A 72,089-nucleotide genomic window follows, 5' to 3' on the forward strand; every position below is an offset into this window, starting at 1 on the left:
GTTAAACAGGCTGTTTTTGAGTATTTGTGTAAACCTATAAAGCCTTTTCAGGTCAAGAAGGGGACAAAAGCAGATTATTTTAAACGTGTCTTTTTCCGTATACAGGTAGCCCTCATTTAATGACCATTTGTTCAGCAATCATTCGAAGTTACAACAGTGCTGAATGAATGGTAGTTACAAAGTTGCAGTGCTGCTGCAAGATCAAAATTTGGGGGGTTGGCAGCCCACCACATTTATGACCGCATGTGCCTCAACAACCCCCACCTGCCTATCTCCCCCCATCTCTGCCCTTTTGGCCACCCTGCACTCCACCACCCCTGCAGCCCCCAGGTGACCTTTGTCATCTTCTTCCTCCTGTTGCTGACGAGGTGTGCCCAGCCAAGGCACCTGCTGGCCCTTTGCAACAACTTATGCTCTGAATTCTGCCACCTCCGCCACTCCCAGCTGGCCTTCACCGTCTTCTTCCTTCCGCTGCTAAGGCGTGCCTGGCTGAGGCAGCTGCTGGCCCTTTGTGCCTCACAAGGCCTCCACCATGCTGGCCCTCGGTGGCAAAGGTCAGCTGGGGGCAGCAGGAATAGGCAGCAGTGGTGGAATGCAGCCCAAAGGACAGAGATGGGGAGAGATAGGTGGTGTTGGGAACTGAAGCAGATACAAGCATGGCAGGGCGGCAGAGCCTCATCTGCCGAAGGGAGTTCGCTGGGCCCAGCTGGGGAGGAGGCAGCAGGACAGAGCCAGCAGTTCATGCAGGGCAGGAGAAGCGTGAGGTCCTTGCCTAACGACTGCAACCGGGACTACCAGAGTTGCCATCGCTAAGCAGTGTGGTCATGTGATGTTTCACCTCACGACTGCTTCACTTAGCAATGGAAATTCTGGTCCCAATTAGGTTTGTTAAGCAAGGACTGCCTGTATACGCATAATTCTCCCTGTTTATGTAACTCACGGATTGGCAATACTGTATGGTGTTTGTGGAGTTCTTGGTGCTCTCTGAGCTCGGTTGCTGGCTAGCAGATGTTTCATTACTCACACTGATGTTACTTAGTTGGGTAATAAAATGTCTGCAAACAAACAATCAACTCCGAGAACACCAAGGACTCTACAGTTCAACCCTGAGCTACAGATATTCTCTTCTTTTGGAACATGGCGTTTATTGTACTTTTATAGCATCTGCACAATCTTAAAATTATATTTTAGTTTTTTTAAGAAATGAAATGCAAGATTTTGGCCGCGCGTGTGTGTGTGCACTCACGCACAAGCACTTGTGCGACTGTTCAACATTTGGAAAGACTGCTGATACCTGATGAATCTGATCCCTGACTTTTGGTGCTCACAATATGTCCACTACCTGTCTCATCACTGTTTTTTAACCCTGTAGCAAGAGAGGATAGAAAAGAGAGGGTCAGTTCAGAGTTTTTTCCATGTACATACCACACAAATGAGGTAGATTCCAATGAAAACTTGCCCAGTAGACTGCAATGACCTGTTCCGTGGTTTCTGGCGGTAGATCTCACCAGCGCCACTTGCCAAGACCAGAAGTCCACCTATTATGGCTATTGTTCGTGAATACATTCTAACCTGTGCCATATTAATGCAAAGAAAACAAAATATGCCCATTAAAAAAAACCAGAAATGCTATTGATTGCCTATTACTGTACAGCTTTAATACTGAATTCAACATCCTCTATATATCAATTTCTGAAAAGAGAACTTTCTTTTATCTCATTTTAATACTGATGATTTTTGTAAGAGATGAAAGTAGATGCCTCAGTTTGGGCACAGAAATCATATGTTATGTACCTGAAATCCCTTCCCTCACAGCACTGATATTAACTCAGATAATTTTCCATTACCCATACTTTTCATCATGTCTAACCAAAAAACTATAGTTATCAGGTTAAAATATGTAAGGGTTTGGATATAATGGGAAATGACAGTTAACAGACAAATGTGAGCGTCAGCAGAGAAGAACTAAACTTAGGCATATTACAACATGTTAGGCCAAGCTTTTCATGTTTACATCTGATCAACATCTGCTACTGGAAGGCACCAAGAAAAAAGTAATTATGAAGCTGGAAGCAATTAATTAATCAACATTCAATTGATCGATATAATCACAGCCAGTACTGCCCTGCAGAGCCTCAGGGTAGGGAACAATCTTATACATTTATTGATTGATTTAATTCCACTTGGACACAACCCAACTCCAACTGCTCTGGACGGTTCACAAACAGTAAAATTAAAACCACTAAAAACCCAAAACAAGATGGCATCTGGGCACAAATACAAACAGAAAACAAAAGTAACAAACATGCCCAAGAGGGCCCATCTGTCTCACATCAAGACCTGGGAGAGCAACCAAGTTTTCAGGCGGGGTCTCATTCAAAAGGGCAGGCACGGTGTCAAAGAAGGCACACTTCCTGAGTCCTGATAGATGACATTGTTTAACTGAAGGGCCCTGGAGCACACCAACTCCGCTAGCATGTACCAGCCAGGCAGAAACCATGGGAGACAGGTGGCCCCCTCAAGTAACTGGGCCCTATAGCATGTAGGGCATTTTAGGTAATAATCAGCACCTTGAATCACACCAGGAAGCAGACCAGCAACCAGTGCAGCTCATGGAGCAGAAGTGTCACATGGGCATACCAAGGCATGCCCATCACTGCCTGTGCTGCTGCATTCTGGACCAGCTGAGGCTTCCATGTGGTTTTCAAGGGTAGCCCTATGTAGAGTACACTGCAGTAGTTGAGCCTTGAAGGGCCTCCCAATCCTGGAAAGGGTGCAACTGGTGCACCAGATGGAGCTGAGCAAAGGCTCAGTTGGCCACAGCTGCCACCTGCTCTTCAAACAGGAGCTGTGAATCCAAGAGGACCCCCAGACTGCACACACCCTTGAGTGGGGAAGTGCTTTCCCATCCAGCCAAGAGTATGGATGGAAAGTCCTAGGATCTAGGGAGCTCTAATATCCACAGCCACTCAGTCTTGGTAGGATTGAATCACAGTCAGTTCCCATCCAGACACTGGGACAGGATTGCAACAGGGGCAGATACTTAAGCCTCCAAATATTGTCAGATGAAACCTTATATGTTCATTCTTTTCCACTGACTGATGGGAGATATAATCCAATTATACCTGGAGATGTTTCCACCTCTATAAAATGAAAAGTAATTCCAGCATAACATATATTCACCTCATACTTATCCACACAGGTGTATTTTAGAAGATACTCTTTTGCTAATGCTGGAAGATGCTACACATGAAACTTCAAAATCAAATCAGAGGAAAAGTATCAACATAGACACACTGGCCAGCTTAAGACCAAGCTAATTCTGTGATAAAGCAGATCTATAACAAACTTTGAATACCAAAAATGGAGCAGCAAATTTTCTCACCTTCAGCCAGTCTCCATAATGCGCATACCCTCCAACATATGCTGCGTAGGTGCTGATAGCCAACTGGAGAGCAGCCCCCAGAGCAAACCATCGGCGTTTCACACCAAAGGACATAAAGCTGGCACACAAAACTGCTGCACCCATGTCAAAGTAGAGAAACGGGACAGGGATGTCTGGTTTCCTGGATAAGGAGATAAAGGTAGAAAATTATTCCATGAGGGAACTGAAAGAAATGGACATTGCACACGAGAGAGAAAGAGAGGGTACACGCATACATACACACCTTGGCCTTAATTTCCAAAGAAAAGAGCCCCACCTGGATATTGACAAAGTTTCAGTAGCCAAAGATACCTACCCAATATGCACTAATCCCTAAACACATTTGAAAACTACTGGAAATTCAGCATTAAGCCTTGGAGAGCACAGGCAGCTATAAAGGTTGGGAAACTCATCATCAGAAGCCACTACCCTGAAGCCCTTGGCACCGACTTTCAGAAGAGAGGAACTGATGCTCTGTCCTTGAGCTGAAAACATCTGGCCCACAAACATCACCTTCCTTTTACATCACTTCTCTTTTCTATCCTTTTATCAATATTCTATCATCCTTTGCTTTCTTGTCAATTTTACTTGATATTCTTCTGTAATTCAGGGAAGCACTGATATGAGATGCACATGTTTAGCTGTATATTTGGGGAGTTACTTGACTGTTCAAGCGTGCCTCGCGTAGGCATGTAAACAGGTGCTGGTGTGATCACCTGTGGCAACCAGGAATCATCTCCTGGCAACCTGACATAAAGAACTTTGGGAAGTGCAAGAAACAAAGTGCTGTTTTTCCCTTCTGGCTATCAGACATCACAGATTATAAGTAGAAGAATACATGTTTATTTTTGTTTATACTGCTTGCATGTCACGTATTCCCACAGGTTCTAGGCAGCCAAGGTACCTTTGTGAGTCAATCTGCCAGGCTACCATCAAAGACAGAAAATAATAATGAGCAAGGCATTAATAATCCACCCAGAACAGCAGTCTACCTACCCTCTCCCCAAAAAAGGGTTGGCAGGAAACTTTACAAACCTGAGAGAACAAAGTAGCCTTCAGCTGACATTTAAAAGGTAACAAAGTTGATAGTTAGACAATCGTGATTTGGAGAGCCACTAAAGATTATTATTATTATTATCATCATCATCATCATCATCATCATCACCATCATCCCTCCCCATTCCTGATGGACTCTAGATCAGGTACAATGAAGTCAAAACATAGTAAAAACAAATGCAAACGATTAAAATAATACCTTCAAAAATTATTCATACCCATCACGGGTGTGCTATAAAACTCCTCTAACTATTGAATGTGTGCTGGAATGCAACTGCTTTGGCTTGGTTACAAAATGCCAGGATCCTCAGAGCCATTCCCAGCTCCACAGGGAGGGTATTTCATAAAATGGGAGCTGCCACTGGGACAGTCTGTCGCTTGGTCCACATCCTACATACTTCTCAAGGAGGGGGACCTGCAACAGGCCCTCTCTTGGTAATCAGTCCAAACAAGTACATTCAATTCTGGCCAGGTGTTGTCTGATTTATGGTTGCCTCCGGCCTCACCTCCAAAACAAAGGGATTTGGTTTTGGATCCAAGTTTAACATTCATTCTGCTAGATCTATGGCCTCGGTGCTCACAGTCCAGCCCATTTAGAGGAAACCAGCTGGATAAAGTTATTCTAAACTGGTGTTTCTCAAGTGTGGTCTGAGGACTCCTGGGGGTCTCCCAAGACCCCCTCAGGGGTCCCTGAAATCAAAATTATTTGCCAGTCTATGTTGAAAAATAATACAATATTAAAATCCCATCAAATAACTGTGAGAAGCGGTAGCAGTAGTGAATGCATCAAGTTTAATTGTTAATACATTAAATATCGATAAATATAACCCACATAAACAAAAGCTCTTTTGGGTCCTCCCAAAAAAGTGGGAAGGGGTCCCAAGAGAAGAAAGTATAAGAAACACCATTCTAAACCTGTAATTGCCTCCATTTTCCTCTCCCGTCCCCAAATCCAATCATTCTCCCAGCTTGATCCACTAATGCCCCTCCTGAGATCCCTGCAACCCATACCTTTTTGGGCTACTCTCCGGATCCCCTTCTATCCCCAGCCTACACTCAACTGTTATTTAACGACGCCCACTCTGTGTGCTGCCCTATCATTGCCCGTCAAAGTGCTTCCATCCCTTTCTCCCATCCCCAACTCCTCCATCAAATACAAACCCCTTTCTCCCAATGTGAAACCCCAAGCCTCTCTCCCTCTCCATTCATTCTCACGCACACCGTCTCGCCCACCTGAGCATTATTTCTGACTCCCACCACTTCTCCACGTGAGATGACTCGGGACCCTTGATTTCCCCGACCTTGGAGACCGTCTCCTAAACGGACGAAGGCTACTGGCATCAACTACCCTCTGCACAGGCTCAGAGGCGCCCTGCGCCTCTGCAAGCGCACCGTCTTTGGAGAAGGTCTTACTCACCGGCGGACCTCGGCGCGCTCGGCGTTGAGGAGGAGGCCGCTGAGGCAGTGCCAGAACGGGAAGCGCGTGAGCAGCACCGACCCGATCCGCATCAGGAGCCGCAGCGCGCCGCGCCGCCGCCCGCTCCCCGCCGCCATCCTGCGACAGGGCGGAACTACTGGCGTATCCCGTTCCCACCACAAGGCCTGCTTTGGTCCGTTAGAGCGTCGCTCTAACGTCCAACCCCAAAGTTTTCCCAACAGGAACTGATACCGCAGTTCAAACGGTTCCGGTCTTCTTTACTGTAGGTATCGAAAGTCGTTCCCTCATATTTTGTGATTGCCGCTCGCTACCTACTTTATATTTAATCCGCGTCTTCTGTGCCATTTACAGTTAGAAGAAACTGAAATCCAATACAATGGTTCCGCGCTAGGGGAGCTGCCTCATTTGATTTTATGCCAGTTTGTTTCATCAGCAGCATCGTTCTCATCTATCACCATGCAATTAGCTGTAGAACAGGGTTCCTCAACGTTGGCAACTCTAAGCTGTGCGGACTTCAACTCAGCAAAGCTGGCTGGGGAATTCTGGGAGTTGAAGTCCGCACAGCTTAGAGTTGCCAAGGTTGAGGAACCCTGCAGTAGAAGGTACAACACTCTGGGGCTCTGCCTCGGGGAACTTGCAGTCTGGCATTTGAGACAAAGGAGGCCAGAGAGAAGGCAGGGGATATGAAGGTGGGTTAAAGAGTGGTAGCGAATGCAAAGCAGAGATTGCGGCACGTTTCATAAAACTACAGGAGACTTTTCAACGAGGTGAGAAGAAAGGGGGAAAGAGAACAGTACGGATGGATCACCTCAAAGAGAGCCATGGGACAAACGTCCTAATATGGCCATGATTAAGACACGATTCCCCTTCACATTTAAGACAAAAACAGGTCAGAGAGAGAACTATGAAACACACTTCCAAATCCATGTCTTTTCTACTGGCTAATAGGGGTTGCTCATGTTAAGCTCATGCACTGCTAATTTATATCAATAAATTGCAGATTTTCAAGTAGCATAAAAGCAAGCATTAAGCATAAGTAATGAGTTTTACTTGCAGGAACATATTTTGTTGTTTATTCGTTCAGTCGCTTCCAACTCTTCGTGACTTCATGGACCAGCCCACGCCAGAGCTTCCTGTCGGTTGTCAACACCCCAGCTCCCCCAGGGACGAGTCCGTCACCTCTAGAATATCATCCATCCACCTTGCCCTTGGTCGGCCCCTCTTCCTTTTGCCCTCCACTTTCCCTAGCATCAGCATCTTCTCCAGGGTGTCCTGTCTTCTCATTATGTGGCCAAAGTATTTCAGTTTTGCCTTTAATATCATTCCCTCAAGTGAGCAGTCTGGCTTTATTTCCTGGAGGATGGACTGGTTGGATCTTCTGGCAGTCCAAGGCACTCTCAGAATTTTCCTCCAACACCACAGTTCAAAAGGATCTATCTTCCTTCGCTCAGCCTTCCTTATGGTCCAGCTCTCGCAGCCATATGTTACTACGGGGAACACCATTGCTTTAACTATGCGGACCTTATTGTCAGTGTGATGTCTCTGCTCTTAACTATTTTATCGAGATTTGTCATTGCTCTTCTCCCAAGGATTAAGCGTCTTCTGATTTCCTGACTGCAGTCAGCATTTGCAGTAATCTTTGCACCTAGAAATACAAAGTCTTTCACTGCCTCTACGTTTTCTCCCTCTATTTGCCAGTTTTCAATCAAGCTGGTTGCCATGATCTTGGTTTTTTTGAGGTTTAGCTGCAAGCCAGCTTTTGCACTTTCTTCTTTCACCTTCATCATAAGGCTCCTCAGTTCCTCTTCGCTTTCAGCCATCAAAGTGGTACCATCTGCATATCAGAGATTGTTAATGTTTCTTCCAGCGATTTAACTCCAGCCTTGGATTCCTCACGCCCAGCACATTGCATGATGTGTTCTGTGTACAAGTTGAATAGGTAGGGTGAGAGTATACAACTTTGCCATACTCCTTTCCCAATCTTAAACCAGTCTGTTGTTCCGTGGTCTATTTTTACTGTTGCTACTTGATTGTTATACAGATTCCTCAGGAGGCATACAAGATGACTTGGTATCCCCATACCACTAAGAACTTGCCACAATTTGTTATGGTCCACACAGTCAAAGGCTTTAGAATAGTCAATAAAACAGAAATAAATGTTTTTCTGAAACTCCCTGGCTTTTTCCATTATCCAGCGGATATTGGCAATTTGGTCCCTAGTTCCTCTGCCTTTTCTAAGCCCAGCTTGTACATCTGGCAATTCTCGCTCCATGAATTGCTGAAGTCTACCTTGCAGGATCTTGAGCATTACCTTACTGGCATGTGAAATGAGTGCCACTGTTCGATAGTTTGAACATTCTTTAGTGTTTCCCTTTTTTGGTATGGGGATATAAGTTGATTTTTTCCAATCTGATGGCCATTCTTGTGTTTTCCAAATTTGCTGGCATATGGCACGCATCACCTTGACAGCATCATCTTGCAAGATTTTGAACAATTCAGCTGGGATACCGTCGTCTCCTGCTGCCTTGTTATTAGCAATGCTTCTTAAGGCCCATTCAACCTCACTCTTCAGGATGTCTGGCTCTAGCTCACTGACCACACCGTCAAAGCTATCCCCGATATTGTTATCCTTCCTATACAGGTCTTCCGTATATTCTTGCCACCTTTTCTTGATCTCTTCTTCTTCTGTTAGGTCCTTGCCATCTTTGTTTTAGATCATACCCATTTTGGCCTGGAATTTACCTCCAATGTTTCTAATTTTCTGGAAGAGGTCTCTTGTCCTTCCTATTCTGTTGTCTTCCACTTCCACACATTGCTTGTTTAAAAAGAATTCCTTATCTCTTCTGGCTAACCACTGGAATTTTGCATTTAATTGGGCATATCTCCCTCTATCACTGTTGCCTTTTGCTTTCCTTCTTTCTTGGGCTACTTCTAGTGTCTCAGCAGACAGCCATTTTGCCTTCTTGGTTTTCTCTTTCTTTGGGATGTATTTTGTTGCCGCCTCCTGAACAATGTTGCGAACTTCTGTCCAGAGTTCTTCCGGGACCCTATCTACTAAGTCCAGTCCCTTAAATCTATTCTTCACCTCCACTGCATATTCCTTAGGAATATTAGTGAGCTCATATCTAGCTGATCTGTGGGTCTTCCCTAATCTCTTTAGTCTGATCCTAAATTGTGCAATAAGAAGTTCGTGATCTGAACTACAGTCAGCTCCAGGTCTTGTTTTTACCGACTGTATAGATGTCTGCCACCTTTGGCTGCAAAGGATGTAGTCAATCTGATTTCGGTGTTGTCCATCTGGTGAAGTCCATGTATAAAGCCATCTCTTAGGTTGTTGGAAGAGAGTGTTTGTTATGCAGAGTGAGTTGTCTTGGCAAAATTCTATCAGCCTATGTCCTGCTTCATTTTGTTCTCCCAGGCCATACTTACCTGTAATTCCAGGTGTCATTTGACTGCCCACCTTAGCATTCCAGTCTCCCGTGATGAAAATAACGTCTCTTTTAGGCATGTTGTCCAGTAGGTGCTGCAGATCCTCATAGAACTGCTCTTCTTCAGCTTCTTCAGCATCTGTGGTTGGGGTGTATATTTGGATCACTGTGATGTTAGATGGCTTGCCATGAATTCAAATTGAGATCATTCTATCAGTTTTTGGATTGTATCCAAGCACTGCTTTAGCCACTTTACTATTAATTATGAAGTCTACTCCATTTCTTCTGTGGTCCTCTTGTCCACAGTAGTAGATCTGGTGGCCATTTGATGTGAAGTGGCCCATTCCAGTCCATTTCAGTTCACTGACGCCCAAAATGTCTATCTTTAATCTTGACATCTCACCAATAACCACATCCAATTTGCCCTGGCTCCTAGATCTTACATTCCAGGTTCCAATGGTGTGTTGATCCTTAGAACATCGGATTTGCCATTCACCACCAGCACCGTCGGCCGCTAGCCATCCTTTTGGCTTTGAGCTAGCTGCGTCATCACATCTGGGGCTAGTTGAGCTCATCCTCTGTTCCTCCCCAGTAGCATTTTGACCATCTTCCGACCTGGGGGTCTCGTCTTCTGATGGTATACCGACATATCTCTGGTTGTACTGATCCATTTAGTTTTCACGGCAAGATACTGGGGTGGGTTGCCATTACCTTCCCCAGGGATTGCATTTAGTCTGACCTCTCTGTCATGACCTTCCCGTCTTGGGTGGCCCTTGACGGTTTAGCTCATGGCATCATTGAGGTGCTCAAGCTCCAGCACCACGACAAGGTAACAATCCTTTGCTGAAGCAGGAACATATAGCATTTCAGTATTGTTCAGTTAGAATTTACTTATGTCTTAAACTGAATATTCTGCTCTGTAGCCATAGCAGAGTATCAAATTAACAGTGCTAACCCAGCATATGAGTGTTGCATAAAGCAGCAATTCTCAAGCATTTTGGTCTCAAGACCCTTTTACATTCTTAAAAATGATTGAGTATCCCAAAAAGCTTTGTTTTCTGTGGGTTATATCTATGGATATTTACTTTATTAGAAATTAAAGCTGAGAAATTTAAAAATATTTGTTTACTTGATTCAGGGACCCCCTGAAAGGGTCTCGGGGACCCCCAGGGGCCTGCAGACCACACTTTGAGAACTGTTGGCACAGAGCAACTGTAACAATCAGAAAACAGGCACCATATTGCCCACTTTAATTCTAAGGGCCAATTATTGCATTGATTTAACAGCCTTCCCATTTCGTACTCTTCCAGGAATGCTGAAGTACAATTCCTATGTTTTCCAGTCAGCAGGACTACTGGCTGCATTGACAGGGAACTACAGGAGTCATAATCTGCCATAGTTGGAGACGAGGAGTGATTACCTTCTCTTTCCTTTCCTTTAACATGATCTGGTCAGCTGTATCTATTTGCCATAGAGGTTCTTCAGTGATTTTAAGAAACTGGAACAGCGAAAGTGGAGCAGGTTAGACACTTCCAAAAAAATGGGTTGATTTTTTTTAATCAATTCAACTTTTAAAGATCCCTCAAAACAGAGTTCTTTGCTACCCACATCCATACACTCATACATGTACAGAATAATGTGCAAAGAACTGCTGTCACTCTAAGAAATCAATCTTCTCTGAAAAGTTAGGGTTTTTTATGGAAATGCAATCCAGAATGCCAAGTTCTAAGTTTTCAGACAAGGAAGTTAAAGCCAGGCCATAACATCAGATGGGAATAAATATCATAAAACATTCCATACAGTACCCATTTGGGGTAGTAAACACGTTTGTAGTAAACCAAAATCAAAGTCACACCCAGAAAGAGTAAGATGCAAATCATGTAATAATGTAATACTGCACGCATTCCAGATCAGTTCTGTAAATTACTTACTCACTGGAAAAAAATTGTTTGCTATTTCCTGAAACCACATCAGATTGAAATGTCTCATCGAACTAGAAGAGAAGCATGCAAAATGAGTGATAAGACTTCCAAAGGCTCTGCATTCCTGTCTTCTGCCACTAAGCAGGCGAGAAAAGGAGTTCAGAATGCTTCATCTGAAGGCATCTGCATTATTCATATTGGTATATCTCACAGAGGCCAAAGGGAAGTAATAGAGTTGTGGATTATTATCCACAGCATATGATTTCAAGGGCCTGTAGTGACTGCAGATGATTTAGGATACCTTTTTGGGTACGGCAGAGGCGGGGGATGCATCTTAAAAGCTCTAGGATTTTTCAGAATTTCTTTTCAAGATCTGAGAAACCTTGGAGAGGCAACCCTCTACCCTCAGGACTGCAGAACAAAGTCATAGGAGGCTAAAAAAAAAGTGCTAGAGGGAGGGCTGTAAATCTACCAATTCAGGATTCTTCTGAATCCGAGATACATACAGGTAGTCCTCACTTAACGACTACAATTGAAACTGGGATTTCAGTTGCTAAGCAAAGCGGTCATTAAGCGAATATGACCCATTTTACTACCTTTTGGGGCAGTTGTTAAGCAAATCACCACGGGCATTAAGCAAACCTCATCGTTAAGCAAATCATGTGGTTCCCTATTGATTTTGCTTGCCAGAAGCCAGCCAGGAAGGTCAAAAATGGCAATCATGTGACCGTGGGATGCTGCAACGGTCATAAATGCAACCCGGTTGCCAAGTGCCCAAATCATGTAACATGACCATGGGCTGCAATGGTTGTAAGTGTGAGAACCACTTGTAAGTCATTTTTTTCAGCACCGTCTTAAGTCTGAACCATCACTAAATGAATGGTTGTTACGTGAGGATACCTGTACCCAATTATTGGAAGGACTTTTAGCAAAACTTAGAGCTGCTACAAACCATTTCCTTCCTCTAATGAGGAAAGGGCGAAAGGGAGATTTCAGAAATCTCTGAAGGTACAGATAACCCAAATAAATGGCCCACATAAATAATGCACAGGGTTTTTTTTAACACGATTAAACCATGTAAATGAGAAAATTATGTAAATGATTATATTGTTTGATGGCAATATTAAATTGCCTCCTAAGCCCCAAATCTTTTAGCTATATAACGCAATTTAGTATTAGACCTTGTTTTCATGTGAAGGCAACTTGATCCATGTTTATAGTTGGACATCTTTGTACGTATGTTTCCATTTGCTTCAATGAACTGGTGGGTGACCTCTTGGCCAATGCAAATAAGCTGTTCTGAGTTCCAGCATGGAAAAAAGCAAGACATAAAATCAAATATTAACTCTGCATACATTCTCTGTCCTGTTGCTCCCAATAAGCGCTATAAAACAAGCCTGTCCAGATTCTTTTCCTTTATGGGAGAGAAGAAACAGGTACAAATCATAAGTTCCCTGGGGGGGGGTGTGGACAGGATTAGAAACACTTGCCTATATTGCCTTCCTTGGATCACAATGGCAGAAATAATATACATACCAATATAGTCCTAAATTCTAGGACATTCAGATCTCTGCAGGCCAGAGGATGGGATGGAGACAAGTCCACATGGCAACGCATGGCTGATAGTTGTGAAAAATCCATCTCACTGCCACCTTTTCTGCAATACCCAAATCACCTTTTTTCATTTTCCACACTTCCTGGAATAGTGTGAAACCAGGCAGATCAGTCCAGGCCATCTCTACTCTGAGGTCAAGCTGACAGCATCTAGATGGAAAATTTATTCATGTCCAGGGATATCCTGCCCTCCTGTGGTCTTCTCAGTCCCAGGTTCACATAGGAACACTGGTGCACGTAACATTTAGGGAGAAAAGAATTTAAAATGTACAGTCTTTTCCAAGTACATCTGTCCTAACAGGAATCACGCTGAGACAAGGAATAGGTCTCTAGTGTTTATTACTGCTACATAAGACAGAAAATCCTAACAAACTGAAGAAGCGTGGGAAAAACCCAGACAGATAAACCCCAAAAGTCAAGGCTGGTCTGATCTGTGTCTCTTTGAATGGCTGCTTAATTCCTCAGTACTACGCATGCATTTTCCCCCCTGGATAGAGGCCCCCTCCTGCTCGCCATCAGTACTCATGACAACATCTAACTCTATATGCTGAAAATTTGAAATGATTAAATTGAGCCTGTCTCAGTGGATACCCTACATGTATTATCCATTAGGCACAATAAGGCACAGTGTCTAGGGCCTATAAAAGTTTTTTAATTAAAATATGAAAATTAACAGTAAAATCAAAATGTTATATCCTAAACTTAATTTAAGACATCATTACTGCTTCATTATGCATATGCTTAACTTCAATTCGATTTTGCAACACGGCAAAAGAAAATTCCCTGCAACTTCTTGAAGAATATAGATCCAGGAAATACCTTTATAGCCCCAAACGTCCAGATCATTACAACAAGAGCTTATAAAGATAAACGTGCCTAGTGCTCACAAGGATCTTAAAACTGCGGTCACCATGGATACAATCTGCATAGACCTAAAAGCACTTCCTTAAGAAGCTGCTGTCTCCTGTTCTGTTTCAGCCAGCTATTCCAGGATTCTGACTTACTACTTACTTACTTACTTACTTACTTATTTGTAAGACTTGTGTGGCCACCCATCCCATGTAGCACAACTCTGTGGGGTTCACAACAATAATAAAAATGAAAAAGCTCCCTGTCAAACCAAAACCTAGCACCTCAGCAACTCTCCAGTGCAACCAGCAATACAGTCCCCGGTCTCCAACCTCACCCTATCCCAATGCGTGGGGGGAGAACTGGCTCTTTAGGGCTTTCCAGAAGGCTAAAAGGGTGGGGGCCTGCCAGATCTCAGGGGGAAGGGTATTCCCCATGCTTCCCAGGTCCCACTAGATGGCAACTGGAGTGGGCAGCTATATTAAAGCTAAATAACAACAATATTTGGAGGTCCCTGTATGACTTCGCTATTCACATTGTAGGAAGCCTGAGAAACCAGCAGTGCACTTTCTTCTTCTGAGCTGTGGGTGATGGGAAAGTGGAGATACAGTACTTCTGAAGGCCACCAAGTCACAGGAGGCTGATCTGGATAAATATCCCTCTTGACTCAAAGGGTTATGTTATAGGTAGCATTCCTTTTGGTTGGAATGAGGTTACACAGAATACAGGCTAAGCTACGAGCAACAGTTTCATGGTTCTTGCAGGGCATTAAAAGCTTTAACTTCTTTGCCAACTCTTCTCACTTCAGCACTTGGCATCATGATGGGTAAGTCTGCTCTCTCTGTTGTGTGCTGTATATTTTTTTTTGTTTATTTATTTATTTATAAATTTATTCACCGCCCATCTCCCCTTCACGGGGGGACTCTGAGCGGCTTACAATAAAACAAGGTTAAAACTTAAAACCATTCCAAATACAATAATACAATAAAATAGAAATATAATAAAATCTAAATGGCAAAAGATTTTAATCAGTCTGTGAGTGTAATAGGCCCCTCAAAATCACTTAGGGTGCTAGCCATCCCCAGGTATAACTATTCCCCCTCCCATTCCAAGCCTGCTAACAAAACCAGGTCTTTAATCTTTTTCAGAAGTCCAGGAGCGAGGGGGCCTGTCTCACCTCTGGGGGAAGGATGTTCCAAAGGTTGGGAGCTACAGCAGAGAAGGCACACCTCCGAGACCCCGCTAGATGGAATTCTTTTATGGATGGGGTCCGTAACATGCCCTCCCTGCATGACCGGGTGGGATGGGTTGATGTAATGGGGATGAGACGGTCCCCCAGATATCCTGGTCTCATGCCATGTAGGGCTTTAAAGGTAATGACCAACACCTTGAATTGGACCCGGAAGCAAAGTGGAACCCAGTGCAGCTCACGCAACAAAGGTGTTACATGTGCAAATCTTGGAACACCCAAGATTGTCTGTGCGGCTGCATTCTGGACCATCTGAAGCTTCCAGATATTCTTCAAGGGTAGCCCCATGTACAGCACATTACAATAGTCTGTATGGGAGATAACCAGGGCATGAGTGACCATTCGAAGGGCCTCTCGGTCCAGGAAAGGGTGTAACTGGTGCACAACACAAAGTTGTGCAAAGGCCCTCCTGGTCACGACTGCCACCTGCTCTTCGAGCAGGAGTCATGAGTCCAAGAGGACCCCCAAGTTAATATCATTTATCCTCTGCAAAAGAGTCTCCAATCCATCAACCAGCTGCAAAGAAATTATTTTGAATTTGGGCTGTACATATTCCATCAGCCCCAGGCAAGGAAGAATCCCATTTAAAACCAAAGGGGCCTCACCTTTCCCTTGTTCAGGTTTCATGTAGTTATTGTTGAACCCAGATAGCCCTTAAAATAAAAAGCAAGATATACAAAGCACTTTACAGTCTTTATCTTATTTGTCCTCACAACATCCCTGTGAGGTAGGTTGCCACTCCTTGAGAACAGCCTGAGAGAGTTGCCCCACATTCACCCAGGGAGTCTGTGGTTAAGGCAGAGGATTTGAACCCAAACCCAAGCTTCGCTCTCTAAGTGGCAGACCCAGCTGCCTTTCTTCCAAGGCTTCTGCTTTGGCTTCCAAGAGCCAAGGCCACACTCTATATTGGTAACTGAGAAACATCTTCATATATATATAAATATATACAGATACACACACACAACTCGCCCAGATGTGATCTGTCCATTCTACTGCTGGCTAGTATGTGCAGCCTTTCCCATAAGGCTGTCCCCCTCCCAGCTCTGGCAGGTAGGCAGCATTTTCATCCAGGTGGGACAGAGGGACCGTATCTTCCTCGCTGACATGCCACTCCAACTCAGCCTTCAGGGATGGACGCTGATTGTCAGGAAAGGCAAGGGAGAACAGCACCTCAGGCTCACAGACAAACTTGTACACGTAACGCTCACCAGCCACCTGTATCAGAGGGGGGAGAAAAACACATGCACTGCAGCAGGTCTTCTTGGCAAACCCCCACCCCCCATGCATGTGTGGATGACCACAGAAGTGACAAGCATCCTATGTTGCTTCTTTCTTCATTAGACCTCCATTCTACCATTTCGCAGAAGCTGGATTTGGCTTACATAGCTCTCCAGTTGTTTTCCAAAACAGTGGCATGACATTCTGGGAAGAAATACTGAAAATGCACATTGAAAACATGAGTTTTTCGCTTTAACTTTATGTGTGCATTTTAAAATTCATTTTACAGAGCCTGTAAGCCATTCCAGTCAGAACTGATGCTGAGCAGCATATCGTTCCCAACTCTGTTACTCGGATTAAAAGAGGAACCAAGCACAGAAACCATGTATGTTCATAAAATAATGCATAAGGACTGGGAATACATAGTGAACCCAATCAAAAGTTAAAACATGCATACACCTGTATGTATTGGAGGTTTTAGTATACTAGGCATGAAGCCAGCTGGGTGACCTGCGAAGCCAGTTATTCTCTCTCAGCCCTAGGAAGCAGGCAATGGCAAACCACTTCCCAAATTTTGCCAAGGAAACTGCAGGGACTAGTCCAGGCACTCACCAGGAGTCAACAATGACTTAAGGGTGTGTGCGTGTGCACACACACACACACAATATAATAAACAGATCATAACATTATTATAAGCATTGGTAATAATTAAAGAAACAGAAGGTGGGAAGATGCTCAACCAGTTGTTTTTTTTTAAGCAAAGAAGGCAAGTTTATAACCCTCATGAGAAGGGTTTTTGTTTGATGGAACAAAATCCAAGAGCATCAAGTGCTGAGCAAGGTTGTTAATAGGGCCACCCCCAGAAAACAAAGGGCAACACTTCATTAAGTCTTCCTGTACCCTTCAGACAATTATCCTGCCTTCATCGATCCCCAGTTCATGGTGCTGCTTGCAACAGATCTCTTGACCTTGCTGCACACCAAGGCCTAGCCTGATCGTCACTAATGTGTTAGAATTTTGCATTGCTTGTGGCCCTTCCCTTCAAATTACAAACATTATGCAAACCTAGATTGTAAAATCTGCCACCCCCACTTTCTCTTGTATTTTTTATCTAACTAATCAACATTATTGTCTTGGCACAAAATACATAGCCCAGCCCAGAACAGTGAATAAAAACAGTGAATAGATATTTAATGTAGGACCATCTGTATTCAAAAAGCCCCAGGTGTTGCTAGAAGTGTGAAACTAGAGTTAGGTAGTCTGGCAGTTCTTTAACAGGTGAGCGCCCACCTTCCCAAGTTTAAACTTGGGCATGTGTCAAGAAATCCAATCCCAGACCAACCTTTTGCATAATGCCTTTTTCATAATAGTAACGAAGGGAGCGACTCAACTTGTCATAGTTCATGGCTGGACGATTCTTCTGGATGCCCCAAAGTCGGGCCACCTGCAGGGCCAATCCAGAGTGAAGAGATCACATTTACATGCAAAGCAACTGGAGCAAGGTGTTGGAGAGACAAACAAAAGCTTCCTATTCACACTTTCTCTTAAAAATCCAAATGACAATTGACAGACAATTCTGTGCACATTTCTTCCAATATGTGCATTTTCTATATACTTTCCCCAATATTTGCACTTTTTGTAAGTAAATTTCTCCAGTCTAATGATTTCTGGGTGTGTACTTTGACCTAATATACAGGTTTGAGTTGCCACCTGAAGTTACCGCTTAGGAAAGCACAACCATTAGTTTATATCTGGCTTCATTAAGGAAGTACATTTGCATTAAAGAGTTGAATAAAAAATATCTCGTCTTTAGTACAAAACACCTTTCCCTTTTCATCAATGGACGCTGCATGGAAATTGCATTTACGGAGTTCTGAAGCTGGTTTTGCTCAAGTATTGGAAAGTTAGATATGTGCAACTTTTTTCGAGGCTATAGCTTATATGTGGCCATTGAGTACATAGCAGGGATTGTCTTCTAAAGAGAAGGTAGGACCTGGATAAAGAAGTAGGTTGGCCAACACAAAAGCTCTATTTGATTTAGCTTACAGGTTATCAATATTAAATTAATTACAAACAGCGAATTAGACTATTCCCTGTGTACTTAATACGTTTTTTCCATTGCAAGACAATTCGACAATTTTAGGAGGGCATTGCTGGCCATGCCCAATAATTCCAAGGTTGGCTATGGCCCTTTTGGCCTTAAACTGGGCTCCTGTAATCCACAATCAGTGAAGGATAGTATAAAACAGTTTTTAGTAAAAGAGTAATGGAAAATCTCACCTCTTCTGGTTCAATGAGTTTGAATTCCATCCCTCGGCCTGTCCAGGCAATAAAATGGGAGTTGCTTGGATCATCCAGCAAAGTCACCAGGAACTGCCAAAGCTGCAGAGACCCCCGCCGTTGATAAGGGGGGCCCTCACGGTATCCACTTCCTTCTTGCTTAATGTCCCCTACCAAGTGCAACATATTCAATTAAAGGGAGGGAAAAAATGATTTTAAAAAAGCTGCACTTCCCAGCATTTAATTCTGGAGAAAATTCATGGGGAGGGCCCATGTAATGTCTTAAAATCAAACTTCTATGCTTTGTTTCCCTACAAGCAAAAGACAAAGGGACTCTTATCAACAAAGGGACTCGACTTATGACGGTTCATTTAATGATCGTTCAAAGTTACAACAGTGCTGGGAAAAGTAGCTTACAAGTTGTCCTCACACTTACAAGTGCCGTGTCCCCACAGTCACATGATCAAAATTCAGGCGCTTGGCAACTGGCATGTATTTACGGCGGTTGCAGCAACCCGGGGTCACATTTGCGACCTTCCCAGGGGGCTTCCAACAAGCAGTCAATGGGGGAAGCCAGATTCACTTAACAACTGTGTGATTCGCTTAACAACCACAGCAAAAAGGTTGTACAATTGGGCACGACTCACTTAACAACCTCATTACTTAGTGATGGAAGTTCTGGTCCCAATTGTGCCCGTAAATTGAAGAGTACCTGTATCAGCCTTCTCCAACCTCATGGTCTCCAGGAATAGTGAGATGACAACTCCCAGTATTCCTAGCAAACCTGGCCAGAGGATGGCTGGAAATCTGAGAATTACAATTCCAGGTCATTTGGGAAGGCTGCTATATTTCAATATATTTCTCCTTTATTATCACACCATCTAAGAGGAAACTCAGGTGGGATTGCAAATAGGTATGTTAATAAAGAGGCAGTGAGAAGCAAGAAGGAAATATCAGCAAGCCTGTGGGAACCTCAGTGTTTTCAAAGATACAAAATCAAATGTGGATTATACTTTTGATATTTAGAGGTCCAACTCTTCCTGATTCTCAAATAGTGGGAAGAGGTGGATTTCACCTTGAGTATTCCTATGAGTACCCACCCTCTGGAAGGGGAGAAAATAATCCAAATACCTACCTGTAAAATATCATAGACCACATATTCCCTGGGACTGGTATTTGGATATTCTGGTTCAAGTTCAGATTTAAAAGACAACTTTCCCAACACAGTGCTAAGCAAATATGTAAAGGATGATGGGTGCTGAAGTCCAGCACCTCTGGACCATACAGAATTTGAGAGGACTACTATAATTGGAGGAACAATACTTAAGGGAACACTACGTTTATGAAAAATGTATTCATAGTCCAAGTATACAACTGGAAGATTGGTTAGCTCTGTGATTAAGGTAACTAAGGCCAAATGCAACTGTCTCTGACCTTCAAACTTCTCAGGTACAACACAAACATCATCTGCAAATGGTTGCATTTGCTTCTCATAACCATACCCTGCAAAAAAACCAACAACAACAGGTAGATATCAAGAATCTGATCTTCAACAGGCATTTCTCCTAGATATACTGTATGTAAGTCATTGTTACTCAGAAATTAACTACCAAAAGTCTTCCCAGGGTGGATAGGATTCATCACATGACAATTGCTGCTGCTTAGGCTTTCAATTAGTTAGGCTTAGCCATGTGACACTTTCTCGTCATTATAAAACTTTCCATTAATAGTGGTGTTCGTTCTACCAATCGCTCTCCAGCAGTGAAGATATCTGTTATGTTCAGTTGTAAGGAATCCATTTTGTAGGATTAATTTCTACTCCAGCAGAATTAAATGCATATTTTAAATAAACTATCTGGACAGAAAATTATTGGCTTGGGGGCAGAAGAGAACTGTATTCAAATGTACAAAGCATCTGAAGCTTTTTGGTTCTCAGCAGAAATTTCCTTGTTTAGACCATTTCCTGGAAGGATCATATGATGATTACACAGTTGCATAATTATTTCAGGAAGCACTGCAAAAAAGAAGCATGATATTCAGAGTCATCTTCTAATGAGGAGGACAAGTCTAAGAAGGGTTCCAAAGCCAATAAATGAGCAGAACCTGGGTCTAGTATAGCAGACAGGGAAGAGCTGACCCTCATAACTGTAATCTTGGTAGACCAGGAAGCCTCCAAACATCCTGTAAGCCTGCAGGAGTGAAGACATCACCAGGTGGACAATCAAGAGACCATGAGGTGCAGCAGCTCACTCTTGCAAACAACTCAACACCTCTTCAGGAGTAAATGTCTACCTGCAAGTCAGCACTGCTGGTGAATATACTTAAATATAATCGATGCAACCCTGTTGTGTGGAGATTGGCAGCTTCTTAAATAAAGCTTAAAATTTGAAGGAAACCCAATGCTGAGAATGATGTTGTCCATATGCTTCTGAAACTGATCACCTGGGTCCTTGCCTTGCATCCTACGACTGATACTTAGACCCAGACGCAATTCAAACCCTGACTTAGGTCTTTTTATGAACCCTTCAATGTGGAATTTTCTTAGACTGTCGTTTCGCTTGTCTCTGCTCTACCTTCTAGCTACTTGTTGTATGGTAAAGGGAAGGCTTAAGCCTACCAAATCTCTTCTGCCTGCCCTCCACAGACTTTTCTGCAGGAAGAAGCAAAGCAGCATCCACTAAGAATCTGACAAGCCTTCTGCATACAGAGCATTTTTGCTGTAAAAAGTATTGCATTTTTTTCCAGGAAATAACACCCACAGGTTGGAACTTGTCCCCACTAACATCTGTCCAGCCATGCATCCAAACCTACTCCCAGAACACTCTATGGCAAATCATCATCATCATCATCTTCATCATCTTAAAGAGACGTTTGTATCAAGTGTACCAAGAATCCTATGATTATTTTTCTCACCTAATGTGCCTTCCGAGCTGGAACAACTTGGGAACCCTTCTGCGTTCATATACATGGAATGGCAGCTTGGCATATCTGTAACTCAAACAGAAAAAGTGCAGCATGGAATAAACAGGGTTTTCTGGTTTTGTTCCAGATGTATAACTGCTAAAGATGTCAGTGCTATCACTGGACACCATTTTGGGGAGAAAAGTAGGATATGAACTGAATCCAAAATCAATTAATTTGAGGAATTCTCTTGCTGGGAAATATACTCACTTCCATCCTCACTTATTCTGAACACTTTTATACTCAGTAAGACTATTTATGATGAATTTTACTAGGATTTTTCTTCAGGTGACTTTTTTTTTTTGGTCTAGCTTTTTATTCTTTAGAATTTTGTTTGACATCTGTCTGGTTCTAATTTGTTGTTGTTGTTATTATTATTATTATTCATTACTGTAGATAGAAGAAAGCCAAACTGGTATGGAAAGCGTTTTTAAAAAAATAAAAAGTAGAATATAAAAATGATTAAAATAAATTACAGCGCATGAGAGAAACTGACACCATGTCTTTCTTATAAGGGCTGGAGACCTTATGGTCCTTCAATTGCTGCTGAACCACAGCTCCCAGAAACTCCACTTAAACTAGCCAGCTATAAGGGATGCTGGGAGTTGTAGTTTATCAACATCTGGAGGGCCTTAGGTTATCAGTACCTACAAAAAACACCTTTCAGTACCCAAGTTCATGACCCATTGAGCAATAGTTTTATTCCCCACCTACATACACATTACACTCAGCAGAGACAGACAAAGCAAGTAAACATTTATTCTATATTAATGGGTTAAATCCTGAAAATCAAGGCAGCTTTCATGGATAATGCAACCTTTTTTTTTTCCTAATTGCCAACACTTTAAGAAGTTCATAGTAGCAGAAAAAGCAAGTAAGGAAAGCCGCTAATGGTGGACCCTCAGGAAACGTGGGGCTGTAAAAAAGGCCGGTGTGTGTGGGTGGGTGTATGCGCTTTTCTCCTGGATAGCCAAAGGCCTTCCTATTTCAAAAGCCAGTTGGATGCTTCCCTCCCGGGTTTGCAGATGTCATTTTCTGAACATGCCCCTGCTTTCTCTGGGCAGCGAGCCAAGCTTTGGCTCGTGTTACCAGCCTGCCTGCTGATTTCAGTTGCTCCACCAGGAGAGACGAGCAGTGAAACCCAACACTCCCTATCCAGAGCCCAGTTCCTGTGCATCCATTTTGTGAATGAAATTCCTTTCCATGCCAGTCAGCAGCGGAGATAGGCTCAGGGCCAAACCAGCAGGAAGGTGGAGATTCAAGGTTATGCAACACCTTGCCAGCCCTGGGGAACAGAATAGTTTTCCCTCTTTCCCTCCTAACATTTGAAGGTCATGAAATCCATAAAAATCCCTCTTCTGTAGGCATGTGTGATAGTAAAAGAAAAGAAAAAGGAACGTACTTGAAGTTTAATGGATATAGAAGGGGGAAAAAAGGCATCGTAAAACATTTGGATATACACAAGGATCTCTCATAAGCTACAGAAGTGTTGGCTCTTCCCCCCCGCCTCAGGCAGGTCACAGCAAACCAGTTAAATGGCTTGGGCAATTGTCACTGTAGCAAAATAAGGGTGAAGATGCCCATGAATCAAGCTCAACTCTATACAGTTTTCTTGGCAGCCTTATGGAAGAGATTTCCCATTGCCATCTTCCAGGATTTTTTTTTTTAATTTCCCAGTTAAGCCTACAGACCTAGTGGTCCCCCATCCAAGTATAACCAAATTCAACCCCACTTAGCTTTCAAGATCAGCCAGTGGAAATAAGGTCAGTCTAAACCAAGTGCTATGTCATGAGTACTGATGGAGAGCAGGAGGGGGCCCCTATCCAGGGGGGAAAACGCATGCGTAGTACTGAGGAAGCCATTCAAAGAGACACAGCCATTCAAAGAGACACAGATCAGACCCGCCCTAACTTTCGGGGTTTATCTGTCTGGGTTTTTCCCACGCTTCTTCAGTTTGTTAGGATTCTGTTTAATGTAGCAGTAATAAACACTAGAGACCTACTCCTCGTCTCAGCATGATTTCTGACTGTTAGGACATGCTCAGCCCTCTATACCTCAATGGCTAGAGAACATGACAACAGAATCAAACAAAAAGCCCTCTGCAGGATTTTTGTTGTTTTATTTATTTATAAAACTCTTACAGCAAAATCAAGTAGGCGTGTATGAAAGAGGATCTGAATATAATGCATATGGGAAATACACAAAACAATACAGGAAGTCCTTGATTAACGACCAGAATTGGGACCTGATTCTCGGTTGTTGAGCGAATTGGTCGTTAAGCGAGACACCGTGACTACTTCGCTCAATGAGCACAATCCCAGCACTCCCAGGGCCAGTACTGATGCCTCCCCATCATTTTTAATTTTCTTTTCTTTTTTTTTGCATTGCATTACAAGCAGTGCCAAGTAGCCAGAACTGGGAACTCAAAATGCTTTGATTGTTAATCAGCTAGCTGGACCCAGCAAAATTCAGACTGTTGCTGCAGCAGGAAAAAGATAAACCTAGTCCAAAGAACTAGAGCTAATCCTAAACAGACGCACACACATATATACACTACACTCCCACTTTCTTGCACTCTACCTGTGTCAAAAGCATAGTCCATCTGCTCTTGTTTTATCACCACGCCGGTTGCGTGCCGGGAACCGCCCATGTCCCCCAGCGTGTTCACCTGCTCATACATGGGGTCATGGAACTCCTGTTTGAAGCCCTGAGGGGGATACGGCAGGCATGGGGCGGACCATGGACGCTGATAGATGGAAGGGGTGTCTGATACCAAGGCTTGAGAGGCAGAGAAGGACTGGCCCGTCTCAGCATGCAGCTGGTACAATGAACTAGAAGGAATGCAGAAGAGGCCATACAGTTGCACAGGCAGCCAAATACAGAACAGGCATTTAACCACCTGATCATCCTTTACATAAAGGGGATGGGGACCCACCATTCCTTTGAAAAGGGTCCTCGATCAGCATATGGGCTCAACAAAGTTTATCAAAGCAAGGGTAAGCCGCAAAGAACTCTTCAGGTGTCTGAGCCAAACAATTCCCATCATCCCCTTTCAACTTGCCACTGGAGATGATGGGATCATGTTGAACCACAGTAGCTTAGTTGGTACACTCCGCTGGACATGTTTAACTGGGCAGAGAGAGGATGTCATGTGAACTGCTAAATTCAATTGGGATTGTTAGCTTCCTAGTTCTGTTTGAGCTAAACTAACTTCCCCCCATCAGTTGTGTCATCTGAATAGTGTTAGCTCTTTTGTCTGGCAGCCAACATGAGGGGAAATTCCTAGAGGGGCCCTGTGAGAATAGGGCTGCTCCAGGACCTTCATCTCTCTACTTGGTTCCACCACTACCACCCATGACATTTGGGGCAAGTGTGGAACCAGGACAGGAGGAGTGGAAGATCAGGAAGAGGCACCAACTCCTCACTTGGGTCACTGTGGACTTTTAAGATTTTTTAAAGTTTCAAAAAATGGCAAAGAGTGATGGTCTCCCAGCCACTTCTACAGTAGCTTGAACTCCCATTTTACTGATTCATGGGATGAGTATTCACAATGTGTGGTGGCCGATTCAACCAATCCTCTTGTGCCCAACAACAATAAAGCCACCCAAAAAGCAACCATATTTTCGCCTAAATCATTGCTATCATATGAACCCAGGCGGTAGCTGGATGTTATGCTTGAGAGGTAATTTTTTGAGAGAGCAACAGAGTTCTTATTTTGAATTAGCATATTAAGCTGCCCTAACCTTTTCAGACAGAGTGGGAGATACTACAACATTTTATCCACCCGGTGCATTGGCTTACCTGTGTTCCATACAGTATGCCTGGCCAGGCGCAGTCTGGGGTGGGCCGTGGTGGCTCACATTGTTTGACTCTTGCCTAGGGAAAAGTGCAAACATCAGGTGCAGCAAGGTACAGTATATCCCTCTCCCTGCCAGCATTATGTCCCATTTTCGCCAGCAAAACCCTGATACATAATAATAGACCGGCTCTGAACAGGGTATTTATTCAGAACTACAGTCAGACCTGATTTTTATTATGCAGTCAGACAAATGCACACAGAGTGATGACCTATATTTTAGACAGGGGACAGGGCTTTCTTTCTGTCAGTCTCCTACCTTCCTCTTTCTTTCCTTGCCACACATATTAAATTAGGCTGAGGACTCCACATGGGTCTTCAGCCACAGGCTGCCACGCTGGTTCTTTTAAAGCAGACCTACATACGTGTGGCTCCTGATGTGGACACAACCACAGGGGAAGTAATCATATTAGCTCTACGAAATGCAAATTAAAGCAAATTTACCTTTTAATAGCTCCTGATCTCACTTATTTTCAGAAGCAGGCCTCTACTATGCAACTCATCAAAAACCAAATTCAGCTCTTGGGCTGGCAAAGTTGAGTGCTCCTGCTTTACAGGAGGTACAAAAGAGGAGAAAGAGCACAGGAAGTTGGACGGCACCATTTAAAAGTGCTGAGGACTTCGGGGGGGGGGGACTGAAGGAGAGAAGTCAAAAGAGCTCATAGGTAAGGACATATCAAGGAACAGAGGTAGGAAGACAAGAGAGAGGGGCCAAGGGGAGCTTGGAGGGTAAAGAAGGGGTGAGGGGCTACCACTGGAATCCCAGACCCTGCATGTGGAGGTGGGTAGGAGAGGAGAGAAAAGACAGGACACTGAAATGTGGCAAATGAAGACTGCAAAACAGAAAGTTGCAGAAGGCAAGGCCAGGAATGACATGACCACTAAGGAGAGTTTATGAATGGTGAGGCAGGAAGGGCTAGATTTTTCTACAATGCCATGTACAGAGAGATACAGCATGACTCAGTGACAGATTGTTCCCTGGTTCACAGGAAATCGAGGAATCCACGCTAAAACTGCACACCTGGCCCAAAGGGCAGGTAGAGATGTCAACAGCACAAAGAATCAACAAGGAATTTAAGATTGGAGAGATAAGGTGAGAGCCCAAAGCAATCATCTCCACCCACCACTGCCTTAACACAAACAGCAGGGATCATCCACAGCAGTATTTCAAAGAGAAAACACTCAACTAGACAGGAACACCAACATTTGGGGCTGTTGTTTCAATTCTATTTATTTATTTTGGCGCCTGCACTATCATACAACACTGTGTGATAGTGCCTAGTACTTAAAAAGGAGTATGACCTTTGAAGACTCACCCTGCATCTCCTTTTGCATTCCTACACAGAAGGTCTGTCCAAATAAATGTTTAACCAGGTTAAATAAATACCTAGCAGCTGCATTTTTACAAAAACATGCTAGGGTTGACATCTTGGTCATGCTGTTTTTAGGTTTCTGTCAGTCTATTTTGGTGGCTTATTGTGTTTTCCAGTCCAGTTGGTAATTTATGGTTCAACATGGCAAGCAAATGCAGAAAATGGGTTAATTTAGGAAACTGGTTAAGCATGTTGGGTGAAAACAGCCAGAATATGCCTGCCAGCCAACCTACCCACCCGCCACAACAACTGAATCCAGAGGTGGAGAAAGGGAGTTGTGAAGACGAGACTTGCTCATTTCTGCCTATGGGTGCTCATATATATTCCCTGCATCTGGAGAGGGCTGCACAAAGTTCTGATCCCGCTGGATCAAGAAGAGAGCGCCTACCAAGAAAGAAGGACTTGCAGTGGATAAATACACACCTAAGTATGAATCAGGCAGATGTGGACCCTGGGGGATTTGTCACAGTGGACAAACACAGAACAGTTAGTGTTGAAGATTCCTAGGCCACAATTAGCCAGGATCCCACCATTCTTTCAGCCCTATCTTATCATACATTAACCTTCTGGTTTTGTTGCTGTATTTATGAAGGCAACTAGCATTCAACATAACCTGCATAATCAAGAACAGGCTACTTCTGATTATCTTCACAGAATCATAACATTGGAATGCGCCTTGGAGTTCACCTAGCCATCTCCAATGCTCAATGCAACTTCACTGCCGGATGGACATTCGACCTCTGCTTCAATACTTCCAAGCTGAAGAATGTTCATCACCTCCCTCAGGCAGCCTTGTTTTCTCTACTGACTAGCTCATGCTGTTAGAAGCTTTCTCCCAACAGCATGTCAAGATCTCTGATTCCCACCCACCCACCCCGCTTCAAGCAGCAGATAAATCTGCTCTACCATTTGAAACTCTCAGGATAAAATGGACCATTATCATATGTCCTTTTCAATCTTTTCTCCAAATTAAACATACTCAACCATTTCAGCAACAACTTTCCTGTTGCACAGATTCTGTATATGCATCTTAAAAAGGTGGTGTCCAAAACTGAGCATGTGCTCCAAAGGCAGCCTGCCCAGTTCAGAATAAGAATGCAAATGAACCTGCGCAGGCTGTGAAAATGATGGAGTGCTTCAGACCTTGCAGATACCCACAGCACCTCCTGGCTATGCATTGCTACATCCTGATTCTTGTTCAGGATTCTGTGCAATCCAGAAAAAAAAAAGTTACTCTTGAAGAGTCACAAATCACCTGACTCCTTAAAATCAGTGGCATCTTCTTCTTTTTTTCAGGCTCACACAGATGTTTGAGAAAAGTCAGGCTGCTTTAAAGAATAGCCAAGAGGTCCTGTGCTTTTGTGAGGTCCAAAGAACTTATTCTGAATTGCTTCTAAAGCATGCAGAGCCTTCATGCATTCTATTCAACTCAGCCTGCAAACCTGAGAATGAAAAGACTGGGTATTGTGGAGCAAAGGGATGGTAGCAAACCCTTCTTACAATATACCCAAGAACCTGTCTTCATTAGTTTTTATAGCAGGAGTCTGACAACCTAATTTTCCCCGGTCCCTATGACTCTGCCCTTGTCTCATCCCCCAAACATGATTTTAATAGTTTTTTTTTTAATTGCCAAATATCCAATCTTTTGCTTTTTAGCCATTAATGCAGTGTTTCTCAACCTTGGCAGCTTTAAGATGTGTGGACTTTGACTCCCAGAATTCCAGGAGTTGAAGTCCACTCATCTTAAAGTTGCTATGGTTGAGAAACACTGCACTAGTCTGGGAAATCCAGTGCTCCTCCATCTCTTTTCAGATAATTGCATTTATGCGATAAGACGAACTTGATGGTCAGTGGATAAATTCCTACACCTAGGTGATACTAATATTCTCTAGTAGGAGGGTGGGACAGACTTGGTAGTGGCTGATATTAACCAATCAGCACCCCCAAAATATTAAGTGGCCAACCAATATGGACACCAGTTTTTCTTAGCTTCAGAAGATGCAGGATAGTGGTGAATTATTGGATGATACAGTGTTATGAGGCTGTGTGTTCAGCAAGCCAGGGTTTGGCTACAGTTGACTTCTCTGTGTCTTGGCCCTTTTCTCAAGCTTGCCATAAACCAGCAAGATCTGAAGAGAACCTCCACTCAGCATTCTTGGCACTTCCTAACAGAGGACAAGTAGTCAGAACTGCAGGAACACAAGATGGTCAAGACAACATTTGCTCAGCGGCAGCATTACCTGGCATATAAGCATTGCTCCCTGGGTTGGTATTGAAAAGGCTGTCTGTGTCTGCAGGAGCTGGAAGCATCCACACATGGGCTCTGGGGTTCCTTTTTTATCTTAGCTGGAGGGCTGTGAAGGGCCACTGTGAAGGGAAAAAAGGAGAGTAAGGACATCAGGATACTCAGGCTGAGTTTGCACCAGCCAAGCATAACAAGGGAGCAAGGACTTACTCCCCTCCCCTCCCCTCCCAACCCCAAAGAGGAAAATTGAGAACTAGATGTTCCCTCTGATTTGAAAAGGAGGGAAGCAAGAGGTGCTGGAACCTGCATTGAAATTGTATTTGCAGAGCCTAGCTACAAAGGAATCTGAGATGGGACTTTGTACAAGAGGACATTCTTAGCGTGCAAAAGTCCCAGATTTAAACCTCTTGAACAAGAACTCATAAACAGATTATGAAAACGGCCTAAGATTCTGGTTCCGGTACCAAGCAGGCAGTAGTATGCTAAAGTTGTCCAATATGAAACAAGGCAGTTTCCTGTATTTCATCTAGCCCCATCTCTCTATGCGTCAACAGCTATCTAGATCAGATCACCCCAGTTCCACCTGAGAAATTCCTTGGAACGTTGTGTTCGCTCATTATATTTAGATTTTCAGCCTGACCTTTCAAAAGGAGCTGTACACAGCAGTCTGCCTCCAATTTTTCCCTACACTATTAACCCTGTGAAGGGTAGGTTAAGAGATGGCGGCTGACCCAGAATCACCTCACAGACTTTCACACCCTTTTCTTTTCATGCTCACGTTGGTTGGATGCAGACTGAGCCACCCATAACAACATGAGTTTTAGGGGGTGTCTGTCATTTACTTCCTATCAAGGACGTTTCAGTCAAGGCAGGACCGCAACCATGCAGTGGAAACCACGCTCCTTTTTAGTGCATCAAGCACAAGTAAAAAAAAGGAGGGGGTGATAGTGTGGTCATGGCCACCATCTTAATTTTCTTTACTTCCTCCCCACAGATGCCCCTGCTTCAAATGTATCTACTTCTCCTCAAAATTAAAACAATTTTAATTTAAAAGGGAATGGCAGAATCTGCCCAGGTCCTGGATTGAGGCAACTGAAATCTCATAAGATTTGGGTGATTTTGTGTGGATATGCTTGGCCCTTCATACAAGGTTATGTGATGGCATCCAATGGCCTGCAGAGGTGACCAAGTGCTGTCATAATGTGGTTAGTCTGTATCTGATTAGACTTGGATCATTATGATTTGTTCAGCAAATACTGATAGTTAAAAATTCTGCATGGCCTCAGGTGTTCATGAAACCCTTAGACTGTGCTCATTGAACTGAATCAGAATTTAGCTGGTCAGGCTTAACTGAAATCATGTACTCCCAAATCTGGATCCAACCTAATCTGCACATATAAGAAATCCTTCTAAACAAAATTGGGATTACGGCATTACTAGTAGCAACAGTACTATAGACACAACAACAGAAGAGAATGGTAAACTAAGTCCAAGTACGGAATGCAGGTCTGAGGCCATGGAGGGTTTGCAGTGAATATATGCTAGGCTAGAGAGGTGGGGGAGAGCCAGACTGGTGCAGTGGTTAAGGCAGGGGTCCTCAACCTTGGCAACTCTAAGCTGTGCGGACTTCAACTCCCAGAATTCTGGGAGTGGAAGTCTGCACAGCTTAGAGTTGCCAAGGTTGAGGAACCTTGGGTTAAGGCACCAGGCTAGAAACCGGGAGACTGTGAGTTCCGGTCCTGCCTTGGGCACAAAGTCAGCTGGTTGACCCTGGGCCAGTCATTCTCTCTCAGCCCTAGGACGCAGGCAATGGCAAACCACTTCTGAAATCCTGCCAAGAAAACTGCAGGGACTTGTCCAGACAGTTGCCAAGTGTCAACATTGACTCTAAAGCACCAAAGAGAGAGAGAGGTAGGGATGAATTAACAGAGTACAGGGGAATCTAAAGGGGAAAATAACATTGAATCTATTCAGCTATTTTCCACTGAATATTAATAACAAATAAAAATAAGTGTCTAGTAGCTTTTAGTTTCATCCCATCTTTTCTGGTCTTGGGAATGAATGTTCTCCTGAGGGAGGAGTTGAACTGAATATTGTTCATAACATAACCTTAAATCTCCAAAACCAAAAGGACTAAAAATGTTCATTTAGATTTACAATCACGAAGGAAGGGCCAGCCTGGAATATCTTGCCATGCAACTCTTGTCATGTCTAGGCAGAAATAAGCCCCTGTGGGAAATACATTCAGATAAGTAAGAGACTGCCTTCCCACACCCCAATGTTTCCCAGCTTTTTTTAAACAATTAAAATGACTATATTATTGAGTTTACAAGCAAATAGTGTTCAGGTTATTAAAACAATCTTGCAAGGAGAAATTGATGGTGGTGAATGGCCTCTGCCTAAGGCTTGCTAACTCATGAAGGACACAGTAGAGAAAGGACACTTATTTTGCATTTCACTCCCACTGAAAACAATAGAATAAAAATAAATCATGCCAATTCCTGGGCCAGTATAACTTTTGCCCCATGTTTTGGACATGTAGAGAAACTCCAGCACCCAGGATCCATGCTGTACTCCAAAACATCTCCAAGACATTCCCTTCTTGGATCCACTGATGGAGCAACAAGAACAGCAGAAATTAGAGACTGTCTAGCCATGGAGGGGGAAACTCACAGCCTCCAGCATGGCCCCTCAGCTACCCTCTCAAAAGGGAAGAGTAGTCTTCAGGGCCATCCCTATGTTGCACAGAGACATTAACAAGTTTTCACAGAAAAGTTGGGGAGAAAAGCTCATCTCTCGAAATATGCCACACAGTTTCCTGTGTTTAAATATCTGACAGCCTACAGAACCTTCAACTATCACAAATGTGCTTCCAAATAACAAAATTTTAAAAAATTAAATTAAAAAAATACTCAGCAAGAACGAATCAAGAATAGGACTATCAAAATGAACTATGTCCAACAGGCAGATCAACTAGAAGATGTGTCATTGGGAGAAGTCAAAAACTTTGGCCAGGATGGTTTCTCCAGTCCCACCTAGCAGCCAGAGGGGTGAACCCAAGTCTGGCTGTTTCAGCACGAAGGATCAGGTGGCTGGCATTTCAGACATGGGCTTCATATTTTGGTACTTTTCAACATCTTCCCCATCAAAGCCTGACCTTCCCACCTCGCCATCTCCCCAGTTGCAGGACTCACAGTTCTCTGAATGGAAGTCAGGCACAAATTGCTCGTCGCTGTCCGGAACCTGAGCTGCAAAGTGTAATAGAGGAAGGTAAGTAACATTTGGCATCTTTTATTTAAATCACACACATGTACACACACACATGTGCACACACACAGACACACACAGAGGAAAGAAAGAATAACAAGGAAAAATACCTGGCTTTGTATGAGATGGGAACAAATCACTGCCAAGAAACAGGAGGGAGTTTCTCTCTTGGGATTGCAACCTTGTCTACGTAATCTCTCCCCCAGTAGAGTTGCCATTAGTAAATGAGCAGACCTAACTCTTTATTTCAGAACTGTTTTCCTCTTTTCATGGTGCAATCCTGGCCACTTGACGCTTAAGTTCTAGTCAAAATAGGCACATCTATTGCACACCACAGCTTAAGAGAGATTCTCTAAGCTACTCGTCCACATGAATCCCACCAAACGATCTGGATCACAGTGAAATCTTTGCAGAAGAAGCAGAACAAGAACAGCAGACTAAACAATACCCAAAAGATGAAATAAACCATAGGTTTTATTTTTGTTATCCATCTGGAGGACCACACATCCAGCTAAGCTGTGATGATTTAATTGTGGTTTATTGGCTAAGACACAGAGTCAGCATTCATCATAACTATATAAACCATAGTTTACAACCCCCAGTGACTGGTTTATACACCATGCTAATCAAAATCAACTGACCACCTTACAATTTAGCATGATGTATAAAACCAGCCAATTTGTGTACCTAGAATATTTATCACCACCATAACTCTCTTCTGGATTCTTTGTCAGACGTTCTGTTTTTCAAATCAGCAGCACAGCAATTATTATCTGCATGGAATGCATTGGAACCATACTGAACTAATGTTGATTGCACATGCATTTGTTAGAAAGATAATCCATCAAGGAAAATTATAAAGCAATCCCACATATTTACATTTTGTTAGAAGAAAATTCTACCGAATATACTCAGATTTATTTCCAAATAAATATGCCAGAATGGCAATAATGGCAAATATAAGTAGCTCAGGGTAGAACTGTGGGTTCCTGGTGTTCTCATCACATATGTCATCTTGCCTGGTGGTGAAATGTCTGCAAGAAAAAAAGCTAGTGGAGAGAACACCAAGAATCCAATAAATATTCTAGAATTGTACTGCTTATTAAATCAATCAAAATGTGCCCAGACATAAAAACCAATTATCTTGAAGCAAAAAATATATTTTATTCCTGTACTAGCATTTTCCTTCTCCATGAGCAAAAAATGCAATTGCCTTTTCTTCTCAGGGTATTTGTGACCTATAACTTTTTGTTTGGTCTTTTTGGACTAAGATCAACAGCAGCTCCAGACCTGCATTAATAGTACTACCCACTTCCTCCAATTTAAGTCAGCATGGCTCCAATCTTAATCCCCCTGCATTTTTTGTGTACATATGATAAGTGAGCAAGGCCTCACACGTTTGTGGCACTCTTCCACTGGACATCAGTGTCCTGTTCAGACTAGAGGTGACCAGGCAGATTAGATATCAAAATACTCTTTATTAAATAACCATTTAAAATAAATAAGTCCTTTGAATCGAGAAAGAACTGGGTTTCATCAAGACCAACTGGGCAGCAGCAAGGCAACCGGCAAGATTGCTGGAAGAGATGGCGACAAGGCAGTGGAACAGGATTCTCCAGTGGAGACTGGGAGGCTGAAAGAGACTGGAGTGCAAGGTGCTACTGAAGATGAAGACAACAGATCTTGAACTGGAACACTACTCAAATCAAGCTGATGCTGGAACGCCAGATGGGGCTGACCGGAGCCCCCTGGACTCTTCTGAGGACTAAGGACTGGACTCAGTGACTCGGGCTGGACTGTATACTGGGAACTGGAGGCTCGAAGCAAGGCTGAGAACTCGGAACAAGGCTAGACTCAGCTGGAAGCCCTGGACTAGGCTGGATTTGCTGGACTAGGAACTCGGAACAGGGCTGGAGACTCGGAGCAAGGCTGGACTTGACTGGAAGTCCTGGATTAGGCAGCAATTCAGTTTCATGACAAGATAGATGTGAAACTCCTGAGCAAGGTCGAGCACTTGAAGCATGGTTAAAAACTGGAACGAAGATCCACTGGGAGGCTGGAGGTCAAAGGCACACCAAAGCTGCATGGGAGACCTGGAGCTAACCTGCGATCTAGATATGTTGCAAGGCTGCACTGGAGACTCGGGGTGGAACTGCAGACTGGAGGCACGACAAGGTTGAACTAGAGACGCTGGACTCGGCTGGAATCCCAAAACAAGGTGAGAAGCGCGCATGGAATGCGCACAAGATGACCACAGAGAGCCAAGGCTGGATGCAGAATTGAGGTTGCTGGGCTCTGTGATAAGAGGATCCTCGATGGCAGCAGAAGCAGGATTTAAGTCCTCTTCAGTGGAGATCAATGGCGCTGATTCCTCTTTGGTAACAGACACTGTCTCCGATGCTGGTAGAAACTCTTCTGCGGATGCTGCAGTCTTGTAGGATCGTTTGTCTCTGGCAGCTTGCTCTTCGCGCATCTGCCTTTTATGCTGATCCTTCGCGCACCTGACCCTTCTGCAGCCAATCAGGCTGCCTTCTCCTTCATGCGCTTTTCTGCCCATCATTGGCGCGTGCTGATTGGAGGATTCCAATCCTCCACCGAATCTTGGCCAATCAGCACCTCTTCCCACACTGCTGACTCATCTTCAGGTTTCACTTTCCCAGTTTCAGCCCAGTAAGTTTCTATTTCTTTCTCTGACTCAGAAGGAATTTTGATTTCTGTGTCAGAGGCAGGCTTGATTCTCACAATCAGCCCCCTTCCTATGGGCCTAGAAAGAAGCTCCCAAGGACTATGTTTTAAATATTTTTTCTTAATGGGTTTATTTTTTAAAGGTGCTATATACAGCTGCATGCAAGCCATGTTGGACTGCTCCAGACAACCTACAAATATCATACACACACACACACACACACACACACAAGTAGAACATATAGCTCTTATAAACTAATAATCATAGTTTGATCTTTGTGTAAAATAGACAATATAATAAGGCACACAACAGAGCTAAATTTTCCAGTTTCATAATAACAAAAATGTCATGAAAAGGAATAACCTGAAATCTTCCTTGGACAAGTGAAAAGGATTTGTGTGGGTGTATACACACATGCACACACATACACACTCTGGAGAAAGCTCTAATGCTAGGAAAGGTGGAAGGAAAGAGAAGAAGAGGACAACCAGCAGCAAGGGGGATGGATTCAGTTACAGTGACGATGGGTGCGCCATTGGAACACCTGAAGGATCAGGTTAGGGATAGATTGTCATGGAGAAAATCTATGTATGTGGTATTCTGCTGGTCAATAAAATATTAAAATCAATTAATCGACTGAATGATAATTAAATATTGCAATCTATTACTTTGCTATTTGCATAGTATCAGCAGCCCAAAAAACGTCCCCCCTTTATGTGCACATTATGTACAACACAAAACATTTGGGAATAACTCAGACCTACTATTCAATTCCCAGAGTTTACCTCACTGCATCAATCTTTACTTGTCTGTTATTCATCCATTCTAGAGAGAACATTCTGATGAGTAAAACATTCCAGTAAAGGAATTTTTGCTGTCTAGAAGTGCCAACAGGCTAAGTGGAGCAAAAAAAAAAAAAGATGTTCCTTTCATGCTTTACCACTTGGATTCACTTTCTCCATGACCAGTGCAGAGTAAGTAAGCTGGAGAGAGAAAATGCTCAGGTACCTTGAGGGAATTCAGGGCACTCATCTACCTAGTGCACATGATCACCAGGATGGATCAGACTACTGTTTAATACAAGAGTGGAATTAAAGATCATAGGGTCAAACTAAAGGTTCCATTATATAGGTCCTGGGCCCCCAAAGTAGCAATCATGGGCACACCATGCCTACAGACATCTCCCTTGGCACAGCTTCCCTGCCCCACATTATTTCAATTAGAACATTGAGAAATCCATGTGCTGCAAAGCAGCAAGGGGCCAGTTTCCAGCAAAATCCTTATCTCCAATGATATCTCTAGGATTTAGAAGTCTCTATAAACTTCCTTTTAAAAAATGTAAATGATGGGTAGCAACATTACAGTGCTTTATTGGGAAGTTTGTCCTTCTGCCACAGGAAAGACAGGGGTAGGTGCAAAGCATCCTGGGAGGGAGGGAATACAGAGCATTCTGGGAAAGAAGGAATACAAAGCATCCTGGGAGAAAGGGAGAGGGTAACAGGGAATAACCAAGTAAATTGGCATTTGGTCCCTAGCAATGTCTCTCATGACAGCCAATTTATAAGTAAGGAAGCAGCAGCCATTTTGTTCTCAAAACTCCAAATACACCCTCCAGCCTAATTGTGGGGGTGGGAGGGGGTGCCTACTGCCCAGTGTTTTGCTTAGAAGTACATCTATCTTTGGAGGGGGAGCTGCCTTTGAGTCAGTGTTGACTCCTGGCAAACTAAAAACTAATACAAAACTCCAAAAAATATAAAAAGAAAAAGAAAAATAGAAAGTGCAGGAAAAGAAAAAAGAAGTAAAAAGAAAAATAGAAAAAAAAGAATAAAGAAGTAACTTCCCTCTTCATCACTACAAGTACAAGCAATTTTAGTAAATTATCACCATCTCTTAAAATGCAACAAATGCTCTCTTCTTCCCACAACTCAATCTCTTAACTATTAACAAAATCGTAAAGCCTCATCATTCGTTCCTAGTCAGCAAAAGTCCATTAAGGGCTACCAGAGATAACTAGATAACTATTTTACCCTTGATCAAATAAGCCGACTCTGCATTTCCCGCACGTTTAGCAGTCTTAGGTTTTAATCCCTTAAAATAATTTCCTCGAGCTTGATTTCTTTTGATCTTCTCTGCCTCTTCTGAGCAAATCCGTCAAAGCTTTACGAAATCTCTTTGTAAATCCAGTTAAAAAAATTATCCCAATCACTCTTCTGAATTAATACTTGTATGTCCTTTTCAAATATCAAGACATCAATTGGTTTCATTTGTATATCCAGTGTGTCATCTTTTTGCATATCACTCTTATAGCCTGTCATAGTTAAATCCGCATTCAGATCAATTTCAATTTTATCTGGTATAACTTCTTCTATAACAGTGTTTGCCCACCATCTATCTATAATGTTAGATATTCTTAAAATTAATTTCTCAGTCCATGTCCCAAATCTCCATAAAAGCATCCGCTGTTAAAATATTTTGTTTCATTTTGTATTAACTTGCCTAATCTGAGTGTTCTTCTCCTTTCAATAATCTTTAGTTTCCTCTGGTTCCCTCTAGTGTCCAACATACAAAGTCCCTTCTTATTATGTTATCTTTCCACCAAACCAAAACAATCAAAATTTCCCACAAGAAGGATTATTATATTTAATTACAAATTCTCATTTCAAAACCATCTGGGCCCTTTGTCCATTTTTAACTTTCCAAAATCATCACTTTGAACCTCCTTTTGCTGATTATTCAAAAAATAAAACTATTTTTGAGAAGAATTTTTTTTTAATTTACAGGAAGAAGTGTCTTCCAACTTTTAACAGCAAGGATATACAAAGTTTCCATAATCAATCTCTTACTCTGTATTAAACTAAAACACCACATTATTTCTATAAATCATTCCCCTTTAACACATAACAGAAATCACTAAGTACAGTTACCCCTCCCCCTTATATTAAAATTTTTTAAAAAATTATAAACCTCCTGAACATCTTTCTCCCCTCCAAAAGATAAATCATATATAATTATTCCCTTCCTACCACTGTTCTATACATTTCTGTCTACTATAATAAAAATCAAATTGAAAAGCACATAAGTTGTCAGCTATGATACTTAATGGTATAACAATTTTAATAATCCCAATCTTAATAAACCCAAAATCTTAATAAACACATAGAACACCAATTCAAAACAGTACATCCAAATCTTTAAAGGCAAATAACATCAGTCAAAACCTTAAAGCAAACCAAATAAACATTCTTCAAACCTTATCCCACTTCAAAATAAACCAGAGCAGTTACATGTTCCCAAGATATGCACAGAGCTGTCATGTTCACTGTTTCAATGTGCACTGTACATCGTAACGTTTCACATACCATGGTGCTGACGCATGTTTCTGTTGGGAGGGAGCTGCTGTGAAACCTTGTGCCAAGCTCTGTATCTATGTTCATTTCAATGGAATGTGTTTGGGTTATGTGCTCTGCTCAAGGACTTTTCCCGCGGACCATCAGAAGCCGTTAGGAGCACCTGGGATTGTGAGCCTGGGAAGATTCTACCGGGGGAGGGATCTCATTTGTACCAAGGGTTTTTTAGTTTGCATTTGGTGTGCTTTTTCCATTCTCAGCTTTCTTTGTGATCCTGCATACTATTCTTTAATAAATCAGATATCTTTATGACCCTGTTTATGAGTCTGATGGTGTTTTAGAATAGGCAATCCTTACATAAAGCTGAGAATCACCAAAGTTGTACCATTAGCTCCTACCAAGATTAGTTTCTTGTGAGGGAAAATAGTTAACGATGGCCAAATCCAAACCCACGACCGGGAGACTCGAAGAGCCAACTGGCTTGATGCCCAAGTCAACGGTCAGGAGCGGAGAACTGAGCCTCACCCCAGAACCTTCAGGTTCACGGCAGGATTCGAGTTCCACCCCTGAGGGAGAGGAATCCAAAGATGGGAGAGCACCAGAGCAACCGGCACCCAGCAAATCGCCCGCAGAGTTGATCACCTGAGATGAAATGGGAGTACCCCAGCCAGGGATGTCCCAGGCATCCTGGAAGTATCGGTTCCCGCTGGCCCCAAACGTAGAATCTACCATGGTATCAGAAGGGAGACAGCTTAATGTGCAAGGGAGGGAGGAATCTCAAACCGCTGAAAGGCTAAGAGTGGTAGAGGCCAAATTAGAATCGATGGAGTACATGCTAAAAGCCCTGTCTCAGTCATGGGGGGAGGGGGGGGCAGCCAAGGCGCAAAGGAGATTCCAGCTCCACGCAATCATCCTCCATCCCCTCACCCGGACCACCGGCGGAGCGGGGCCGGAGACGGCGCCAGGATGAATCTCCACCCCACAGAGCTCGTCCATCAGTGTCCCCACCCCGAGACAGGAGAACTACTGTAACCTGGGGCCCAACCACTCAAGCAGTTGCTAATTCAGCTCCAACAGGAGCGGGGGTGAAAGACTTTTCTGTCAAGTTTGACGGGGATCCAACTAAGTTGTCTTTCTTCCTCACTAATGCTAAAAGTTATATGAAACAGTTTGGACCCTGCTTCCCTTCCGAAGAGGCTAAAATAACTGCCATTGCCACCAAGCTGAAGGGACGAGCGGCTGACTGGTATGTTCAATTAAGTGAGGCTAGCTCCCCTGAGCTTGAGGATTTCGAGGAATTCATGTGGGCGTTAAAGCTGAATTTTGAGGATCCTCTAGGCAAGGCAAGGGCTAAAAAGGCACTGAAGGATCTTATCCAGGGCCAACTGTCTGTAGCTGATTATGCCCTGGAGCTTAAGGCTTTAGCTGGGAAAATCCCCGACTGGTCTCAGTCAACCTTAATAGAACGATTTAAAGAGGGACTCAACAGGGACATCCTGTGGTGGGCGTTGTGTAGAGACAACCCAGAGACATCGTACGAATGGATCTGTCTGGCCGGCAAGGCTGAGCATGCCCAGCATACCTACATGCAAACCAAATTACCTGAAAAGCAACCAGCCACCATGAGGGGACCCTGAAGTGCTGCAACTGCTACCCGGCCAGGCTATAGAGCCTGGGAAGAGGAGAGAGATCGGCACTATGTGAAGGGTCAGTGTCTCCGATGTAGTTGATTGCCCAAAAGCCAAGGCTGGAGACCGAGCAGTCAAACTGCCAGCCAAATTGCCACCCTCATTGCGGCGGATGACAGCAGCCAAGGGGGCGGCCGACGCTGAAGAAGTACCCTACCTCTCAGGAGAGGCTGAAGATGACTCTAAGGAGCTGGCGGGAAACGCCAGCCACCTGCCATGAAAAGTGCCTGTGGGCAGGTGGTGGAGGATGGGCACGAAGATGCTATGGTGAGTGCTGACTGTCCCACTCTAGCAGTAAAAGTGAAATTGGGCTCTCGCACAAAGACTACAGAGGTCTGGGCTTTAGTTGACTCTGCGTGTTCCAGGTGTCTGATTCACCCTGATCTGGTTGCTGCTTTGGACCTGCCTAGCTTTCCCCTCCAGCAGCCTTTGATCTTCACACAGTTGGATGGTTCAATGGCGGGGGGGGGGGGGGGGCGGCGACCCATTTCACTGGAACTGTCATAATGCAAATGGGCAGCCAATGTGAGACTTTAAAATTTATAGTAGCACCCGTTGGCAACCCCTTAGTAATTCTGGGAATTCCCTGGTTGACTTATCGAAGCCCCCATATAAATTGGGAACACAGAACTCTGATTTTTAAGGATGGGTTTTACCAAGCCCCTACCGCGGAGAGGGCTTCAAGAGCGAGGGTTGGAAGGGCTGCAATTGCCATGCCGCGCCCTAGTTTGGCACGTTTAGAGGGCTTGCCCAATTGATACCAAGATTTTGCAGACGTTTTTGGAGAAATGGAAGATCAGCTACCCCCTCATCGGAAAACTGATTGTGCCATAGAGTTGGTTCCTAACACTCAATTGCCCAAGCCAAAAATTTATCCAATGACTCAGAAGGAGCTTGGGGCATTACGGGACTTTATCGACAAAAATCTGTCAAGGGGGTTTATTGAACCTGCAAATTCCCCAGTTGGGGCCCCTGTGCTATTCCGGGAAAAGAAAGATGGCACGCTTCGACTCTGTACGGACTATCAGGGGTTAAATTCCATCTCGATCTGCAACAAATATCCTCTACCACTAATGAAAGACATGTTAAATGTGTCAAAGGGCAAGATTTTCTCCAAGCTCGACCTTCGTGAAGCCTATTTCCACATCCGCATACGAGCTGGAGATGAGTGGAAAACTGCTTTTAATTGCCTATTGGGTTCATTTCAATACAAAGTCCTCCCTTTTGGGTTAGCAGGGGTGCCCGGAGTCTTCATGCAATTGATTAATGAAGTATTACATGATCATTTGTTTAAAGGGGTCCTGGTTTATTTGGACGATGTGCTCATTTACACTGAATCCAAGGAGGAACATGAATGCCTTCTCAAACAGGTGTTAAGTAAGCTTAGAAATGCCAGGCTTTATGCCAAGCTTTCCAAATGTGAATTTCACAAAACCCAACTTGACTATCTAGGCTATAGGGTATCTGACAAAGGCATTGAGATGGACCCTGAAAAAATTCAGGCGCTTTTAAGTTGGGAACGTCCCCACACCCAGAGGCAACTACAAAGTTTCCTAGGGTTCAGTCATTATTATTGGCAGTTTATCCAGGGATTTGCTGAGATTGCTTTGCCCCTTACTGACTTGCTATGTACCAAGGGTTTGGGAGAGACACGCAAGGTGAAAAACCCTGGGGCAGTGCTGAATTGGACACCTGAATGCCGGGCGGCATTCGAGAAGTTAAAAACCCTCTTCACTGCTTAGCCTATTTTACAGCACCCCAATCCTGAACGCCCCTTTGTGGTCCAAGTTGATGCTTCTGACTCCTCAATTGGGGCTATATTGTTACAGAGGGATTCTGACAATCACTTAAAACCCTGCGCTTATTTGTCTAGAAAATTTTCTGAAACTGAACGCTGGTAGCATGTTTGGGAAAAAGAGGCTTTTGCTGTAAAAGCCGCTTTGAAAGCCTGGCGTCACCTCCTGGAAGGTGCTAAATGCCCTTTCGAGGTTTGGACTGATCACAGGAATTTGGAAGCCCTCCGCACCCCCCGGTGTCTCAGTCCTAAACAAATTTGCTGGGCTCAATTTTTCAGTCGCTTTAACTTCCAGTTAAAATTTATTCTGGGAAAGAAAAACTTTCTGGCCAATGCTTTGTCATGTTTACCTCAGGACTCTGACCACGTGGCAGATATAGTGGGGGCTGTTCTTACTGAACCACAACTGGGCTTGGTTGCCGTCACCCAGAGCCAGACCCGTGCACAGGCAACCCCGCCCCCAGCCCCGTCTGGGAGGTGAAGAATGCAAGTTCCTTGTCAGTTACAGAAGGACTTTCTCCAGGCACTGAAATCTGACACTTGGTTGCTAGCTAATAGAGACAATGTTTCTTTTGAAGACGGTCTAGCGTGGGTGGAACACCGCCTTTATGTGCCTGAAACTTTAAGGGCTGATATTTTGCAGCGTTCCTATGATGATAAACTTGCTGGACACTTTGGTTTTGTCAAAACATTGCATTTGGTTCGCCATCAATTTTGGTGGCCAACCTTAAGGCGTGATGTAAAGGACTATGTTGCTTCCTGTCCTGTTTGTGCCATGTCAAAGCGAAAAGGGGGTAAACCACAGGGGCTTCTGCAGCCAGTGGCCAGCCCATCCCGTCCCTGGGATGAGATTTCTATGGACTTTATTGTGGACCCCACAATCAGAAGAAAACTGTCATTTGGGTTGTAAAAGATTTTTTCTCCAAACAAGCCCATTTCATTCCATGTGCGTCCATCCCGTCAGCCCCGCAATTGGCCTGCCTATTTCTCATCCACATCTACCGTCTCCACGGTAGCCCCTCCCGTTTGGTCAGCGACCGCGGGACACAGTTTACTTCCCAGTTTTGGAAATCATTTTTGAAATTGATTGGCACCAAACAGGCGCTGTCCACCTCATCCCATCCTGAGACTGACGGATCTACAGAGGTTTTGAACTCTGCCCTCAAACAATTCCTTAGAGCATACTTAAATTACCATCAGGACAATTGGGTGGACTTGTTGCCCTTTGCTGAGGTGGCTTACAACAATGCTGTCCATCAGAGCACCGGGCAGACCCCTTTTCGTGTGGTTTCTGGTCACGACTTTGTTCCCATCCCTGAGCTGCCACAAACCCCTCCCCAGTCCTGTTCTGCCTCTGACTGGGCTGTTAAGCTGGCTGATTCCTGGCTGGTGATTCAACAGGCTTTGGCTGATGCCCAGGCTGCTTACAAGTTCCAAGCCGATAAACGTCATTCTTTGCAACACCATTTCAAAATTGGGGATCAAGTATATTTATCTACCAAATTCATCAAGTCCCCACAGCCCTCGAAAAAGCTTGCTCCCAAGTTTATTGGTCCTTTCCCTATTGTTGGTCTTATCAATCCAGTTACTGTTAAGTTGGATTTGCCTCACAATTTGAAACGCTTGCACCCTGTTTTCCATTGCAGCCTGCTCAAGCCTGTCCACCACTCTTCCCGCTGGCATCCCCAACCTCCTCCTCCTGCTCCGATCATGATTGACGGGCAACAGCACTTTGAAGTCAAGGAGGTCATTGATTCTCGCAAGCTTTGGGGCACCCTCCAGTACCTGACCCACTGGAAACACTTTCCTCATCCTGAATGGGTGCCTGCTCGCCACGTTAATGCTCCTGATTTAGTTAACCATTTCCATTTGGCTTACCCATTAAAACCTTCCCCTTAATGCTTTCTTTCTTTTTGGGGGGGCAGTATGTCATGTTCACTGTTTCAATGCGCACTGTACATCGTAACGTTTCACATGCCATGGTGCTGATGCACGTTTCTGTTGGGAGGGAGCTGCTGTGAAACCTTGTGCCAAGCTCTGTATCTATGTTCATTTCAATGGAATGTGTTTGGGTTATGTGCTCTGCTCAAGGACTTTTCCCGCAGACCATCAGAAGCCGTTAGGAGCACCTGGGATTGTGAGCCTGGGAAGATTCTACGGGGGGAGGGATCTCATCTGTACCGAGGGTTTTTTAGTTTGCATTTGGTGTGCTTTTTCCATTCTCAGCTTTCTTTGTGATCCTGCATACTATTCTTTAATAAATCAGATATCTTTATGACCCTGTTTATGAGTCTGATGGTGTTTTAGAATAGGCAATCCTTACAAGAGCTTTCATAGGAAAATCAAACAGCCCAGATTTCCCCCTCCAAAATTCCAGGTTCTTTTCATGGCATTCCACCAGGAAATCGACCCTATTCATGGCTTGCAGATCTCTCTCTCCCCTAGATTTCTCCAACTCCATTATCCAATCTTCATCCAGCATCTTTACAGAAATCCCAATCTCAGTCTTAAAAGAAACCTTTCTATCACTCTTAAATTCCTCAGTTTCATCCACCACAACCCCAACCTGATGGCACATTTTAGCTCTCATATTTTCCACAATGTCCTGGATATCTTGCATAAAGTTTTGATAAAAGTCAAAAGATATTTGTTTGAAGTCCTGGTGAAGGTCAGAAAGGATTTGTTTGAGATCCTCCATGTCTCACACAGCAGATTATGGCGCCTCCTAGGAACTTAATCAGCAAAAGTCAAAGATATAGGAAAGTTCAAAAGTTGTTTACACAAAGTAAGAGTGAATAACAGACTGTTCTCAAGGGAAAGTGAAGACAGAAAGCTGAAGAATCAAACAAGCTGATTCAACATGTAGGAAAATGCTAATATCTTCAAATTTAATACAAAAATAATAACAGGAAGACAATTATTTACTCAATCTTTGACATTTCTTTTGGAAGGAAAATGAAATCCAAAACTTAAAAAAAATTTTTTTTAAAGTAATCCCCAAAATAGCATTAAGCACCAAGAGGACCGGCTTCTCTTTGCTGTAAAAAGCCTCTCTTGGGGTACATACACTTAAAAAAAACACATATTGGTGATTTAGAAATGGGGTGTCCAGACTTAGTGTCTGTTTAAGGCTATAGCGTGGCCTGGAAATGGTGACGTCCCCACCTCCCGGGTACTCTTACCAGTCAAAAGCAAAACGCAATCTTCTGGCTGCGAGTCAGCAACGTTTTTGGGCCACTGGGAACACTTAGAATGAGTACAGCAGGGCATGTCACAAAATGGCTCCCACTGTAGGCATGGCTGGGCACAACGAGCAGTTTTCTTAAAAACACACACACACATACCCATTGTAGCCACCTACCTTTTTTTTCCCCTGAGAATGCCATGGGGGCCACATGGAGCCCAGAAGCATATTTGGAAATCACAATGAAGTTAAAACTTGATGCTTTGCAGTATGGCAGCTTCTCATAGGAAAAAAAAACCTAAGCAATAAATACTAAGGTGAGTCAAGAGCCCCACGCAAGTGCTAATACTTTGGGCATCAAAGCACCTATCCACAGAGATTGGTTTATGTGTATCTTTGTTGTAGAAGGTCGGAAATCAATCTGTAGTAGTTTTCTTTATAATTTCACACCTTTTCAGTTTTCTTCTTTCTTTGTAGGTTTTTTGTTTCATGCTTTTTAGATTGTATTTATATGTTAAAAATTTAATAATGTTTTAATAATAAAAAACATCTATCAAAGCATTGAAGCCTCCAACAGATTTGCTTCAACACATATTTTTTTCACAGCATGGAGCCCTTGAAATAAATCCATATACTGCACCCATAATCCCAGCCAGTCTGCTGTAATCCAACACATCTGGAGGATATCAAGTTGGGCAACATTGTATATAACATGGCTATGAAACTGTGTGTTTCTTTAAAAAGAAAATCACCACTAACTAGTTTTGCCTGCCCTTTAAATCCTCAATAGTCTGTCTACCTCCTCCACTCATTACACCCTCGGACTGTCTACTCTTTATTTCCTGCCTGCATAATATAAATAGAACCCTCAAATTTTCCAAGATGTTGGCACTTCCTAATGTCTTCCACATGGCACTGAACTAAAAGTGATACACTTGCCTATTCCAGCCTGGCTCTGAACTTCGTAGAGGAAAAACTGAAGAAAGGATCTTTAAGGGGTCCAGCCTACACATTTTGTTTCCTCAAAAATGAAGCAGCATAAGATTATACAAGCCACAGCAGATGTGCCACTGGGGATCTGAACTGCATCCATTAAGTAAGCCTTCCCAAAGGTTTCATAGCCCTTTTGTTCCATTTCTGTCTTGCCGTTGTTCCATTAACCTCAGGGAATGAAATATTTCCCTTTAGATTTTATTCCACATCACCGCATCACCTCTTTTTCTCTGGGTTTTTTTTTCTGGGGAGTGGAGGTCTAAACTGAGCTGTGTGTGTGTGTTTGTGTATGTTTCCATCTTCCCTGTTACTTTCCATCTCATTCCTTCATAGCAGCTTGGAGGTAGGGTTATTAAATTGGGAAAATAATACAGGAGAAAGGCCAAGCACTCCTTACTCCTTACATAACATCTCCAAAATCAATTCTATCTCTGCCTTTTAACTAGGACTCTTTGTTGCCACCTAGTGGTTATCTTGATTTTTACAGCCCAGATTTGGCTGGAGGTTAAACAAATGGGAGGGGAGGGAGCAAAAAGGAGAAAAAGATGAACAACAGTGAAGTCTCAGCCTTTGTCACAACAATGGAGGTGGTAGCAGACATTCAAATTAGATTTTAATAGGTGCTGGAAATGGTTCAAGTTATACAAAAGACTGCCCACTAAGCTGCCTAACATGAAGCAGAAAATAATCACTGGTCTCTGTTTTGAAATTATATAATCCAATTGTTGCTCAAATGCGGCCCCTCAGCAAAAAGTTCTTTACTAACACCTTGAATTGTAATGAATTATTATTAAGAAGAAGAAGAAGAAAAATGAGAAAAATATAGCATGTTTACTAAATCCAAACTTTTCCTTAGATGCAATATTTTCTCTGCAGAATCTGATTTTGGAAGGAGTCCTGGGCAGGAAAAAAATAGTGGACAAGATCTGTATGAAATGCCAAAATCAAGAGCAGAGACAAAGACATTCCTAGTGTCATATTTATGTGACTGCTTGCCAACCCTACACAAACTTCTAATTCAGGTCTATCCATGGTATTGTGTTTCATCATAGCAGTCATTCCACTTACAAATGTCACCTGTTCCCCAGACAGACTGGCCAGGGGCTAAGCTATGATGGACTTGTTTGTTTCAGGATTAGCATGGTCATTATAACTTAATGTATATGCTGGGCCACTAACCATGACTAAAGCTGCTATTTTATTTTTTTATTTTTTATTTATTAAATTTATATCACCGCCCATCTCCCCCAATGGGGGACTCTGGGCAGTTTACAATATTTTGTGGAGGAAATATCTCTAGCTGAGATTGAAAAATACCTACACGCTTTATTTCAGCCTGGTTTGGAGGAAACATTCCAAAGAAACCAAGCAAAAGCTCATCAGATCCTCCTGGAAAGAGCAAACTTCTTCCATTAGCAAGTATTTCATAGAAGGTTTACACATAAGCCATAACATGTTTGGTTTGTTTGGTTTTGGTTTAGCCTATTGCATAAAAACATATTTTTTTCACTTGTAAACCATGATTTATGGCTTATAGGTTGTGTGAACACAGCCAAATGCAGTTTATTCAATTAACATGGTTAAATAAACCATGACTTAGTACCCGTTGGTTGGTAACCATTCAGGACTTCTACTCCCAGAATCCCCCAGCCAGGTCTACAAGAAACCTGAAAAGTTAGAGAAATCACCAACAATGGTTTTATAAACTGAATCCTTTCCCAATGCAACTCATCAAATTTCAAGTTCCTTTCCAGCTGACATTAACTGCATTTGAATCTTACTTGCAATTAATTAACAAAGCTGGTTTAAAACAATGGCTGCATTCACATATTATGCTACGCTGTAATATAGTTTATTTGGTTCGGGCTTAGCATGCTGTGAGCATACCAGTTAGTATGTATTAATTGAACCATGTTTAAACAAACCATAGTTTAGTGTAATGTATGATTTCAGCCATCATTTCATTACATTGCTGTTGCATATATTCTCATAATACTGCCATGATTTCTGTGGAATAGGATTTAACGTTTCATTTTCTATATCAAAGAACAATACTGGAATAAAATGTGGTCAGCCTTATGAATGACATACTGTGTTTATTACTATGTATTCCACTGAATGATTTATTGTTAAATCACTTACTAATCTGAGAGATTCTGGATCGGAGCCAATTAAAGCTGCAATCCTGAAACAGATTTAATAGAGAGCAAAACATAATCTTAAGCACTGAAGAAGTGGCAGAACAAGTTTTAAAACTGATCTCAAAAACTAAGCCCTTTCTGATCCAGGGACAAAATTACCATTATATCATGGCAAATCCCAGACAGTTTGTCCTCTTTTGCATTATATTCTGGCAGAAAGGGGAATTACTTTTATTTCTATAGCACCATTCATGTGCACATCACTTGACCTGGCTGGGGAAATCTGTACCTCCCATCACCTTAGATCATTAATCATCTGGCTGGGGCTGATGGGAGTCATTCTCTAAGAGCAGCATATTAAGGAAATCTGCAGTAAAGTAGAGGATTAAGAAACGAAGCCAAAGGCTTCACAGAAAAGCTGGATTTTCTACGGAAAGGAAGTAATACTTAACTCTTTCCTTCTTGCCAATAGTTCTTCCATTCACAGCTGTTTTACTCCCAGTGGACTCCAAGGCCATTTTTGAAGGTTAATGGGTAAGAAACACGAGCAGAGATGAAAGCACAGCTTAGGGGAGAAAAGAAGAAAAACTGCATAGATCAGTGTTTCTCAACCTTGGCAGCTTGAAGATGTGTGGACTAACTCCCAGGCTGGCTAGGGAATTCTGGGAGTTGAAGCCCACATATCTTCAAGTTGCCAAGGCTGAGAAACACTGGCATAGATTAAGCATCTCCTTCTTTCTCCAACCATTTTCCAGTGCACAGTTATCCTCCACTTCCATCAGTGCTGTCATGCAAGGGAGAAAAAGCCGTCAAGTGCTTTTTACACAAAGTGTAATCTGAAAAAATTGCACTACAATGAACTACAGAGATAAAATGACCCGCATCTGCATCAAACATAGGTAAAAGATTTGAGAAGTCAAGATTTGTGTTTGGGGCACAGGAATTAGACTAATCGTCCCACATTGGTTTGGGATGATATCAGCAATGGTTTATTGGTTTGTTGAAGGCTAGAATTATTCACAGAAATAATTCATGGAAAATATCAATGGCTCCAGCCCTCTTACCCAGGGCTAAACAAATTACCTTTCGTCAAAAACTGAAAGCAAGCAATGGGGAATTGTTCTGTCCCACCAAGTTCTCCCTGTAAATTTTCAGAAAATTTGACCATTGCTGGAGAAGGCTCGGATTAGATCATTCTTTCTTCCAACCAGTTGTTTATTATTTAATCTCATGTTGTCTTCTTTTATTTTAGATAACATAAAGGCCTCATTCTCATGCAGAGATAATTACAGAATCTTTAGCACACCCACCTCAATGCAAGTAAAGAATCAAACCTTGGCTACGCATGTCTTTTATGAGCATAAACAATTATAATCTCAGATAAACCTCCCACGCATTCTACCACCCATCCCTTGGAGGTAAGCCTCGACCACACAATTCACTTCTGTATCATGCTTAGCTCAGCTTGGGAGGCGGACAGGACAAGACATATTTAAGAAGTGGCTAGATGGCACCCATTATTTGGTTCACTGCATTCCTCAAAGTAGCTCCCAGCATTCTCTCCCTTTGATGTTGTCAGAGCAGAATAAAACAGAGCTTGATAAAACCACCTGTTCCCACCTTTGCTGAAGACAGACAAAAGCTAGCAGTCACAGCATAACCATTACTTTCTGTGGGTCTGGCTTGCAGCCAGCACACCCACCACCACTGCACACATACCCCTATTCTTTTAGTGCCCCCCCCCCGGCACCTCGTTCCTAAATAGGTTTGCAATCTCTTTCCCAGTAGGTCAAGAATTTAGTTTCTGCAAGATCATTCAAATTGTACGGCAGCCTTACCTGGATACCACAGAGGAGCAGAAACTCCCTTGCAGGCCAGTGCTTAGAATGTCAAAGGGAAATGAACAGGCTGGCGAAGAAGGAGACTTACTCCTTGCCCTTCTGCACTAGTTCATTTCATCAGAGGGATTTTTCAAAATGGAGCAAGTAGTAGCCTGTATTTTCATGCTAACTGCAGAGAACTTTTCTTCCTCTGCAGTTAACTCAGAAACGCAGACAAACATTCTCTTCACAGATTAGTTTTTAAAAATGTTTTCTATTAAATGGCCTTGGAGAGAGGGGTAGAGCATGGTTCTCAATCTCAGCAACGTTAAGACGTGTGGACTTCAACTCTCAGAATTCCCCAGCCAGCATGCTGGCTGGGAATTCTGGGAGTTTATTTATTTTATTTATTAATTAAATTTATATCGCCACCCATCTCCCCCAATGGGGAGATAGAAGTTGAAGGCGGAGTTGAAGTCCACACATCTTAAAGTTGCTGAGATTGAAAAACACTGGGGTTGTGCAATCTCTGTCTTCCACTAGCATTTAGGAACTAACTTAAAATGATATTCAAAATGCAATTATTAATACATACAATTGCTTCAGTTTGCTTGCAATAGTTTTACTTGTCTAGAACTGAGCTCCAGGTATACATCAGCATATCCCATTTCATTTTACTGGTTCTTAGCTTTGCTTATTTGCAGCTACGTATCCCGTATGATTACTGTATAGCCAGTACAGTTTGTAAACCATGTGGCTTGTGTGTTCCACAAACGTAGCCAATTTTGACTTCTTTAGCAAGCCACAATGAACAAGATAGTGGCTTGGTGCAACTTCTGTTTTAGTCTATGGAAAATTAATCCCGTTTTATTTTTTTAAAACTTCAGTTAGGCTGAGCTGTTCCAAAGTGCTAGCATCCTTATTAAGGCATCTAGAAGAACTTGGTTATCAGCTTGGCTCCCTCCAGATTAGTTGGGCTATCCAGCAATCATACATGTTGGAGCGGAATGATGAGAGTTTAAATCCCACACATCTGGATTTCAGAATTTAAATTCTTTCACTCTGAATCCAGGTTGCTGAACTGCCTTGTTAACATAAAACATGAATCTGGGGGTGGGGGGTAGGGTTAGGGTTGGCTAGGGAATTCTGGGAGTTGAAGTCCACACATCTTAAAGTTGCCATGGTTGAGAAACACTGGTATAAGGTATCAAAATACAGAGCTTACAGTTTCCAGTCCTAATAATGTGCACCTTGAAGTGTAAGGAAAGTCTTGGCTTGAAAACGATTTCCTTTCTTTTCTTTTCTATGTAAGATATTGTAGCCCAAAAGAAACACAAATAGCAATTCACTTTTCCTGTCTTTGTCCTAAACTAGAAGCTAGTGTAAGCAGCAAATCTTAGAACTTAGAATTCCAAATCCAGTCCTAAAAACCCTAGTGTTCTTTTTCTCCTCCTTTAAAGAAAAAACGGGAAAAGCAAGCATCTAGTCTTCACGGTTATATCTGAGGATACATGCTTTCAATTCTCTACCCCATATCATGCTGTCAACAAGATTAGCATGGTTTTTATTTTATACTGAGATAGGGAATTCAGCTAATTATGTGTTCTTGCTTAAATTGCCTCAATTTGGAGTTATAGAGATCTTCCAAGCTTTTTACTGAAACCATGCAAAATAGAGTATAAAATGAATGCTGCATCTCACGATATTCAGTTCCCAACCAAGATAGCAAATTCTCACTTTTTAGGCACCAGAACTGCAAAAAAGAAGTAGTTATCAAAACTCTGGCTAGTCATCATCAAACTGTATTGCAGTACCAGGTTTGCTGACAAGTATTTACTTAACTTAAAAAAAAAAGAACTGAACAGGAACATATATATGAGTCATTTTGATGGAATTCCCCCTTAAGTTTATTATATATTTTTTTTAAAAAATCTTCTGACTGCTGATCAGATGCACACTATTACTCAATCCTTGATCTGGTTCCAGAGAACACCACCAATTTCAGATAAGCAGAGGAACAATACATGTTAAGTAAACAATGCAGATAGCCTCTGTAACCTTTTCAAAATGCCAAGTCCCTAGATCCACACTTGGGAGAACAAAATACAAAACCCATTTCAAAACTGCAATTAACTACTATGTACTTTAATTGGGCACTCAGGGAATGAGCAGATCTGAGGTTTCTCATCCCAGGTTAATGTTGGTCAAAAGGCAAGTAAGAAAGAGCAGAAAGTAATGAAAACCAAACAAGACACTAAGTCAAATCCAGTTTTTAAACCGGCCTCTTTCAAAAGCTTTAAAGCAGAGAGAGGCTCCTCAGGTCTGCAAAGGGGGAACCGACTCCACTGGTCAACAGTCATCACTCCTCAGTGCTGGAAAGTTGGAAGGCCCTTTGCCAAGTTCCTTTCATAAGCAAATACCAACACAATGATGCCATTCATATTCCTGAGTTTACTCAGGCTCAGAGACTAAGTTACACATGCAGCAGAAGCAAGCAAAGGGAAAGATACTTAAAGATGATGATCACAGGCATGGCAAGGAAAGAGACAGCTGAGAAAGAAAGATCCATAAGCCAGCCTTACCTTCAGTCAGCCATGTTTCCTGAAACTGGCTTAGATCAAGGAAGAGATCTGCAGGGAAACAGAGCAGAGCATGATGTTGCAGAACAATGGTTCTGGAGAGTACAGAAGGTAGATGTTTGAAAGGGCTAAAGTGAAACAGCCAGGAAGTCCAAATCCATTACAGAAGCCCAATATAATCTAGGGATATCATGAAACAAACAAAACATTGTTACAGGTGTGGAACAAAACAGTCCCACCAGCAACATCCCATAAGAGACAACATTCTGGAATTCAGGGAGTTTTATTCCAAGCTCACAATCCTAAAACATGGCAACAATAGCCTAGGTAAAAATGTTGTTTAAGTCCATGCTGGCTGGGGAATTCTGGGAGTTGAAGTCCACACATCTTAAACCAGCCGAGGCTGAGAAACACTGTCCTAAATACTTACAGGTGTGTCAGGGAGATCAAAAGAGGCTACTGGAAAAGCATCTTTGGATCTTTACATAAAAATATGCTGAATGGTCAGGTAAAACTGATTTCCCTACATGCCAGCCCTTCACTCGTGCTCTAAAGCTGCCCCATTAAAACAGAAAGCCAGCTATGCATCCTGCAAACTTCCCACACCTTACATAGCTATTGCAGAATTACAGAATATGCATTTCAAAGCTGCCTAAGAAGAGACATATTCAAAAAAAAAAAATCATTTCTGTTCCCACTGAACCCACCAGAAAATCCCAGTTACCAACATCCAGTTGCAATAGAGAATATTAACCTTTTAAATGTTTTATGTAGTGTCTAACGGTGACCCCTTATGAGGAAGATGGACATTCTTAAGAGAATTCTCTTAGATTGGGATCCAGGGACTTTGTAGTATGGAAGCAAGACATACCTGCTTCACACTAAGAGGATTCTGAAAAAAAGATTTATTTCCTCACTCTGTTGCCCTCCTAAGACAAAGAGGATCTCAAAATATTCCTTATCCTGTAAGCCCTGCAACTATTATAACCTGCTATCCATCTAGACTGCAGGAAAATTCAGGGACTATACAAAGACAGAAGGTACAGCTTCTGAAACATCATTTACAATTAATCAAGTGTATTTATTTCATAGTTATCCAAAATAAAAGAACCAAAAATGATCTTTAGTAGATCATGCACTGGCCATTAATCTTAGGGAATCTGGATCCATGAACTATGGATCCATGAACAATGTTATTCCCAGTTTGCAAAACAGGAAGCATGGTACCCCGAGACACCATTACACTCCCAAATCAGATTGAAGTATCCGGCTAGAATAAACCTGGGTCAGAGTTAGACCCATCTTCTCTGATGCCCTCCATGTCTGCCCCTGCCCCCCCCCCCACACACACACCTTCTGAATCTGGGACATGGGCTCCCCCTGGGTCCATGGATTTTCTCCATGAAGCCATCACAGCTCTGCTCTCCAAAGTTCCATTCCCTGATGGTTTCTATAAGAAGACACACAGCACAAAAGTTAGTATAAGACAGGCAGCTGTACCGGGTACTCAAACCGCTGCTCAGAAGAAGGGGAAGCATTATGGACGGACGCTCCACAACCACTCACCTGTGCAGAAGTGTAAGGCACTTGCTGGTCCAAATATCCTTTCATCCTCCCATCAGTCATGGGTGCAAGTTTCTCAAAGGCATGGAGGGCAGGTGACAGACCCACCAGGTAGCTGTAAACAAAGAATGAGAAAAAAAATGCATCAATAGACCGAATATTTTTAAATGCTACTAGTAGCAGGCTCCTTGTTACATTGTCTACAAGAAGGGAATCCTACATGGACTGCTAAGGTGAAGGTCCTTTTTGCTGACTCTCCTGTTACTGCTTCCTGATGGAATATCAAAACTGAAAAAGTGCTTCTTCTTTTTCCTCCAAAATAAAAGCCCTTTAATCTGACATTTTCAGATCTGTTGGGATTACAGCTCCCAACATTTCCAGCCTGCATGAGCCATATGCTAGCCTGAAGGTGAATCCAATGCATATCAGGGGGTGGCTTAACAATTTAATTAAAATTAAATGAAGGGGAGCCGGTGCATTCCCTAGCCCCAAATCCACTTTCAAAACTCAAGCCCTCAACAAACCTGGGTGCCCTTCTGTGTTCTTGCAGCTTCATCCTTCCCCCTCGTGCCTGGACTATTTATTTATTTATTTACTCCTTCTGCCCTGTAATTTCCTCTCTACCTTCCTCAGCCCCTGCTTTGCCCATCCCACTCGACAGGATTTTAAACCGTATCGACAACTCCTGCCCGATTTTCTCCTCTTCCATCTCTTTTCAGAAGTTCATGAAGCCAATCTTGAGCATTCATCTCCCTCTCCATCTGTATCTGGGAGTAAGTCCCATTTACCTCGAGGAGATTTCGTTCCGATACGAAAAAGACTGGACTTTAAATAAATATCTCCGGCTCCAGATACTCCGCCGCTTGTTTCTGTTGCCCCTTCCCCCACGATTCAACCTTTAGATCTCCTCATTTGCCTGTGTTTGCTACATAACGATTCTCTCCATAAAAGCAGCCGGGCTTCCCCAACACTCACTAGGCCCCATCGCTCTTTTAAATATTCTTCCTCCCCCCCGCCCCAACTTCTGCAAAGGTATGTGAAATTATGAGTCCCATTTCCATGAAAACTTATCTTTTCCTCACCTCACTCCAGAGTGGAAACGCGGGGGTCAGTTCAGGTCTTCCCGGCCGGCCCCCACCTCAAGGCAGCTGATTTCAGACAAGAAGAATATACTGCTTCACGAAAAACAGAGCCGGGTAGAGTTGCTCCCGCCTCTAGCCCGCAGTCGTTTCCTCTTTCACAGAAACAGACTCTTTTCTGTTTCTCTTTGTTTCATTGACTTTGTGAATGGAAGAAAAGAGGGGGGGGAATTCCCTAGGCTCGCTGGGACACGCCCAACCAATCAAGGCTCAGCGTGGCCCTCAGCCAGCCGGGATAAGGCGTGGCTTGACTGCTTTGAGCCAATCAGCTCAAGGTGTTCCAAGATTCATTCAGTGTTGGAACTCTCATTCATAAAAAAAACAAGAGCGCCCAAAGTTCATTCATAAAAGGCTGCCGAGGGAGGGAACATGTCACGGGTTGTAGACTCGAAGGCTTGGCTTCGATCGAATCCGTTCCTAACTGGCCTGAAACTGGTTAAGTGGCTACGTAGGGAAGGGTGTAAGTATAGTTGTTTATCATCCGTTCTTATCCCCGCCATGAGCGTTGGGGGCAGGGAAGGCCTCTCGAGACAGGAATAAAGAAAGTAGCTAATTTTCATGAGGTATGTTCTATACTGAGGTTGTTTGAACATACCTATAAGCCGATTTTTTCCCCTTCCTTTCTCCCTTCGGATTTAGAACTCCATTTTAGAAAATGGAGGAGGAGGAGGAAAATAAGAAGTCCTTGTAATAGGTTCGAAGGGATTTATTCTCTTTTTTAATGTGTGTATTAAAATTAGCAAATTTAGTTATTTTATGAGCTTCTATTACTCTCTACGCACCCTTTTAAACGTGGGAAAAGAAGACACCCGTTGGCTTAAAAGATACAACTGGTGATCTTACAGTATTCAAAGGCATAAACATTAGGTTGGATCCAGCTTCAGTCGATTTATCTATGCCAAGGAGCGAATCCATCCACCCAGCTGGCCCCAGTGCCCGCACAGGCCACAAAGTTTTCTGGAGGGCAGCAACATGCAATGTCTTCATCTGCCCATGTCCAGCTCCCCAGGAAGGCAATCTCTGCTCATCTTTTCCCGCTGTGTGTTTCTGCCTGTCCCACACACTCCAACAGAGTGGGCATGCTCCAGGTCCCTTCCCTGGAACCAGGCTGTCTGAGAGGACCTAGGAGCTAGGTCTTGTTGGTTATGGCACCTAACCATTAGAATGACACCCCCCCCCCCCCGATTCAACTGGCCCCAATCCTGTTAGCCTCCAAGAAGGCTTTGAAGACTGGCAGGCACTGGGACCAGGATGTTACATGAATTTGTCCTGGGAAGTGGAGCACATGTTGTTATGCCCTGACTGTGTGATTTGTTCTTGTTTTTATGGTTGCATGTTGCCCCAGAGTTGCATTTTTGTGAGTTGGGCAGCCATATAAACCTTGAAATAAATAAATAGATAAATAAATGCAGCATTTTCTGCCTTGCAGCAGCCTGGCTTGCCTGTTGTGGTTCATTTCATTTTAGACCAGTGTTTTTTGTTGCAATAGTCTGATTTGTTTTTATGGTTGCATGTTGCCCCAGAGTTGCATTTTTGTGAGTTGGGCAGCCATATAAACCTTGAAATAAATAAATAGATAAATAAATGCAGCATTTTCTGCCTTGCAGCAGCCTGGCTTGCCTGTTGTGGTTCATTTCATTTTAGACCAGTGTTTCCCAGGCAATTAACTAATACATGAAGAGGCAATGATGCCTCCTCCTGTTCTGATGACTGGTCACTGCCTTCCAAGGCCATTTCACCCTGAGCTCCTGAGCTGCATGTCCCCTGCCCCTCCCCAGCACACCTCAGCTACACTGCAAGGAAGCCACAGTGCAGTGGGGCCGCTGTTGGAAGAGCTGCAACCAGCAGCCCCATGGTGAAACTGACAAGAGTGGCAGTGCTTTGAATACACTGTGGGCAGCTTCACTGTGGGCTTCCTGGAATTTGACACCCATGATTAAAATGCCCATAGCATTCTGGGGGCAGGGGGTAATCTTACCAGCAGAGGGGATGATTATGTACTTTAGGTTATCACCTGTTCTCCTTGGCAAGACGCATAATAGGAGACAGGAGTATCAGGAATGTGTTCCACACTGAGCTGACCAAAAATAAGCTTTCCAAAGCCTTGCAAGAAGGCTGCATGTGATTTGGACAAGGGCACATGCAGCCTTGGGGAGAAGGCCTGGCATAGCCAGCAGCTGCCTCGCAAAGAGCCAGGCCAGGTGCACCTTGTCAGCAACAGGAGGAAGAAGACGGGAAAGTCAGCAGGGGGTGGCAGGGCCAGAGGAGTGCAGGGTGGTGGGGTGCAGGGCAGCCAAAAGGGCAGAGATGTGGGGGAGATAGGTGGGTGGGGAGAGTTGAAGCACATGCTGCGGTTGTAAGTGTTGGCGGGCTGCCAAACACCCAAATTTTGATCACAGGTCCATAGGGGCACTGCAAAGGCCGTGACTTTGAGGACCACTCATAACTGCCATTTGTTCAGTATCACCATAACTTCAAACAGTCACTGAACAAATGGTTGTTAACCGAGGACTACTTGGTAGTAGGGAAAAAATAGTAGAGATGGTAAGACTAGAGGAAAAGCTGCCTGTACTGACTGAGATTATTTAGTTTTATTCTCATAAAGGTAAGTACCAAACTGGATGTAAAATACAACCAATCAGTCGGATTCCGATATGGTCATACTTCAAGGAAACCCTTTACAATTATTACATTGGTCTTTGCTTCCTTACCGTACTGATTCCAATGGGACCATTCTAAGCCTGACTAAGCATGAATCCAGTCGACTAACTGGCTGGTGTGGTTTTGTGTCCTGGTTTGGCTCTGTTTTGTTCTAGCCCACCCAAGGCAAACCAGGATGCAGTGGTCTCCAAAGGAGGAGAGGGGGAGTAAGGGATGTAAGCAGCATCACAACATTGCAGTGCAGGCTCTGCCTGTTTGCCCGACACTTGCCGCTCCTGCGGACACTGCGGCTGGACTGCCCTGGGCCTGGTTCTGCCCTGGTTAAGACGCTGCTGATGACTCTAGTGGGCTCTCCTGCCTTCTAATCTGAAAGCAGATCTCAGCAGGAAAGAAACTCACAAAGTGAATAATACTAATCAGGAGACCTTGCTACAGGGAATCTCGTAAACACTCATGCCCACACAAGCTGCTGATCCCTTCCTCCTCTGCATGGTGGGGCCCTCCTGACCACAAAAAGGGTTATGACTCAGAAAATGTATTTGGCATCATATGGGCTTCGTTGTACAGCAGAAGCTCCTAGCCTTTTTTTACAAGAGTAAAATCACAGCTAACCACACATCCCCCATTTAATGTGGAATGGCCTTAGCAAGTGGCAAAATCTCCTTGGCTGTAGCTGACCTCAGAAGCAAATTCAAGGCTGATCCTGGTTAGAACCTGAATGAGAATGGCCTATGCATTCCAGGGCAGTGGAGTAGCCTGGGAATGGAAGAAAAGAAAAATTCAGAGAAAGGCAATTACAAACCACTCCTATAGAGCTGCCAAGACAGCTTCAGGGATCAGGAGCTGAGCCCAACTGCTTTACCTTTTATAATATGGAAGGGAGGAGGTATAGCAAGACTGCTTGTTTTGTTCAAAATGCCAAATGCACAAATAAAATGTCATCCCAGGGGGAAAAAAACCATGACCCAAAAATGGCATTAAAAATAAGCAGAAACCTATTTAAATCTTGGAAATAAATCAACAAAGGTCCGCATGGTTAAAGCAATGGTGTTCCCCGTAGTAACATGTGGCTGTGAGAGCTGGACCGTAAGGAAGGCTGAGCGAAGGAAGATAGATGCTTTTGAACTGTGGTGTTGGAGGAAAATCCTGAGAGTGCCTTGGACTGCAAGAAGATCAAACCAGTCCATCCTCCAGGAAATAAAGCCAGACTGCTCACTGGAGGGAATGATATTAAAGGCAAAACTGAAATACTTTGGCCACATAATGAGAAGACAGGACACCCTGGAGAAGATGCTGATGCTGGGGAGAGTGGAAGGCAAAAGGAAGAGGGGCCGACCAAGGGCAAGATGGATGGATGATATTCTAGAGGTGATGGACTCATCCCTGGGGGAGCTGGGGGTATTGACAACCGACAGGAAGCTCTGGCGTGGGCTGGTCCATGAAGTCACGAAGAGTCAGAAGCGACTAAACGAATAAACAACAACAACAAATAAATCAAGGGATTCATCTTAAAAAAAAACAGAAAGAGGCAGAACTTGAGCAACCTGCCCAAGGGAGATTGTTCATAGTTATGGGGCCACTGCTGAGAAGGCCTATCTCTGTCTGTTTCCAACAAAATCTCTACTAATGTATAGGCTGTTGCTGTAGCTGTGAGTCTGCAGCAATGATTGAGCACTAATGCTGACCTCTGCTTATTCCCACAATCTTTCCCAGCCTGGTGTCCTCCCAGCCTGGTGTCCTCCATGCATTCAGCTTCAACTTGCATCAGACCTAAGACAACATGGACTTGCTCTCAGATGTTGAGGGTTGAAGTCCAGCATATCTGGAAGACACCTGTTTGGGAGAGAATGCTGCAGACTATTAACAGCCAGAGCAAGAGTTGTCTTCTCCAAGTTAATCCATAGATCCATCCATCCAAGTTAACCCATAGATCCATCCATCCAAGTTAACCCATAGATCCATCCATCCATCCAAGTTAACCCATAGATCCATCCATCCAAGTTAACCCATAGATCCATCCATCCATCCAAGTTAACCCTACAGATCCATCTCAAAATGTACAGTGGCTGGTAGTAGCTGTTCTGGCACAAGGTTTTCCCAACTGTACCTGCAGTTTCTGGGAGTTCCTAGAAGTTTTGGCAACTGCAGGCTGGACTTCTTTTTCAATATTATTTTAGCCAACAGCCTGTTCACTTAGTGGCGCACCCATATCATTGTGACATCATACAAATAGGCACTTTGCATGCAGGAAGGAAGCCATTAAACGCTTAGCACTTTGAGAAATTAAATGCCATAACTTACAGTGCTGAAGTCTCTGCAAAATGTTAGAATGCAGGAAAGCAATTAAAAAGACTTAGCTAAGGGTGGGCGATAGTTTTATTGTGATAGAGCAGGCTGTTAATTGATGCTATCTTGTAAGATTGAATTGGGGGCTCTGGTGGGGGAGCAGTAAAGGGCAGCGGCTCAGGAAGCAGTAAAACAGGGAAGTGCAGAATCTTTGCAGTTGGAAAGAGTGGTCAGAAAATAATTTACTCCTTCAGAGGAATGGGGAACACCTTTCAAAAGAAAAATGCATGCTCTCTAATAGATCAGGCAGAAACAGGTCAAAACTTCCCATAGCAAACTCCTTCACTTTTAAAAAGAGTTATACCCAAGGTACCATTCAGGGCCTTCCTCCACACATGGGTCATGGGAGGAAATGCCACTGCCTCTATACATGTACTGTACAAAAAGATCCAGTGCACCAGAAATGGCTACCCTCAACCTCTCCTCCCATCTGTTATGTATTTAAATGTGTTTTGCCACCCCTTTGAAGTGGGTTTTTAATTATTCCTTTTAAACTGAACATGCTAACATGATTTTTAACAATACTTTTCTACCTCTGCAAATCTTAGATTGTTGTTTGTAATACTGTGACGTGATTTATAGGTTTTCTGTGATGGTTCCCTTGCTGTTGAATTTTGCAAATGTCCTGGTAAGAAGTTGTAGTTTAAAGGAGTGGTGAATAAATTCAGTACAATAATAAATGAATACATGTTAAAAAGATAAGGTCTCCTTTAAGTAGAGCTTGACATCTGTAGTTTTCTTAGCCATAATTAAACAGGGTTTCCTGTTGCTGTTGTTTTGGGTTTCCTTGTGGTCTCCCATCCAAATACCATCCAGATCTTCACTGTCTAGCCTTTCAAGGCCAGCCAGATGCTGCCACCCAGTTAGGCAAAAGATTCAAGGAGGCTTGCAAAGAAGGAGTAAGGATCAAAAATTAGGGAAACCATTTTTCTTGGATTCATTGTGAAACTTTAAAGCAGTGTTTCTCAGCCTTGGCAACTTTAAGATGTGTGGGCTTTGAAAAACCAAAATCGGAAAATCATGCCATTGTTCTTCAGTAGTTTTCTGTCAGATTCCATGGCGCCATCTCAGAGGTCTCAGGGGAGGGGCACCACAAAAGGGTTCCACAGCCACATGCAAGGTATAGGCTGTCCACCTTGTTTCAGTCCAACCTGTGAGCAGGTGAAGGCCTGCAGAGGGCAATTGCCCTTCTTCACATGTGAAACGTAGAACTGGGCACTGTTCACACCAGCTGTTTATACTGTGATTACAGTTTTAGTATTTGTTTAAGTTGTTAAACCCAATCCTCTGCTGTTACTTTTGCGGTAGTTTGAAGTTTGCCAGATGTATTGCCATAAATAAATAAATAAATAATAAAGCCATCCTAAACTAGGAGTCTTTCAAATGGCACAGGCTCCTGGTTTGGTTTTGCTGCATGCCCCTGAAATCCATCCAAGGCCTTTCTTCTTAGACAAGATGAAAGAAATGTACTCTTTTCATACACTCACTGTTTAGAAAAGTGAACCTATACCTGTTGCCTGTACTGATGCATGGCTTAACCTAATATTTTTGTTTGACACTATGCCTTCCTACCCAGCAAAAAACATAAACGGGGGTGGGGGCGGGGATTAAAAATCATCCTGGAGGCCCATTAGTTTTTTAAATTAATTTATTTATTGATGGCCACCCATCTCACCACTGTGTCTCTGGGTGGTGTGCTAAGTTATAAAAACAACAGTTACAAACAATAGCCCATGATACCCAAGATAAACAATAAACCCCAATCATGTTGGGGTTTCAAGCTGCAGAGTTCAGCTGCAGAGTTTGCCTAACCTCCTAGCCCAAACAGAGCCTTTCGGAAGGCTAACAAGACCATCCGGTCTGTGTCAGGCTTCTGGTGGACAACCGAACAGAAAGCAAGATTTGGACAGAATTTTCTTTATCAAGATTTACTGAAATGGTAAAGGATAAGGTTATTGAAATCTCAGCAGCCAGATCACTTCAGAACCCAATTTGTCTTTCATGCTTCTTTTAAATTCTCCAAAAGTGTCTAAAATGGCCTTTTCAGAACTGAGTTGATCTAAAGCAGGGTTTCTCAACCAGGTTCCGGGCACCCTAGGGTTCCGCAAGAGGTCACTAGGGATTCCCTGGAAGGTCACGATTTATTTAAAAATATATTTCAAATTCAGGCAACTTCACATTAAAGAGGAAGTTTCATTCTTTATTTTTAGTTTAATAACACTGTTAATGCATATGTACAGGCCTATCCATGAAACAAATATAATGATTTTGTAACTGCTGGCCTAGATTTCAGCCTGAATGTTCAGGGGTTCCCCAAGGCCTGAAAAATATTTCAAGGGTTCCTCCAGGGTCAAAAGGTTGAGAAAGGCTAGTCTAAAGTAACGTGAGAGGCTCAGTTTACCTCCTACAACCACAGTTTTTAGATTCTATTTTTAAACTAGGTTTCTCCCAGAATGTAATTTTTTTAAATGGCTAATTCAGTCAAAAGTATATCTACAATGCAATATTTTCCATACACATTCCATACAGTATTAAGTGCAGATATATTTAAATCAGTTCAAAAACCATAATTCAGTGTATGATACACGAACTGCATCTTCCTCCAAAGAATTATGCATGTTAAGAAAAATTATTAATTTGAATTACGAGTATTTTTTAAAAATAGTATTTCTTATGTAGACAAAAATGTGTATATTTTTTTCACTCCCTCACATTTTCATCAAGATGAAGAGCTGCCTACCCATTTACATAAAACTTGCATGTTTAACTTTTACATAATAGCTCTTTTGATGATCTGTAATCTGTAATATGAAACATAATGGGATTTATGGGCAGAACCTTGACATGGATTCTGCTTCCTGACTTGCCACTAAAGATCCAGATAGCAATTATCACTTATGCAATGTACAAGTCTAACAGAGATGGATATTTGCATAGATTTTGCCAATATTAATATATACATAGACCCCAAGATCATATCACCTTTATTCAGTACAAAGGTCATGCTTTATGGGGGACTGTCAGCCCTTCAAAGTAGGCCGGGTCAAGAAACAGGCACAGCAGGGATTTCAGGAATGGTTTTTATTGTTGTAGGGCAGAATGACAGAATCTTGAAAGCCTGGCAGAGTTTCTCTCTACTCTTATAACAAACCTATACCAAACAAAATCTTATACCAATCAAAATCACAATGGGGTACAGTAATTTTGAGTTTCTTTCTCACCCTTTCCTCTTTCTTAGGATTAAGTAATATTTTCTGAAAGTCCTCCCTTAACAGCTCATTCATCCCTTCCCCGTTCCCAAGTTCAGGTCTACGTTCCTTCAAAGGGACACACGTCGCCCTGGTGCCATAGGTTGGCCACTCCAGTATAGATCATTCAGACAGAAATGGAATACAACGATCTCATTGCTGTTGGGAAGGTTTTGACTGGATGACAAATCTGCTGCCCCAGTGCTAACCAGCAGCTCCCAGGCCTTCCTTCTCTCCCTTCTTTTGCAGCTTTAAACAGGACAGTCCATCAGAGAACCTTTTTGAAAAGAGGATCCTCTTCTATGGAGTATGAACCATGGCCGCTCTCCTGGAAGGCAAACACCTGGGCAGGTAGAAGAACAGCCTGTGCCTTAATACTGCTTCTCCTACCATCACCACTCAGAGGAACCCCCATGAAAACATAATCAATGAATCACCTTTTAAGTTGCACTGGAAAAGTGACCCAGTTAATAGCTCTCTTGCAGAAAGAGGAAGTGACAGTCAATAAAAAGGGAAATCAATAAGGAAAAAGATAATCATTATGATGAGCAATGAGAGAACTTTTCATTTAACAGCCACCTCTATTTGGAAAAGAGCCACCAAACTACGCACAGGCATTTAAGAGCCCAGAAGGTTCCAGTAGAGATGGATACACCCTGGATTATTTCTTTTCCTTTCTCTTTCCTTAACAGAGCAATGCCCAAGTAACATTCCCCTCTAGCCTATTGGATTTAGACCAGGGGTGTTCAACTTTTTTGAGACTGAAGGCCACCCTGATCTTCTGCTGAAGGCTGCACATCAGAGAAACAAGACAAAAACTATATTTGGTTTATTTAAATACAATTAAAATCAATTCAGTTCAATGTGGTGAGTGTAATTATCCACATTGCAAGCTTTTTCTGCAGGCTCATAAACAATTCAATATGAGGATATTTGTAAGGATTCTGGGGACTGCTCCCTAAAGCTTCTGCAGTTCACAAAGGATATTGTGCCCCTCTACTTTAAAATATGTTCATCCTCTTTCCTTAAAAGTTGCCTGAAAAATCCAGATTCAGACCCTCCAAAAGGCCAACCCTGCAGAGTTTCCAAATGGTCCAATCTGAATTTGTCCTTCATTTTCTTGTGTTTTTTACTGATTTCCCTCAAATAAAATTCAAGAGAGAGAGAGAAAGAGAGGGAGGGAGGGAGAGAGGGAGGGAGGGAGGGAGAAACCTTTGATCAGGAGTGAGCTGGAAATACAGCTGGCTAATGAAGAACTCTGTTGAATCTAAAACAGATAAAAGCCAGATTCTCCATTTGGAAATTCATTTGTCTGATTCAGTCATACCTGCTTAGTTTCACATACTAAGTGCCACTACACTTCTGAAAGCAACCACTAAAATGTTTATTCATGGAAATGTTAATTTGAGATTCGTAGTTATAAGTTCAGGTAGAATTACAATGCAGCTCAATAAACTGTGCCAGAGGACCAAATTATATGATCCATCAAGTTCATGTCAAGTTGCTCCATTTTGCTCTTTATTTACTTACTTGTAAGCAGGCAGGGTCCTAATCTAGATTAGGATCATAAATACAGAAAAGGGAGGAAACTTAATCCTACATTTTGTTTGGTCAAACCACATTCACTGAAAACATCCTCAGTGGCACCAGGCTGAACAAAATTATAAAGCATCTTATAGTGGGTGCAGGAAGCCTATGATCCTCCACATTATTGCTGGGTTTCAATGGTTCTCATCCCTGCCCATTGGCTATTGGCCAATGGAAGTTAGATTTCAGCATCTGGAAAACCAGAGGCTCCTCCCTCTTTTCCTATAAATTCTCTGTGCATGATCCTGCACTGATGTGTTCAGTCCTTTTATCCTGATTTTCTGATCTTAGCCATGCAATCTACTGTAGCAAACCTAGAAGAGTTTTAATGCAAGCTACCCTCTAAGAGATCTAAAGTTCTAGGTGGCTGGTGCCATTATGGATAGGAATAAGCCTGGGGCATTCTCATTTAGATATGTAAGGGTAGGAAATATGATTAAATTGACTCAAATGAAGGAAAGGGCTTGGTAGCAAGAATTTTGGTTCCTTCTCTAGTCTTACAAACAGAACAAGAGAAAAGCATAGGCTATGATTAAACTGGCAGGAAGCCTGGGCTGTTACATTATGGCAGATGATCCACAAGAGGGTGCCATTCCAAAAGCGATGATTTCATCCTGCTTATGGTTTCATCTTCTGGTTTATTTTTTTGTTCCCCCCACCCCTTCAGTTGGAAGAAGGGGAGAGAATTCAGACCATGAAGAAGAAGGATGAGATTTTGTGCCCTGGTCTCTGCCCATGCTCTGCCCACAAACTTCTTCACTGATTATTAATCAGCTCTGTGAAGAAGGATCACCCTGGTGGTGAATGTCAGGCTACGAGATCTGGGCTGTCAACGTCTGGATAGTCACTATGGCATCAAAGTGTGGGCTTGATGTATCTCTTTGCTGCCATCTAGTGGTCATCCAGATGTTGGCAGCCCAGATCAGGTATCCTACAAACAACGTACCTGCTTTACAGGATGGCTTCCTTGCAAACAGATAGCTTCAACAGCCTGTATCCTTAAGCACCTGCTGAAGTTTCAACTCCCTTGCAGAATCCATTGCTGATGCTTGCCTGGCTCCCTCTTTTTAAAAATACTTGGTCCAGTGGTCTGATTATTGGATCAGGTGCCATTTTATCTTCCCTGAACGCCCCTGAATATGACATCAGCCTGGGGCCTTGTGGGAAAATAGAGACAGCCTCCCATGTGTAACCTGGCTGGAAACGAAGCTTGCTTAAGAAATCCCTTTGCAGATTTCACTGCTTTGGCTACAGTGATGGCCTGATATTCTTTTCAGATTGGGCTAACCAGACTGGTGGATTCCCCATCCTCTTTATTCCCCAGACCAGGAAAAGATGAGGGAGGCAGTTTCCCCTGGCTTGGGCTAGAAGAGGAAAATGGCAGAATTCTTGTCCATTTCACCTGAATAAAACCAAACAAAACCAAAGATGGTCCATCCTTTCATTGTTCTACCAATGAACTTTTTTTAAAAAAAAGCCCAACTTCTCACCATTCCACCAATGAACTTGTAAAATGAAATGGACCAAGGAGGACAATGACCAATGGGGAGGGGTTTATTCCTGCCACATAGCCAATCAGAGTGGAGGGGCTTGACCAAAATGAAAGGAAGTTCAGCAGGCAAGGCAGACTGCCCCACTTTAGCTGGCACAAGTCAAAAATGCTGCTTTTAACACTGAGCAGAAAAAGGGGGGTGGAAATTGGCTTCTTGGTGGACTGTAGGTGGGAGAGGACGAAGTGGTGCATTTCTGCTCTTGAGAACTGGTCAGTGGCCCGTATTTGCATTGGGCCAAGCGGGTTTGGCAGTTTAGCCCTAATGTAGTCTCAAATCAAGGCAGTTGTAGTCAAAACCCTGTGCTTTTCTGCCTCAGATACTCACTCCCAAAGAGCTTTGATAGGCAGAGAGTTTATTGAGATGGGAAAACCTTTGGCTGATAACTCTGATAGAAACCCCTTTGCTCCATCTCTTCCCTCTCAGCATTCTTCATGGGTAGAAACTGAAACTGGATCTGTGGTCCAAAGCAGGAAAACACAGCCACGGAACTGAAAAGCACTTGAAAGAATATGACACGTTTAGAAGGTCCAATTTCATCCACTTCTTCAGAGCAAGTTCCCACTTCAGTTTCCACTGAGGCTTCAATGGAGAGGTGTAAGTGAAGTTTTTTGTCAAATTGCAGCAAAGTTTTGAACCTTTGCCCTGTCCTGTTATTCATATAGAAATCATGCTTTTTTAAAACCTTTTTTTCCAAACAAGGAGAAAAAGAGGTAGGTATTATGAAATGTTTCTGATTTTAAACAAGCAGTTCACTGAATGAAAATACACCTTCAATTTGTATTTTACTCTGTGAGAAAATTATAGTCTGAACAATTAATGTATCATTTCCCCCCCTTCCTCTCCTTGTGCTATGTAACTTGTATTATTGAATTGATATGACAGATGTTTTCTTGGGATTGATAGGTTATTATAAATATTCTTATATGACAATTATATACGTACACATACTTTGCTTCCAAGGACAGTTAACAGCAAGAGAAAGAGAGCCAGTTGTGCAAAATATTGCTTCATCTAAATAAATCAAAACTGTTCCACATTTTTCAATGGAATACAGTCATTAACATTAGTCTTTTCCACAGGCTTCTATTCCAGTTATGATTGTTGTTTCTTCGTTTAGTCACTTCCGACTCTTTGTGACTTCATGGACCAGCCCACGCCAGAGCTTCCTGTCGGTCGTCAACACCCCCAGCTCCCCCAGGGACGAGTCCGTCACCTCTAGAATATCATCCATCCATCTTGCCCTTGGTCAGCCCCTCTTCCTTTTGCCCTCCACTCTCCCTAGCATCAGCAACTTCTCCAGGGTGTCCTGTCTTCTCATTATGTGGCCAAAGTATTTCAGTTTTGCCTTTAATATCATTCCCTCAAGTGAGCAGTCTGGCTTTATTTCCTGGAGGATGGACTGGTTTGATCTTCCTGCAGTCCAAGGCACTCTCAGAATTTTCCTCCAACACCACAGTTCAAAAGCATCGATCTTCCTTCGCTCAGCCTTCCTTATGGTCCAGCTCTCGCAGCCATATGTTACTACGGGGAACACCATTGCTTTAACTATGCGGACCTTTGTTGTCAGTGTGATGTCTCTGCTCTTAACTATTTTATCGAGATTTGTCATTGCTCTTCTCCCAAGGATTAAGCGTCTTCTGATTTCCTGACTGCAGTCAGCATCTGCAGTAATCTTCGCACCTAGAAATACAAAGTCTTTCACTGCCTCTACGTTTTCTCCCTCTATTTGCCAGTTATCAATCAAGCTGGTTGCCATAATCTTGGTTTTTTTGAGGTTTAGCTGCAAGCCAGCTTTTGCACTTTCTTCTTTCACCTTCATCATAAGGCTCCTCAGTTCCTCTTTGCTTTCAGCCATCAAAGTGGTATCATCTGCATATCTGAGATTGTTAATGTTTCTTCCAGCGATTTAACTCCAGCCTTGGATTCCTCAAGCCCAGCATGTCGCATGATGTGTTCTACATACAAGTTGAATAGGTAGGGTGAGAGTATACAGCCCTGCTGTATTCCTTTCCCAATCTTAAACCAGTCCGTTGTTCCGTGGTCTGTTCTTACTGTTGCTACTTGATTGTTATACAGATTCCTCAGGAGGCAGACAAGATGACTTGGTATCCCCATACCACTAAGAACTTGCCACAATTTGTTATGGTCCACACAGTCAAAGGCTTTAAAATAGTCAATAAAACAGAAATAGATGTTTTTCTGAAACTCCCTGGCTTTTTCCATTATCCAGCAGATATTGGCAATTTGGTCCCTAGTTCCTCTGCCTTTTCTAAGCCCAGCTTGTACATCTGGCAATTCTCGCTCCATGAATTGCTGAAGTCTACCTTGCAGGATCTTGAGCATTACCTTACTGGCATGTGAAATGAGTGCCACTGTTCGATAGTTTGAACATTCTTTCATGTTTCCTTTTTTTGGTATGGGGATATAAGTTGATTTTTTCCAGTCTGATGGCCATTCTTGTGTTTTCCAAATTTGCTGGCATATAGCATGCATTACCTTGACAGCATCATCTTGCAAGATTTTGAACAGTTCAGCTGGGATGCCGTCGCCTCCTGCTGCCTTGTTATTAGCAATGCTTCTTAAGGCCCATTCAACCTCACTCTTCAGGATGTCTGGCCCTAGCTCACTGACCACACCATCAAAGCTATCCCCGATATTGTTATCTTTCCTATACAAGTCTTCTGTATATTCTTGCCACCTTTTCTTGATCTCTTCTTCTTCTGTTAGGTCCTTGCCATCTTTGTTTTTGATCATACCCATTTTGGCCTGGAATTTACCTCCAATGTTTCTAATTTTCTGGAAGAGGTCTCTTGTCCTTCGTATTCGATTGTCTTCTTCCACTTCTGCACATTGCTTGTTTAAAAATAATTCCTTATCTCTTCTGGCGAACCTCTGGAATTTTGCATTTAATTGGGCATATCTCCCCCTATCACTGTTGCCTTTTGCTTTCCTTCTTTCTTGGGCTACTTCTAGTGTCTCAGCAGACAGCCATTTTGCCTTCTTGGTTTTCTCTTTCTTTGGGATGTATTTTGTTGCCGCCTCCTGAACAATGTTGCGAGCTTTTGTCCATAGTTCTTCTGGGACCCTATCTACTAAGTCCAGTCCCTTAAATCTATTCTTCACCTCCACTGCATATTCCTTAGGAATATTAGTGAGCTCATATCTAGCTGATCTGTGGGTCTTCCCTAATCTCTTTAGTCTGATCCTAAATTGTGCAAGAAGAAGTTCGTGATCTGAACTACAGTCAGCTCCAGGTCTTGTTTTTACCGACTGTATAGAAGTCCGCCACCTTTGGCTGCAAAGGATGTAGTCAATCTGATTTCGGTGTTGTCCATCTGGTGAAGTCCATGTATAAAGCCGTCTCTTAGGTTGTTGGAAGACAGTGTTTGTTATGCAGAGTGAGTTGTCTTGGCAAAATTCTATCAGCCTATGTCCTGCTTCGTTTTGTTCTCCCAGGCCATGCTTACCTGTAATTCCAGGTGTCAATTGACTGCCCACCTTAGCATTCCAGTCTCCCGTGATGAAAATAACATCTCTTTTAGGCGTGTTGTCCAGTAGGTGCTGCAGATCCTCATAGAACTGCTCTACTTCAGCTTCTTCAGCATCTGTGGTTGGGGCGTATATTTGGATCACTGTGATGTTAGATGGCTTGCCCTGAATTCAAATTGAGATCATTCTATCGTTTTTTGGATTGTATCCAAGCACTGCTTTAGCCACTTTACTATTAATTATTAATCTACTCCATTTCTTCTGTGGTCCTCTTGTCCACAGTAGTAGATCTGGTGGTCATTTGATGTGAAGTGGCCCATTCCAGTCCATTTCAGTTCACTGACGCCCAAAATGTCTATCTTGAATCTTGACATCTCACCAATAACCACATCCAATTTGCCCTGGCTCATAGATCTTACATTCCAGGTTCCAATGGTGTGTTGATCCTTAGAACATCGAATTCGCCATTCACCACCAGCACCGTTGGCCGCTAGCCGTCCTTTCGGCTTTGAGCTAGCTGCGTCATCACGTCTGGGGCTAGTTGAACTCATCCTCTGTTCCTCCCCAGTAGCATTTTGACCATCTTCTGACCTGGGGGTCTCATCTTCCAATGGTATACCGACATATCTCTGGTTGTACTGATCCATTTAGTTTTCACGGCAAGAATACTGGGGTGGGTTGCCATTACCTTCCCCAGGGATCACATTTAGTCTGACCTCTCTGTCATGACCTTCCCATCTTGGGTGGCCCTTCACGGTTTAGCTCATGGCATCATTGAGGAGCTCAAGCTCCAGCACCACAACAAGGTAACGATCCTTTGCTGAAGCCAGTTATAATGGGGGTGGGGTTCTATTTTTGTTTTTGGTTCCTTCAAGTCAGTTTTCACTCATAGTGACTGCCTGGACAAGTCCCTGCAGGTTTTTTGGCAACATTTTCAGAAGTGGTTTGCCATTGCCTTCTTTCTATTGCTGAGAGCAAATGACTGGCCCAACATTTTATGCCTAAGGTGGAACTAGAACTCACAGTCTCCTGATTCCTAGCCTGGTGCCTTAACCATTACTCCAAACTGGCTCTTATGATGGGGCATATAAGGGAGAGAAGAAAATAGAAGTTTTAAAAGGGAAGAAAAGCTGGTGTAAGCAAAAGTATTTGTTTCCTAGCTCCTAAAAAATAAACTTAACAACTAAAGTATGATAGAAATCTAACTAACGAAAATAAATATTTTGACTTTTACTTTGCAGGTCAGTATTTTTATATTCTGCATTACACTGAGTGGTGTACATTTTAGCGAAGGCTATATCTTCAGCCTGAGCAGGGCCTGACTCACCTAGATGGAAGAAGACCTGGAATTCTGCATTCCCCCGAGAGCTACAAGGCCTGAAGGCCCCGCAAAGCTTCCTTGAACTGGGAAACATTGTTGTTTTGACTGTCACAAGGGAAGCTGTGTCCTTCTGACAATCACTGGTTTATTTGTTTTCTGAACATGATCTGTTGCAGACATTTCAGGTGCACATTTCCAAATCTTGTATTTAACAGACAAGTAATATAGTCTCAATGTTTTTCCCAGTATTATTTTTTTCCTAGCCTCTTAACATTAAAATCAGTCAATGCTGGGGGGGAAATGACATCTATTTTATATATTATAAGATAGCTTTGTTACCTATCTTTGTGTTATAAAATAGATGAGGTGGGGGACGACGATAGTCGTTTTTCAGGGGATGAACAAGTTCAGGTCCTCGCCATCCATATCGCTGAAGATTAAACTCCCATCTGTTCACTTCTGTTCTGATCCCAACGGCTACTTATGCCATCGAGACTTGGAAGGCATCATCAAGTATCAACAAGAGGCTTGACATCTTCCAACAGAGATGCCTCTGCCAAATCTTAAAGATCCAATGTTTCGACCACATCACCAACAAGGAGGTGCTCCAAAGAACGGCTTGTGTAAACTTCATAACATCGTTGCATGTAGAAGACTCCAACTGGCTGGTCACATCTTTCGTATGGAGAACAACCGGATCCCTAAAGTGACAATGAGTTGGACCCCCCTGACACTAAACGACAGTGACGATGCCCTCAAATAACATGGC

At 43.0% G+C, this 72,089-nt stretch overlaps 2 protein-coding genes across 2 annotated transcripts in view; both read right to left on the bottom strand.

Moving 5' to 3' along the window:
* Nucleotides 1-6,071, bottom strand: part of TMEM101 (transmembrane protein 101) — a 9,754-nt gene extending 3,683 nt beyond the window's left edge. Inside the window, exons 1-3 of the mRNA XM_063300864.1 lie at nt 5,898-6,071; nt 3,386-3,566; nt 1,426-1,572 (exon numbers count right to left, since the gene is read on the bottom strand). Of these exons, the coding sequence (XP_063156934.1) occupies nt 1,426-1,572; nt 3,386-3,566; nt 5,898-6,034 (465 nt within the window). The 5' untranslated portion in view covers nt 6,035-6,071. The remainder of the gene's footprint in view (nt 1-1,425; nt 1,573-3,385; nt 3,567-5,897) is intronic.
* Nucleotides 6,072-15,654: 9,583 nt separating this feature from the next.
* On the bottom strand, nt 15,655-54,084 carry ETV4 (ETS variant transcription factor 4). Its single transcript, XM_063300898.1, has 12 exons — nt 53,980-54,084; nt 53,767-53,863; nt 52,417-52,464; nt 32,108-32,161; nt 28,909-29,035; nt 25,241-25,315; nt 24,020-24,270; nt 21,392-21,466; nt 19,913-19,981; nt 18,479-18,648; nt 17,541-17,642; nt 15,655-16,195 (listed from the first exon to the last, which is right to left on the bottom strand). Exons 1-12 carry the CDS (start codon nt 54,037-54,039, stop codon nt 15,980-15,982), a joined length of 1,344 nt encoding a protein of 447 aa, XP_063156968.1. The 5' UTR covers nt 54,040-54,084; the 3' UTR covers nt 15,655-15,979.
* Nucleotides 54,085-72,089: the final 18,005 nt, after the last annotated feature.

Source organism: Candoia aspera, chromosome 4, assembly GCF_035149785.1.
Source record: "Candoia aspera isolate rCanAsp1 chromosome 4, rCanAsp1.hap2, whole genome shotgun sequence".
Lineage (NCBI taxonomy): Eukaryota > Metazoa > Chordata > Lepidosauria > Squamata > Boidae > Candoia > Candoia aspera.

Bases quoted from the DNA above. Each gene is read 5' to 3' on its own strand.
- ETV4 (XM_063300898.1), bottom strand. From the start codon at position 54,039: ATGACTGATGGGAGGATGAAAGGATATTTGGACCAGCAAGTGCCTTAC. The intron at 29,036-32,107 runs GTGAGTCCTGCA...TTCCCTTCACAG, and splicing joins TGACTTCCATTCAGAGAACT to TGGCCCTTCACAGCCCTCCA. The intron at 21,467-24,019 runs GTAGAGTGCAAG...TTTGAGTTACAG, and splicing joins GGACTATGCTTTTGACACAG to ATATGCCAAGCTGCCATTCC.